The sequence below is a fragment of the Leguminivora glycinivorella genome, chromosome 20 (genome assembly GCF_023078275.1).
Source record: "Leguminivora glycinivorella isolate SPB_JAAS2020 chromosome 20, LegGlyc_1.1, whole genome shotgun sequence".
NCBI lineage: Eukaryota > Metazoa > Arthropoda > Insecta > Lepidoptera > Tortricidae > Leguminivora > Leguminivora glycinivorella.
The window spans coordinates 6,953,347-7,025,435 of NC_062990.1; the positions used below are offsets into that span (position 1 = coordinate 6,953,347).

General features: G+C 36.8%; 1 protein-coding gene and 1 long non-coding RNA gene across 3 annotated transcripts; both read left to right on the top strand.

The window, feature by feature from the left end:
- The first annotated feature begins 35,540 nt into the window (after positions 1 to 35,540).
- Positions 35,541 to 38,734, top strand: LOC125237089. Its single transcript, XR_007178285.1, has 2 exons — positions 35,541 to 38,377; positions 38,657 to 38,734. It is a non-coding gene; the product is annotated as an uncharacterized LOC125237089 (long non-coding RNA).
- Positions 38,735 to 38,794: 60 nt separating this feature from the next.
- On the top strand, positions 38,795 to 44,526 carry LOC125237090. 2 transcript variants are annotated; one of them, XR_007178286.1, is made up of 2 exons: positions 38,795 to 39,046; positions 44,062 to 44,526. XR_007178286.1 is itself a non-coding variant. In XM_048144044.1 (2 exons), the coding sequence occupies exon 1, from the start codon at positions 41,547 to 41,549 to the stop codon at positions 43,341 to 43,343; it is 1,797 nt and encodes a 598-aa protein (XP_048000001.1). In that variant the 5' UTR covers positions 40,605 to 41,546; the 3' UTR covers positions 43,344 to 43,875; positions 44,062 to 44,526. The 2 variants fall into 2 exon arrangements, 1 of the variants encoding a protein (XP_048000001.1); XM_048144044.1 differs by lacking the exon at positions 38,795 to 39,046 and adding an exon at positions 40,605 to 43,875.
- The last annotated feature ends 27,563 nt before the right edge of the window (positions 44,527 to 72,089 follow it).

Here is a 72,089-nt window from a genome sequence, read left to right on the forward strand (position 1 = left end):
TTTAACCAACAGTCGACTTCTACGACACCCACGGGAAGAAAGGGGCATGTATCACAATTTGATATAACTTCATAATTGCTAAAAGTGACAATGGCGAGCACTTTGATGTGTGTGACGATGACTAACCCCTTTTGGAAATACATACGCGAGATTATCTGTCACCAGATTTTTCAACCAGAGCTTTGCGATGTTTAAAAAATATATAGGTCTCATGAAGTAGGTAGAACAATAAAAGAAACATCGTGTAGAAATGACTTCACATTCCAAATAACATTTAACGCTTCTTTCACTTCTAATTGTGCAGGGCGCGCATTCTGTACTATTTACACAAACGTACATTTAGTGCAGACGCGGAAATTTCATTATATTTCTCATTCCTGCAAAACAGCAGAAAAGTAAATTGTTATAACTTGACTTTTTGAAAACAAACTTGAAGTTAGACTTATACTGACCGGGATATAGACCGTGATTACCTTTTTGTTTTTGTTTCTTGTCGAGCTCCCGATATTTCGACGCAGTTGCGTTGCATGCATCATGATCACGGAAAATGGAGTCCTTAACGGAAACTAACTTTTAACATTTTTTAAACTACATAAAATAATTACGTTCTCGCGTAAAATTTATACGGAAAATGTTTTCGTATTTCAGTGGGTGAACTTAAAATGGAAATTAATAATTTCCAGAGCAAGTTCTTTGTGGTAATTTAGTGTACTGTACATAATACATATTAGACATGCCCTGAAAAGTAGTTTTGGCCGATAACCGAATTTTCGGCCTCCTCTCGCCGAATTTCGAATATTTGGCATGACCTTCACACACACAGTCACATTTATCGATTACCTGTTCTCCAAGAAATCACAACCAACGTATAAGAGTCAATTAATTAATTGTTCAGAATTAAGTGATTTTGTTAAAATCAACCAAATTCACGACGAAAATGGTCAAAAAGGGTCTTTGTATTTCACAACTTTTACTAAATACTGCAGGTTCCGTATTTTCAACCCCCGACGCATAATTTTTATTTTATTTATTTCAAAAACAGTATGCTGTATCACTATGACAGTATTGAATACTAAATCACCGTAAAACTAAAAACTGAAAACAAGTACAAAAAATTACAAAAATATTATACATGATACACTGTTGATAGACGTACATCCATCCTCTCGCAGAACCTCAATAATTCATCGCGCACAGCACTCCACCTGCCAGCAAATAACGCCGTGGCTTGCGTGGGCGACGGTCGCGCGATGGTCGCACGACGGCGATGCGACGCATACGAAATCAAACCTTATCGATATGGAAGTATGAGACGCGACGGCGATGGTCGCGCGACGGTCGTTAATTTTCTGGTTAGGTTAGGGTAGCTAGTCAGGTGTAACATGATTCAGTCACACCTCGGACACTGGCGATCAAATATATGAAAGAGGCGCGTTCCTAGCACACATTCTAAGGTCGTGTAGGTGAACGCATACCATGCTTGTATGAGTGAGATATGACAGGTCGACTGTTCGCGTTTTTGACAGGCGGTGTGAGGTAGCCGAGAGGTGGTGGCACGGCACGGCACTTTCATAGCGGGGAGCGGGAGTGGCTATACTGTACGATAGTACTCTTTATTATACTGTGATTCAGTGTTAATATGCTTTACTATTCGGCCGAAAACCGATATTCGGCGAAATAATGGACGAATATTCGTGGCATCACTAATACATATTGTGTTGTGTAGCGAATTTCTGTTTGAAAATTAAGCTTCCGGACCAGAAAGCGTTTTAGTTATAACTGTTATAAGCAATTGTGTTGAATTTTAGTTCAACATTTCAAAAGGTGGTGAAATGTTCAGTGTCTATTTAAACTGAATTTTAATGAGTACGTGTTCATATGAGTTTTAACCCCCGACGCAAAAACGACGGGGTGTTATAAGTTTGACGTGTCTATCTGTCTGTCTGTCTGTCTGTGTGTGTGTCTGTCTGTGGCATCGTAGCTCCCGAATGGATGAACCGATTCAGATTTAGTTTTTTTTTGTCTGAAAGCTAAGTTAGTCGGGAGTGTTCTTAGCTATGTCTCATGAAAATCGGTCCACTATGTCGCGGTCGGGGTTTTTTTCAAAATTTTAATTTTTAAGTAAACAGTAATAAGTAACGTAAACGGAAACTGATATTAATTGTATGAAAAAAGTGAATAAACTTGTGCCCCTAAGGGACTATCCACACACAGGCGACGCATGTCCTAAGACGCGGAACGGGCGCCAGCGCCGCGCCGCCCGAGTGTAATTTAAAAAACGTCTCCTCAGTACAGTCAAGTTCATAAATATGTATACATTTCTTGAAAAAATGTACACATATTTATGAAGACTGTGCATTTTGTACAGGAAGGACGCTCAAGGGACGCGGCCCGTGCCTCAAGCGACGCTTCTCGCTTGGGGCGCGTCGCCTGAGGCGCGTCTTACGTCCTTCCTATACAACATCTACTGAGGAGACGTTTTTCAAACTACACAGCGTCAGTTCCGCGTCTGAAGACGTGCGTCGCCTGAGTGTGGAATGCCGCTAAACTGTTACTAGAACCAAAACTAACAAACATCTCATTGACTTTTTCACTATTGAGTAAAACGTTAAGATTTCAAGGTTTTTTCAACGTGTGCAAAGGTGATGCACGTTTTTATAGAATTCATACAAAATCCAAAATATATAAAGTTTTTGAAATTTAAAACAGATATTTCTATCCTACGATCCCAATATAGTTACAGTACATTACGATACAAGTGCGGTAAGGGGGAAGTTCGAAAATAGTGGCGATAAATTAAAACACGACCGAAGGGAGTTACCAATTACAATTAGGGAGACACTAGTTACGAATTTCCTCGTTTTGTCTACTTGCTCGTGTACATTTCGGCAAAAAAAAAAATAGTACAGATGTTGTTTTTCGCCCGTGTGGTGACGGATTATGAATTTCACCACCCCCTTTCTTCCCGTCGGTGTCGTAGAAGGCGACTGTGGGATATGGGTTAAATTGTGGCGTAAGCGAGAGGCTGGCAACCTGTCACTGCAATGTCACAGTTTTGTTTTCTTTCAACCCCTTATTTGCCAAGAGTGGCACTGAAACCTGAGTAGTTTCATGTGCTCTGCCTACCCCTTCATGGGACACAGGCGTGATTGTATGTATGTATGTAGATGTTGTTTTTTTTACGCACTAGTGCGAGAAGTGGTTCATCATATGTCAGGTCGAAAATTCGGATAGCCATCTGTACTGAAAAACGTCGTACGATACACGTGCAAAAAGGAAATTCTTAACTCGTATCGATTTAAAACACTCCCTTCGGTCGTGTTTCAATATATCGCCACTCGTTTCGACCTTCCTTTTTTACGCACTTGTATCGTACGACGTTTTTCAGTACAGATGGCCCTCCAAAGTTTCGACCTGACAAGAAATTAATGAACCACTCCTCGCTCTAGTGCGTGAAAAAAACACCATCTGTTCTGGAAATTACGTTACTGCTTAAACTTTAGACTTATTAGAAACAAACTAACATAAAACTAAATGCCCGATAAAACCATTAAAAGGTTCTAACCTCCATTTCCTCACATTTCAAATTCTATTTAGAAACTGCCGCTTCCAGGCCTAGAGCTTTAAATAAAAAATATTTTCTTTTCGCAGGTAATGCCGAGGCGGCTTAATAAAGGCGTTTGAGTCGATTCCGACAAGCCGGTAAGCTCGGAGAATAAAAAAGCTCAATAAAGGTGGGGTGCTACTGAACGCTACTATCAAGAAAAGTTTCTCAAGACAGCAAAAAAGTGAAAAAAATTTCTGCTTCGGGTTGGGTTCAATTTATATTTATTCTACGCTTAGGCATCGGTAGTGGAACTTCCGGTGGCATGTGTTTTCTCTGCCAATGTGGCAAGCCGTGGCACGCTCGCGAATTTCTTTCCGGTCCCATAGATACCCCCTCCAACTGATTGGGGACTGAAATCTTCTCGAGGCTGAGGCGTAGGATTAGAGCCAGCGTAGCTTTATTTGACGTTCGTTAGCGCATTGTAATATGAAATGAAAAATAAATATTTTCTCCACAGTCATCAAACCCGTTGTCTAAACAAGCAATGTGTAAAGTAAATCGTCTGCAATAGACGCTTAGGCCTGTGATGAGTGGCATTGGTTGCAGACGTTTCAGCTGGTCAAAAAGTAAAACTCCTCAACACACTGTCCTTGCAACCTCCAAAGTAACTTTATTGCGAAGGCTAAAGGCCGAGCTCCGCGTAGTACCAAAGGCTCGAAGCGTTCCGACTCTAGCACGCGAGGCCCCTGATTGAGACTACCAAAGCCTCGAAGCGTTCCGACTCAAGCACGCGAGGCCCCTGATTGAGACTACCAAAGGCTCGAAGCGTTCCGACTCTAGCACGCGAGGCCCCTGATTGAGACTACCAAAGCCTCGAAGCGTTCCGACTCAAGCACGCGAGGCCCCTGATTGAGACTACCAAAGGCTCGAAGCGTTCCGACTCAAGCACGCGAGGCCCCTGATTGAGACACATAAAAAATAGTATAAATTTAAACTAGAAAACGAGTTCAAAACTCCACGAAGGCGGAAGGTTGAGCTCCGCGTAGGGCCGAAGGCCCGATCTCTGAGTGGCTCTCAAGCCTCAAGCAAAGTACTTAGTATAAAAGCCTAAAAAAGCGGATTCAAAACAGCGAAGTCCGAAGGCTGAGGTCCGTGTAGAACAGAAGGCTCGAAGCATCACAAGAGGCGCGTTGGCGGACGGGGAAATTGGAGCTTAAACACGACCTAATAGTAAAAGTGGTTTAGAGAAGCGACTTTAAGGGACTATCCACACACAGGCGACGCATGTCTTAAGACGCGGAACGGACGTCAGCGCCATGCCGCCCGAATTTAATTTCAAAATCGTCTCCTCAGTACATTTTGTATAGGAAGGACGCGCAAGGGAAGCGCAAGGGACGTCGCTTGACGCGCCTCAGGCGGCGCAGTGCGCGCCAAGCGACGCGTCGCCGGGGGCGCGTCTTACGTCCTTCCTATACAAAATGTACTGAGGAGACGTTTTTTAAATTACATTGTGGCGGCGTGGCGCTGACGTCCGTTCCGCGTCTCAAGACATGCGTCGCCTGAGTGGGGACGGTCCCTAACACATTACAAGCGATATTAAACTCGCTAACACTGGAGCCTTGCCCTACGACCCTTTTACACCGCAAGTAACTGAACACAGCCAATAGAGCGCATATATTACAACCGATAAACAAGCTTTAGCTTTATACACAGTAATGTCGGGAAATAGACGTTAAAGCACAGAATATATAAAAGTACAAACTAAGTACAGAAGGCTCACTGTCAACAACCTGTCAACGGGCTGTATACGACATTGAGTTCTATTGCGCAGCGATAAGGTCGTCAAATTTTATGGGCCGCGAACTCGCGGCCGCCGGAATGTATGAAATAAACGCGGAGTGAGCCGCCCCTGGTTAAAGGTAATATTTGTTGACTTATAGTTTACTAGCTTGTGCCCGCGGCTTCGCTGGCGTTTCTTTTTTTAATTATAGGCTAAGTTTTGGCCACAGACTAGACAAGGGCAAGACGTGGCCTACGATGAAGTATAAAGTTCGTTTGTCCCTTTCCGACGTATTGTTGTGATAGAAAGGGACAAACGAACTTTATCGGCTTGATAACTTTAGTGTACGCTTATGAATAAGGGGGTAAGTATGGATTTATGTATAAGCCGGTAAACTCATTTACAGATGTAAGTGCTAAATGTTTTTCCTTCGTGGCGTGTTACGCGATTTCAGTCTCTGTATAATAAGTACTGACGTCGACCAAACCCATTTATAATAATATTAAGTAGTAGTAGTAAACACTTTATTGTACAGAACAAATTACATGTACATATATATAATAATTATAATATAACGGTTATGTACAAAGGCGAGCTTATCCCTTTAAGGGATCTCTTCCAGCTAACCTTAGAATAACTGAGAGAGGAAAATAGACACAGCTAATTTAAAAGTGCATCGGTATATATACAAAGTACTATCAAAATATCTTTACACATAATATAAATAAATAAAATAAATAAATATTGGGGACACCTTACACAGATCAACTTAGCCTCAAACTATACTTCGTTTCTTTTAAGATTAGAATTATCTGTCAAACGGGTAAACAAAGAAGCAGTGGTCGTAGACCTTCCTTCTTCGATTTCGGCCGATACCACTGATTTCTTGGAACTTATGTACATAGTATTATAAGTTATAAGTTCCAAGAAATCAGTGGTATCGGCCGAAATCGAAGAAGGAAGGTCTACGACCACTGCTTCTTTGTTTACCCGTTTGACAGATAATTCTAATCTTAAAAGAAACGAAGTATAAGCAAAGCTTGTACTATGAGTGCTAAGCGCCGATATACGTACTTAAATAGATAAATACATACTTATATAGAGGTACACAGAAAACATCCATGACTCAGGTACAAATATCTGTGCTCATCACACAAATAAATGCCCTTACCGGGATTTGAACCCATCCCTACTCTAAAAATGAATGCAATACGTATACCTAAATACATAAATAATATATATTTATATATACAATAAACATATATCAAAATAATAATAACCGCACACGACCCAGTTTAATTGTTTCTTTTGAATTGGATTTCATGTGAAAGCCATAAGTATGAATTAGTTGTATCATTTGTATCCAAGGAACCTAGTAAATATTAATCAAACACAAAGTGTTGTCCTCCAAAGTTTTAGTAAGAAATAAATACTTGTACTAAATACTTTTTGTTATTTCTTGTTCAGTTGTTTTAGTAAAGTTGGTGGTCATGTGTTCACTTTCCGTAAAAAGAGTAGTTGAGTTATTTTTATATTATAGGTTTTTGGGATGTTAAAGAGCTGTTGTTAAATGAAAATTATAATAGAACATTTTGACTTGACTTGACCAAGAAGGTTTGTTACGGACCTTCGCCTCCGGATCCGTTAAGTCGGAACTTCCGTTTGCTGTTACTGCGATGGGGCGTGGGAACGCTTGATTCGTACCGTAAAGCGATCTCTTCGTGTCATTTTAAAAGAACGAGCGCCTCGAGACGAGACTCTTAGCACCCTGCTAGTGTAAGTGGAAGGTATAGTCAACGGTCGACCATTGACACACGTGTCGGTAGAACCGGGATCATCTGAATCGCTAACGCCCAACCATTTCCTTATTGGTCCTTCATCCAGATTGCCAGCTCATGGCGTATTTGACGATTCAGACTTAGCTTTAAGAAAGCAATGGCGAATAGCGCAGCGATTGGCCGACATGTACTGGAAACGCTGGATGAAGGAGTTCCTCCCACTTTTAATACCGAGAAAGAAGTGGCAACAGGAGCAGAAGTCACTGAGTGTCGGTGACCTTGTGCTCATCGTTGACCCTGATTCACCTCGAAACGTTTGGCCACGGGGCCTCATAAAGAATGTCCTGCCTGGAAAAGATTGTCGCATCAGAGTAGTCGATGTCAGCACCGCTACTGGTGTACTGCGCCGCTCGGTGGCGCGCGTGGCTCCTGTACCCTTAGTTGATTAGTGCTAGTCTGCGCACTAGGGTGGGGAGTGTTGATGACGGCCTCTTTATGTATAAGCGACGTCCCTTGCGCGTCCCTTGCGCGTCCGAGGAGACGTTTTTTAAATTACATTCTGGCGGCGTGGCGCTGACGTCCATTCAGCGCCGGCGGACATGCGTCTCTTGAGTGTGAACGGTCCCTAATGTAACCCCGGCTTAACACATCAATGAAGTGAAGGTTATGGGTCAAATTGTCAAAACTGAGGCTCAAATGTTTTGACCCTGTGTCGAGAGATGGCAGTATTTGCACTATGACTTCACATTGTACTTTGACAGTCATTCTCTACATACTCGATTCTCTTTGTTACTATTATTTGGACGGTGTTATGGAATAGCGAACTAAGCGCCAAAATCCGAAAAAAAAGTTATGAATGCAGTTCGGATATAAATGTGATAATCTATAGTATTGACTATTTCTTTGTTGAAAAATCATGCTTACAGCCTTATTTTAAGGGGTAGAATCAAGCGACACGTTAAAATTTGTATGGCCCTGTGTACTAAGTCGTTACGTAAAAACGAATTGAACGCCAAATTTACTTTTACAAATTATAATAAGCGTATATTCTAAATCGCAAAATCGAGTTAAACGCCATAAAAATGTTATTAATTCGTTTTGGTTTAAAGTTTTGATGATTTATAAACGCAATATCGATTTAATCGCCCTAATAGTGTCGTTTAATTCGTTGTTACATATTTGAAATTGCAGGATATTTCGCTTAATGAGAACTAAGTATCAAGAGGTTTTGTTATATCATAATATCTTATGTGTGTAATCCTGGCTAGTACTAATGAATTATTATTAGTTACAATGCCAATTTTGCCATATATGCTGATTTTTTTGACATTTATTAAAAAAAGTTGATTGGAGAACAAAACTAAATTGTTAGACGGATTAGTCCTAATCATTGTGGAGGAAAACATTGTTGTTGATTTATTTACAATGGCACTATTTACTCAAATATATGGAATTTTATTTTATTTTATTCCAGTATTCACTTTACCTCTAACAACTTGCATTAAAGAATCAAGCGACAAAATATGTCTCATAGTACGCTACGACGAAATAAATTAACCTCATTCCAGTATTAGTTCAATAAAGAATCAAGCGGAAAAACGTTAATAACTTCGAAACTTGAATAGGTATGGTGTTATTTTTTTTATCTATTTAAATTATGAACACTTTTATAGGTTCAATGTCAAAATTAACTTTTTTACTTTATAAATGAACTTACAACAACTGATTCAAATTTCAAATCTTTCTAGCTCATTTTCTCGATTTCAACTAACTGTCGCTTGATCGCTTATTCCATAACACTGTCCTGTGTGTGTGTCCTGTTAATAAATTTTATTCTTCACCAAAATCTGACTCTATTGAGTCCAAAAGTAGGTTACCCTTTAAACACACACCGTTTATAATAAAATGAATCCCATGATTGATGACTGCATTAAGCCCCATTTATTTCCGATCGTGTAGGTGATTTACATTGAAAAACCGTTTTGTACGAGGGTTGCAGACGTGAACGACCGTTTACATACGAGCCATACAAACATACCACTCCCAGAGAGGTTGACGATGACTGCTTCTTTGTTGAACAAACTAATATAATAACTAGTATAACTCTTTATACCTCGTTTTCGTAGAAATTTGGTCAACAAAGTAGCAGTCATCGTCAACTTATCTTCTTAGGACAAATATTAGTGACCGGCCACACCAGAGCGTCGCGTGTCTCGGGGCGCGCAACGGACGTCCGCGCCACGCCACCTGAGTGTAATTCAAAAAGCGTCTCCTCAGTACATTTTGTACTGAGGAGACGCTTTTTGAATTACACTCAGTCAGGTGGCGTTGTTTGACACGCGACGCTCTGATGTGGCCGGTACCTTAGATGTTAAAAACTTTGACCAGAACGAGAACATAATAGATCAATATTAGTTATTTTTAGATTTTTTTTTAATTGTAACCGCACCTATTGATTTCGCTAACTAAGCAAAATTGGAGTAATTATTTATTTATTTATATATTCGAGAAACTAACATTCAGAGGACTAAGTCATAAAGAGTACTATCGTACTGTATGGCCACTCCCGCTCCCCGCTGAAAGTGCTTTCGGTTACCTCATAGTTACCGCCTGTGTTTTATATTATAATACAATAATATATATGTACTTGATTCAAACGGTCCGGCCTAGTTGATGATGACCCTGCCTGCAAGGCTTGTAATGCCAATGGTCCTGAGTTCGAATCCCGGTAAGGTTATATTTATTTGAGTTATGAACATAATTCGTTTCCAACTGAATTTAAACAGAGACATACGGACAGAGCGGCACCATAGGGCAGCGTCCCCACTTAGGCGTCGCGTGTCTCGGGGGTGTGGCGCGCGCCACGCCGCCGCCACGCCGCCGCCACGCCGCCTGGGGCGCGTCTTACGTCCTTCGTATACAAAATGTATAGGCGGCGCGGCGCGTGCCAAAAGACGCGTCGCCTGGGGCGCGCCAAGCGACGTCCCTTGCGCGTCCCTTGCGCGTCCTTCCTATACAAAATGTACTGAGGAGACGTTTTTAAATTACATTCAGGCAGCATGGCGCTGACGTCCGTTCCGCGTCGGCGTGTCTTGAGTGTGGACGGTCCCTAAAAAAATGTCTTTATTGAAAAACATAGAAATAATTGTTCGGTAGAAAAATCCAATTGTATTGAGATGTTATTGAATTATTTGGCAAAAAGAAATCATGCTAAAATTGCTTACGAAATGACTTTTCGATATTATTAATGAACCGCAATTTCCTTATTTGCCGTACGTTTTCCTTCCATTACAAATAATCAGCCTTATTTGTTTACATTTTGATTATAATTTTTGTTGTGCAATGACTTATATATTATTTTACAAGGACGAAGCAAATCGGCTCTACAAATGGTGCCAACACAGTTTACGTAACCTACGAGAATATTCAGACGAAATTATAATTATGAACTGCCTAATTACTTTTTGCTAACTACCTCTAAAATGGTGGGCGGGACGTGTTACTACACTGAGAGAAATTTGCATTGTGAATTTAACAAGTTCGACTTGTTGCGGTTTATCCGTTTGAATCAGCCAAACGTATGTTTAAAACAACATGTGTTGTTTTTATAAAATCGACTTGTTGATTCAAATATATTGCCGATTCAAATAACAAGTAGCTTGTTTTTTGAACCAAAGAGCACGTAGGTGCTATTTTAACCAAAAAACTTGTTGAACGAACATGAAAACTGGTTGTATTTTCTCTCAGTGTAGGCAGAGTTTTTTTTTATACCACGTCGATGGCAAACAGGTATACGGCCCGCCTGATGGAAAGCGGTCACCGTACCTATGGACGCCTGCAACTCAAGGGGTGTCACGTGCGCGTTGCCGACCCATTAGAAACTTGTACACTCCTTTTTTGAAGAACCCCATACTGTAGTAGAGTGATGGGCAGGTGGACTAAAATGTAACATCTTACGCTGCCTGGCCTGGTTGACTTGTTGGATAGACGACATCCGGAAAATTGCGGGTCACAACTGGATGAGACTAGGCAGGGACAAGTGGCGTACTAGAAGGAGGCTTGGGCTCAGTGGGCGATAAAGGGCTGATGTGCTGATGATGATGATTACTTTTTCAGTATTTGCCGATATCGTAAGGCGAATTGATAATCCCCTTAAAAACAAATAAAAATAAAATGAAATGAAATTATTTATTGCCGGAAATACATTCCATAGATTAGTACTAATAATAAATTAAAATAAATAAAGTCTATAGGCAAATTCATAAACCTTTTCGAAAGCAACATGGCGTCTGTTCTGACTGTACTTATTTATTATGTACTCCTCCCGAATTTACAACAAAAGTGTTACGCCGTGGCTTGCGTGGGCGACGGTCGCGCGACGGCGATGCGACGCATACCAAATCAAACCTTATCGATATGGAAGTATGAGACGCGACGGTTACGGTCGCGCGACGGTCGCCCACGCCAGACACGGCGTTATAACACACGAGTTGGTTCTTTTCGGTTCCATTTAGAGAGATATTTAGAGCCCATTTAGACGGTACGAGAACTCGCATAAGGTACAGGGGGGCATTTCTCGACTGGGGGGCAATTGTAACTAATCTATTTTTTCCATTATTACACTATGATGTTGAGTTCTACATGTATCCACTGAACACGCCTACCATATATACCTAAATAGGTTTGTTGCTTTGACTGTACCCACGCGAATTTACAACAAAAGGGTATGTTTGTTTGTACTTGTTTGCGTATCTCGGGAACTGCGTAGTATGAACAGAAGAGTAGGTTACTGTGAATGAACAATCAGTATATACATATAAGGCCTGAGTGCACGCTCATATCGAGCGTGGAGCGGGGCGGGGAGTACGGCGTGCATATCAAACAATTGAAGCTCATACAAGTGTCCTGAGTCGACGCTGCATAGCGTGGACGCACGCTCGCCCGCTCCGCTGCACGCCCCGCCGAACGCTCCGCTCCGACCGACCACTAAGGCCTTACACTTTTTTTTTGACGGAGTGGGAATGCAGTTACGCACGATGTGTGGGACTCGCCGTTTCTTTCCCCTCCCCTAGCGAGAGGGGGGAAACTTAGCCCTACCCACTAAAACCACTCCGGCGTTTTATCCTCTGCCGTGAGAGCGCGCTGGGATCGATGTATGTCATTCACCACGGCGCTCTCCGGCACTCAGTCCTAAAGCTGAGTTTAGACGAGCAAGTTATTGCTGCAAGTTTTGAGACAGAAGTATATGCAAGAAAGAGATGCAGATACTTGCCACACTCTTACCTATAGTTGCATCTCAAAACTTGCAGCAATAACTTGCTGGTCTAAACTCAGCTTTACACTAAGATATACCATTCATATCCATAAACCTACTTCCCTGTTTTCACTACGACAAGGCTCGTGATACATTTTGCTAATTTTATGAAAACGTTACCCATAATAGGATTTGTTTGTTTGTCTCTTGACATTTTGACGGATATTGAAATTAATGACTTCTAAGGAATATGTGTACCAACACGGTTTTTAACCCCCAAAACGACGGGATGTTATACGTTTGTGTGTGTCTGTCTGTCTGTTTGTCTGTCTGTCTGTCTGTGTGTGTGTCTGTCCTATGAACCTATTTCGATTTAGTACTTCCTATATAAAATGTACTGAGGAGACGTTTTTTAGACGCGTGGCGCTGACGTCCGTCCCGCGTCGGCGGACATGCGTCTCTTGAGTGTGGATGGTCCCTTGGGTGACCAGCAGGACAGTCTTCCCAGGTAGGCTCTTTTGACTGCCCGATCTTCACTCATCCTTTCAAGGTGACCTAGCCAACGGAGACGTTGCGCATTGCGATATCTCGTCCACTGCTCTAACCAAATTTAGATACCTGTCAAACATCTATTTTTACCGTCCATTTTTTTTAAACAAAAAGTAGTATTCCTCTGAAACTTATCCTCATGTTTAACAAAATTAAAATTTTGAAAAAACCCCCGACCGCGACATAGTGGACCGATTTTCATACAACATGGCTAAGAACACTCCCGACTAACTCAGCTTTCAGACAAAAAAAAACTAAATCAAAATCGGTTCATCCGTTCGGGAGCTACGATGCCACAGACAGACACACACACAGACAGACAAACAGACAGACAGACAGACACGTCAAACTTATAACACCCCTTCGTTTTTGCGTCGGGGGTTAAAAAGTAATACATGACTAGAGAACAAATCAAATTATTTCATTGATTTTTTTTTGCAATTGCTTTTTTTCAAGTAATCACACTACTATATTTAATTATAAATTGAAATAGATTTCATACACGAAAGAAAAACAAGACCCACTGGCTGGCTGGAAGGACGTTAGCAGCGTAAGCTGAAGACCTGGGTTTGATTCCCGGCTCGGCCGCCAGTGGGTCTTGTCGTTTTTTCTGTATGATATCTATTTCAATTTATAATTTAAGTAATACATGCTTCGAATATGATTAATCGTATTAGATATTGGATGGAAGACGCTTATATCCATTTATGAATTTTCCCGTCCTGCACCAATTCGTAATATACGGAAAGTCCCAGAAACCATATGAGCCACAGCGTACAGGAATATTCAAAATGTCTTCTATTTTATTTTTGCATTGAAGCATTGAGCCACAGACTATCTTAAGACCACACATTCAAACATGATATTTCATCTTTATATATAACTAGCCTTTGCCCGCGGCTTCGCTCACGTTAGAAAGAGACAAAAAGTAGCCTATGTCACTTTCCATCCCTTCAACAATCTCTAATTAAAAAATCACGTCAATTCGTCGCTCCGTTTTGCCGTGAAAGACGGACAAACAAACAGACACGCACACTTCCCTATTTATAATATTAGTATGGATGTATTTTTTTTATAAACTGGCCGGTGATTGACCTTAGTCGCACCTGTTGGAAAGTAACGACAATGCCGAAGTTGTAGCTCACTGGTTCAGTAATACCCTACTCATTCTTGACTTGAATACACCCAGATTGTATGACGCAAAAAATCTAGCAGCTCTCTTGATGGTAGGCATCCCTTTGGGACATTGGACACCTGGGACGAAGGAAAGGCTTGTGAAGTACTATATTTTCTTGAAGATTTAAAGGTTGTGTCGGTTTTTTACCACCGCTAGCGACAGTGCATACCAGAGTGGAGCAGTGAAAAGCCGGATGTACCTGGATAAAGGCACTATTGGGGACTGCCACGGGACTGCCAATTAATTCTTAAGACCAGATTGTAATATGGCGAGTTAGCCAGTTAGCCACTTTCCTTGTTTAGCAGTAACACAATGGTTTACTGCGACATAACGCACATTGCTTGGTCAGCGACAACCCAAACAAGGCATACCTTTATACAATAAACGGATCATTACTTGTTTACGCTTTTACAGTTACTCGTGTCTATCATTTCACTATACTACCAGTTCCCGTGGCGTTGCCCATCCACATCCATAATAACATAACCTTGTTATTACAAGATCGCGATTGAAAATTTTGAGACCAATGCTGGGTTTACGAAAAAACGGCACACTTCATGATTATTACCTACATTATATATTTTTAACCGACTTCAAAAAAGGAGGAGGTTCTCAATTCGACTGAATGTTTTTTTTTATTTATTTTTTTATTTTTTTTTTGTATGTATGTTACTCGATATCTCCGAGAATCGTGGACCGATTTTCAAAATTTTTTTTTTGATCGAACCGGTATAACCCCGAGATGGTCCCATTGGCACCAAGTCAGGGTCTGATGATGGGATCCTGGAGAAATCGAGGGAACTCTTCAAATGTTATAGGCACATGTAATGTTTTTAGTCTATTTTTCAAAGGTACACCAGTATTTACGTCTGATGGTAATAATTTTATGTGGCTGAGCTGATGATGGAAGGTCAACTCCTCAATGGTTAGGAGTTAAAGGATAATTCTTTCACTACTGTACATGTATTCGGACTGATACATATAATATCACTAGGAACCACTAAAAATCAACTGAGCTGATGATGGAAGGTCAACTCCTCAATGGTTAGGAGTTAAAGGATAATTCTTTCACTACTGTACATGTATTCGGACTGATACATATAATATCACTAGGAACCACTAAAAATCAACAAATAAATAAACTTTTTAACAAAAAATAAAACCGCCTTCAAAAATAAGCGCGTTACAAAACACGGAGAAACTAAAAAGCCAAAAATAATAAACCTTTCAATTCAGATTTCTTATCGTATTGCAATAAGCTAAACATCCAAATTATAAACAAATCAATTATTTTTGGAGTCGGTACCAGCCTGTGTATGGTTGGGTGGGGCAAACAGGCAATAGCAAGGCGACGAACAGGTCTGGTACCGACTACAAAAATAATTGATTTGTTTATAATTTGGATGTTTAGCTTATTGCAATACGATAAGAAATCTGAATTGAAAGGTTTATTATTTTTGGCTTTTTAGTTTCTCCGTGTTTTGTAACGCGCTTATTTTTGAAGGCGGTTTTATTTTTTGTTATTAAATTAAAGGAAAAATGGAAAAATTCACACCTCTGGCAGGGCTCGAATCTGCGACCTTTGGCCTTGCCGGGGCCATAAGGCCAAAGGTCGCAGGTTCGAGTCCTGCCGGAGGTGTGAATTTTTCCATTTTTCCTTTAATTTAAAAATATGCAATATCGTTCGCAGACGTTTCTGCATGATAAAAAACAAATTTATTACCTACATAATTTATTACCTACATAATTTATACACATACAGACATTTGAAATCAAGTTCTGCAAGCAAGTGATCTATGATTGAAGCATACGCCAAAATATTTTCCAAGATATGAACCAGATATTTTCCGAGATGTGTACCAGAGCACTTATAAGTTTTCCGGATGCAGTTAGCGTCAGTAAGTGGAATAAAATACCTATAGATTCAGCCAATAATCTTTTTAAGTCAGAATATCTTATGGCAGTTATAGCCATTAAGAGCATTCATGATAGGTTGCACTTCGGGGAGTGTGCTCAAGAGCTACACAAGCTTATTCCACCGTCTCCATTCTACCATCGGATCGGACTCTAAGACGAACGGCCGGTCTCCATCCTTACTTGGTAGATATTCCGCGAATTCGCACGAAGCGCTTTGCTTCTTCTTTTCTTATGCGCACTGCCAAGGAGTGGAATTCCTTGCCGGCGGCTATATTTCCGAGCTCATATAACCCGGCAACCTTCAAATCAAGGGTGAACAGGCATCTTCTGGGCGAGCTCACTCCATCGTAGGCCATGTCTTTGCCTTTGGCTAGTCTGTGGCCAAGAGTAAACCCATTTATAATATTAAAAAATATATACAGGGTGGCCCATTCAAATCGGTCAGTATGGGAAAGTCTGAAACTGTAAGACATACGAAGATTTGTTCTTAGGAACCATGTCACCGATTTTGATAAAAAGAAAAACTGCATTCATACAATTAAAAAAAAAAGTGTACCCAGCTGGGGAATCGAACCCGGTTGTTTTGAAAAAATAAACACACTATTTCTATTCAGATATCGTTTGTGTAGGTCTTAAGCAGTAAATATCTCTAAGAAACATAATGTCTAAAATGAATAAAATGCATTTTTTTCACATACTTTAATTTATCATAGTAGGAGTTCAAAGTGACCACCGTTACAATATTCAGCAAGTTCACTTCATCTTTACAACAGTGTACAAAAATAGCTATAACACCGTTGAAGACCTAAAAGTAGCCATAGAGTCAACTTTAACGCAGATTCACCACATGAAGATACAAAATGCAATAGTAAGATCGTTACCTAGACGTGTTGAATATTGTATTGAAAAAGACGGTGGTCACTTTGAACACCTACTATGATAAATTAAAGTATGTGAAAAAAATGCATTTTATTCATTTTAGACATTATGTTTCTTAGAGATATTTACTGCTTAAGACCTACACAAACGATATCTGAATAGAAATAGTGTAAGTTTATTTTTTCAAAACAACCGGGTTCGATTCCCCAGCTGGGTACACTTTTTTTTTTAATTGTATGAATGCAGTTTTTCTTTTTATCAAAATCGGTGACATGGTTCCTAAGAACAAATCTTCGTATGTCTTATAGTTTCAGACTTTCCCATACTGACCGATTTGAATGGGCCACCCTGTATATACATGTATAGATTGTATATTACGATGTTGTTTTGTAAATAATGAGAAATGAGTACGCTAGATATCAAAATGAACAACTACGAAATATCACTAGTGTAAAGTTTATACTTTATACATATCGTCACTACTTTTAAAAAAATTCATATCTCACGCTGCTCCTCAAAGTTAAAACGCAGTAAGTCTATATGCATTTCATACATACTTACTACCATTTTCTTTTCATTGACAGACGAAGATACAAATTTTTAAAAAAGTAGTGACGATATGGCAATAACAACAAAATTAAATTAAAAAAAAAATCTCCGACATAGTGGACCGATTTTCATGGAACATGGCTAAGAACACTACCGACTATCGCAGAATTAAAAAAAAAAAACGAAATCGGTTCATCCGTTCAGGAGCTACGATGCCACAGACAGACACACACAAACAGCCAGGCAGACAGTGAGACAGACAGACAGACACGTCAAACTTACAACGCCCCGTCGTTTTTGCGTCGTTGGTTAAACATAGCAAATATCAGACCTTATCAAATTATTTATGAGATCCGACATCGCATATAGTAACGATATCCTGTATATTAAAAAAATCTTTGACAGTCCTACATCCGGTATCGGATCGGATAATGCGAAAGCGCTCTAACCCCAAGGAACAAAACAATACCAAGAATTCCAAACCTTCACAATTCTGCCGAACTTAAATATGCTAATTAATTAATTTTACAAATATCTGCCCAATTCTTAAACTGACGACAATTCTGAAGTATTCGGAATCCGCGCTGGGGCCTCATTTTCGCGATTTGCCCCAATTCGGGGCAATCCGGGGTACTCTGGGGTGATCCGACAGTGTTATGTGTGTGGCAAGTTAAAAGTTTCAGGCGATTTTATGACGTTTGAAAATATGTGACGTGAAATTGTCAGTTGTTGATAAGGTCGTTTTTAAGCGAAAGTTTAACCCCCTTATTCATAAACGTACACTAAAGTTACCAAGCCGATAAAGTTCGTTTGTCCCTTTCTATCACAACAATACGTCGGAAAGGGACAAACGAACTTTATCGGCATGATAACTTTAGTGAACGTATATGAATAGGGGGTAAGACTATAGCGACTTATTGATAATTTATAACTATTATTTTGGTTGAAAATGACAGATATTATTTTTCTACTCGTCGACTTTGAATCTATATTTAAAAATATATTTTAAGCGGGTTACTCACGTATTAAGTCGATATAGCGTTCGACATGTTTCAAGTCTCACGGGAGTTTTACAGTTAAGACTTTGAATCTGTCAATTAGGACACCACAGGATATAATTAAGCTTTACACTCTCGTACTGTACTATTAGGCCACTCAGCAATAAATTCACGCCTGTATCCCATAAAGGGGTAGGCAGAGCACATGAAACTACAAAAAATCTCAGTGCCATTCTTGGCAATTAAAGGGTTGAAAGGAAACGAAAATTGTGACATTGCAGTGACAGGTTGCCAGCCTCTCGCCTACGCCACTTTAACCCAAATCCCACAGTCGACTTCTACGACAGCCACGGGAATAAAGGGGGTGGTGAAATTCTTAACCCGTCACCACACGGGCAATATATATTATATCACGATAGTATAAAATACTATTTTAACATTTTAAAACTATCTTTAAGGTTTTGAATGCATACAATTGGAATCTCTTGTCCTGGAATTCTAGTTACAAATATGTAAAGCCTGACAAGATTTTATTTGACCCTGAAAGAGTGTCGCTATAAACCGCTTTCATATGGCAATAATGTGCGGACGTCATATATAATGGGGACAGCGTGTACTGGTTTCGCGTTAATATTGGTAGAAAAATAAAACATGGTTTTAGAGAATCAAAGTTTAATAAGCACGGTTTAAATACTCGCTACTAGTTTCCGCACAGCCTAAAATCCATAAATCTTGTGCTTTTATCGAAGTCGTCGATGTTTATTTTCTTTTTGCGTGGGACCTTGTTTTGTACTGGTGTCAATGATGTAACGGCCTCCTTATTTCTATAAATATTTTTCACGGCAGAGAGAAGACACCTTAAATAAGAACAAAAAATATATTAAGCTAAATCGAAACCAAATAATCAGTACTGGAGAACCGCACTATAAACTGTCAGTACCGGACATGTCATCAACCGATTTCGGAACATTGTTATCGAAATACAGTGAAATTCTTCATCCTTTTTTATTGTAAGTAATTTATCACGTTAAGTATAACTATTTTCACTTTTCAATATATTATTTTAGGCATATTTGCGATGAAACCGTTAAAAAATTTAAAATATTCACTTCTCGTTTACATCACTGACATACGATGACTTTCGACGACGGGTGTCAAATGGTGATTCTTGCCAGTAAAAGAAATTAGTTCAGCTGGAAATCCGCAACGTGGCGAGGGTCAAATAAAAACTTGTCAGGCTATATGTTGTAGATTGTGTAGATCAGTGGTGGTCAAACTTTTTCCATTGCGGGCCAAATATTGGAACGAAATTTATAAGCGGGCCAGATTTACACCAAAAATGCATTTTTTTTACTGCAGGCTCATGGGCGCCTGGGGTCCGCTTTGACAACTAATCCCAAGATTTGGCGTAGACACTAGTTTTACGAAAGCGACTGTCATCTGACCTTCCAACCCGAAGGGTAACTAACCCTTATTGGGATTAGTCCGGTTTTCTCAAGATGTTTTCCTTTACTGAATAGCGACTGGCAAATATCAAATGACATTTCGCACATAAGTTCCGAAAAAGTCCTACGTATGAGCCGGTGTTCGAAAGTATAATAAATAGTACTGTCGTACACTATGGCCACTCCATTCGATATCTGCCAGTCGCTTTTCGGTGAAGGAAAACATCGTGAGGAAACCGGACTAATTCCAATAAGGTCTAGTTTACCCTTCGGGTTGGAAGGTCAGATGGCAGTCGCTTTCGTAAAAACTAGTGCCTACGCCAAATCTTGGGATTAGTTGTCAAAGCGGACCCCAGGCTCCCATGCTGGGATAACGCAAGGAGGATGATGACAGTATGGCCACTCCCACTCCCCGCTGAAAGTGCCGCCCAGGCGCCCACTCCCTCTCGGTTACCTCACACCGCCTGTCAGTAACGCGAACAGTCGACCTGTCATATCTCACTCATACAAGCATAGTACGCGTTCACCTACACGGGCTTAGAATGTGTGCTAGAAGCGCGCCTCTTTCATATATTTGATCGCCAGTGTCCGAGGTGTGCTCTTACGCCGTGTCTTGCGTGATCGACGGTCGCGCGATCGTCGCGCGACCGTCGCCGTCGCGTCTCATACTTCCATATCGATAAGGTTTGATTTCGTATGCGTCGCATCGCCGTCGCGCGACCATCGCGCGACCGTCGCCCACGCAAACCACGGCGTTACCGCTAGGCCACCAGCGCTTCTGAGCACTGCAGTGCCTTGTCTTGTCATATCACACACTATTTTGTAGGACAGGCAACGGGCCGGATAAAATCCTTTTGGGCCGTACTTTGCCCACTGGTGTAGATATTTGTCAAACTGCTCTAAAAGTCGAATCCATTATTAGCTTTTACCATCGCCACATTCATCATAATTGACGACCGGTCTGGCTCAGTCGGAAGTGACCCTGCCTGCTAAGCCCTGGTCCTGCTAAGTAGGTCCTGGGTTCGAATCCCGGTAACGCCGTGTCTTGCGTGGGCGCCGTCGCGTCTCATACTTCCATATCGATAAGGTTTGATTCCGTATGCGTCGCATCGCCGTCGCGCGAACATCGCGCGACCGTCGCCCACGCAAGCCACGGCGTGAGGGAATTTATTTGTGTGAAGGGCACAGATATTTGTTCTTGAGTCATGGATGTTTTTCTGTGTATGTATTTATCCATTAGAGTATGTGTATCGTCGCCTAGCACCCATAGTAAAGCTTTGCTTAGTTTGGGGCTAAGTTGATCTGTGTAAGGTGTCCCCAATATTTATTTATTTATTTATAATTATACCAAACAAAATACAACAGCCACCCACAATACAACCGCGACAATAAAAAGACGTCTAAAGACGTCTAGTGTCGACGAACGTGTTAAGTTTTACAAGGCTATAACTTAACCCTCCACTGCATTCGCTAAAGCTTGTCCTCTCCACCGAGAGTAAGCACGTACCTTCATAAATCCAAGAATTCTGCGCGAACGCGATCCGAATAATTTAAATTAAAGAGTTATACCGCTATCACACTGTACCTTTAACACTTTCGAAACCGGGCTCTACGCGGCGCTACGACATTTTCGCTACATACGGGGAAACCCATGTAATCGGCTACGCTTCTACGAGCGGTGTACCCGACAGTCGGGTTCTTGGTAGCGAAAGTGTTAAAGGTGTTTGCTCAACGCCTTCATTTTTTAGGTGAACGTCTAGTCTAGTGCATAACCACAAAATTAAAATTTTGAAAACACCCTCGACTGCGACATAGTGGACCGATTTTCATGAAACATGGCTGAGAACACTCCCGACTAACTCAGCTTTCAGACAAAAAAAATTAAATCCAAATCAGTTCCACCGTTCGGGAGCTACGATGCCACAGACAGACACACACACAGATAGACAAACAAGCAGACAGACAGACAGACAGACAGACATACAGACAAACAGACAGACAGACAAACAGACAGACACGTCAAACTTATAACACCCCTTCGTTTTAGCGGTTATAAGTTTGACGTGTCTGTCTGTCTGTTTGTCTGTCTGTCTGTCTGTGTGTGTGTCTGCCTGTGGCATCATAGCTCCCGAACGGATGAACCGATTTAGATTTAGTTTCTTTTGTTTGAAAGCTGAGTTAGTCGGTAGTGTTCTTAGCATGTTTCATAAAAATCGGTCCACTAAGTCAGGGATTTTTTCAAAAAAATTTAATCTTGACGACCGGGTTGGCCTAGTGGATAATGATCCTGCCTGTTATGCCAACGGTCCTGGAATCGAATCCTGGTGGACATTTGTGTAACTGTTCTTGAGTCATGAATGTTTTCTATTATGTATTTAATCTTTTGTTTAATTATAATATAATTTATTAGGTTCCCCTTGTTTTGGCATAATTTTATAATCAAGAATTCTTTTTGGCATAATCTATATTGGCATAATTCACCTTTCGCATAATTTGTTACGGCATAGTATAGTTACGCATAATTTGTCTAGGCAAATTTTTGTGTGTCCGAATATATTTCGTGCATAAAGGTTATTCGCCGAAAGGTTTTTATGCATAAATTATTTGTGCATAACATTGTTTACTCGAAATTTACCACGCAGAATGATTATCATAGGTAATTTACTATATTATTGTTGCAGTTCTAACCTAACTCAACCGACATTCTTGATAAAATTTTGTAAATATTGAGGTCGCAGTTCTAACCTAACCTAACCGACTCTTCCGACAGCATTAAAAATGGGTGGTTTATTTTGATTTTAGGAATATGCCCAATACAATTATGCGAATCAATTTTATTCATAAACACAATCGGCGTAAACAGTATTATGCGAACTTATTTTCGGACAAAGTAATATTCGTATTAGTTTACATTATGACAAAAAAGTTTTCTACCAAATTAACATTCGTCGAAAACCGATTATGCGAAGCCTGTTATGCGAAAATCGTTTCGGACAATTAAAGGTATGCCAAATAGAGGGAACCCAATTTATAAACGTATGTATCGTTGTTTGAGTACCCACAATACAAGATAATATTTTACGATATCTTACGATAATAAATGTCCACGTTTATAAAGGTAGGTACACATTTTTATTGTTTTAGGTGCAATATTATCACTTTGGATATTGCCGATTATAAAAATTACATCCTGTATAGATGTCATTTAGATATCAGTTCACGTCCGAATTATCCTCTCAGCCAAATTCCAGTGTCACGTACAAAATCTGATAACCTACTTCCACAGATGACACGAATAGATGCCGCATATCGCAATTTGGGAACTTCGATCACATTAGCGAAGCTGAAATCGCTTGGATTGAATTTAACGACTTTGGGCCCTGAAACTAGTTCAATCGAGATTGATGTTAAATGTGGTTAGCAAAGACATATATAACTCCGTATAGACAGATAAATTCTAAGAAAAAAAAACGTACCTCAGTACCATACCGAAAAAGGTGCGGTGACCTAGATGGCATTACACCTTTGGGGTACGCTCAGCTAGATGGCGCTATTATTAATATTTGACATTTTAAAACATATCAAGCTAAGAATATGGGCCAAATTGTCAAAACTGAGGTTCAAAAGTTTCAAGCCTGTGTCAAGAGATGGCAGTCTATGCACTGTGATTACACATTTTACTTCGACAGTAACTCTCTATAAAACTCGATCCTCTTTGGTAGTGATTACTTAATTTCTGTATATTTGCAGGTTTTCTACTAACATTTATAGGCCTAAGTTTCTGTGTCATGTTTGGGCAATTTCGCGAGGACAATCACCAAAAATACTTTTTCTACTCCCGTTGTGTTATTCGTCATTTACAGTGTCGTGCATAGATCTTTAAAACCCTACATAAAAGATGCCAGCCGGGGCCCGGCGCCCCGCGCACCCACGCATACGATATAGCTCTTAAAGCATTGTTAGGAAGCCTTTAAGGTATATAGCGGGGGCGCGGGGCGCCGGTCGGGAGCGGGCGGCGGCGGCGCGGGGGAGTGCGAGCGACAGGGTGAGGCAGGAACAGAGGGGAGGCCGACAAGTCAAAATACAGGAAACAGTGCGAATTTCACGAAAGTTATTCTAGAAAACTATAAAAAAGTAAGTGCATGGTCGTAGAAAAAGTATTGTATGCAACGGTGTTTAACTGAGTCAAAAAATACTTTTTCTCAAACGTGCAATGAAATATTGTCTTTACGTTCCTTAAAATGGGCTGGGAAGTATCGCTTTTTGGGCGCAACAACTCGAGAGGACTGTAAAGGGATTTCATATTATTTTTTAGGCCTAGGCCTGCAAAGTAACTTTTTTTATAAAATATTGTCCTTTAGAGCATTTTTTTTTATTTCATTGTATGTTTGAGAAAAGCACTATACATGCCTCGGCGTGAAAACGGATTCCCGGCCTCGTATCCCTATCCGGCCTCGCTCGCACGCTCGCTCGGCCGTATATACCCACTTGGCCGGAAATCCTCATTTTCCCGGCCTCTGATGTAATGTACTATTACTTTGTAACCGCTGTCCAAAGTATTTGAAAAATGGTAACGATGTGGAAAAATTAAATTTAGGACGCTTTTTTTACCTAGTAGATTCGAAAGGGCTCGTGATTCTGAGAAGGAAAAACATTAAATTTACCTATTTTGGAAAAAAAATGTCTTGAATTTTTTTCGCGAAATTGCCCGTTTTTAACCCCCGACGCAAAAACGGTTATGGAGTGTTATAACTTTCACGTGTCTGTGTATGTCTGTATGTGGCATCGTACGTAGGTCCCGAACGGATGTTATTTGAAAGCTGTATTAGTCGGGAGTGTTTTTATTCTTAGCCATGTTCGATGGAAATCGGTCCACTATGTCGGATGTATTTTCAAAATTAAAATTTTGTGGTTAGGTTATTTCGTTTAGGTACTCGCTATAAACTTGTTGTACCTACAGAGGGAGTATCATACGTTTTTCAGTAGATATGGCCCTTTGAAGTTTCGACCTGACAAAAAATGTACTACCTAGCGAACTAGCGCAGGAAAAACCACCATATTTACACTGAGAGAAATTTGCATTGTGAATTTAACAAGTTCGACTTGTTGCGGTTTATCCGTTTGAATCAGCCAAACGTATGTTTAAAACAATATGTGTCAGGTTGTTTTTATAAAATCGACTTGTTGATTCAAATATATTGCCGATTCAAATGACAAGTAGCTTGTTGTTTGAACCAAAGAGCACGTAGGCGCTATTTTAACCAAAAAACTTGTTGAACGAACATGAAAACTGGTTGTATTTTCTCTCAGTGTACATTTCACTGAAAATTGAATTGTATGGAGAAGGTGAACAGCGCCCCCAAAAGATAAAAAAATACGTACATTTCCCTTTACGTTTACGTCGAGTAACGTAGGTATTCTATAACGCCATTGATTTTCGAATGAAACCAGAATCTCTATAATTCCAATTAACGTTTTAACTGATGAAAATCAAGTGTAAGCAAAATCAGGAAATCTGCTATCGGAGTGCAGTCAATTTAAATTCAAATGGACTATAATTTACTCTACATTCGAGCAAATATTGTCAGTCAATTCATTAAATTCCCAATCATAAATCTTTGAGTTAATATAGTACACTGAGAGAAAAATCAAACAGTTTTCATGTTCGTTCAACAAGTTTTTTGGTTAAAATAGCGCCTACGTGCTCTTTGGTTCAAACAACAAGCTACTTGTCATTTGAATCGGCAATATATTTGAATCAACAAGTCGATTTTATAAAAACAACCTGACACATATTGTTTTAAACATACGTTTGGCTGATTCAAACGGATAAACCGCAACAAGTCGAACTTGTTAAATTCACAATGCAAATTTCTCTCAGTGTACGCAAATTGTAGCAAAGGTATTAAAACATCTTTAAGAAATGCTGAACTATGAATAGTGCTCTTGAGCGAAACTTGTTATCATTTATGTTCGATAGAGCAGAAATAGATTAGCCATAGTAGCTCTTTGTCACACTTTCTTATCTAAATATATAAAAGAAGAAGCTGACTGACTGACTGACTGACTGACTGACTGACTGACTGACTGACTGACTGACTGACATATCAACGCACAGCCGAAACCGCTGGTCCTAGAGATTTCAAATTTGGCACGTAGGTTCCTTATGTAGTGTAGAGGAGCACTAAGAAAGGATTTTCCAAAATTCACATCCTAAGGGGGTCAAATGGGGGTTCAAAGTTTGTATGGGGAAACAAGATTAGTTTGACTATTTTATTCGAAACTTCACAGGAAGATTCCTTAAGACATATGACTGAATACGTGTTTCAGGTTTTTTGAAAATTTAACCCCTAAAAGGGTGAAAAGGGGATGATAAAGTAAAAAAATCAATATGGGTATCGTTTTTATGGTTTATCGGGTCGCTGATCACGATAAATACAACGTTTTTAAAATCTAACGAGGCGGAAGTGAAATACCTTCTCCCCTGTTGTGGTGCAATGGGGTTTAAATATCAAAAATATATATAAAAGAAGATATTGACTGACTGACTGACATATCAATGCACAGCCATAATAATAAAATGACGTGACTGTGACGCGGCAGCGATATGGCTACATAATTACATAACATATACATAGCATACATCTAAATATATAAAAGAAGAAGCTGACTGACTGACTGACTGACTGACTGACTGACTGACTGACATATCAACGCATAGCCGAAACCGCTGGTCCTAGAGATGTCAAATTTGGCACGTAGGTTCCTTATATAGTGTAGAGGAGCACTATGAAAGGATTTTTTAAAATTCGCCTCCTAAGGGGCTCAAATGGGGGTTCAAAGTTTGTATGGGGAAACAAGATTAGTTTGACTATTTTATACTAAACTTCACAGGAGGATTCCTAAAGACATATGACTAAATACATGTTTCAGGTTTTTTGAAAATTTGACCCCTAAAGGGGTGCAAAGGGGTAAAGCCAAAAACACAATATGGGTATCGTTTTTATGGTTTATCGGGTCGCTGAGCACGATAAATACAACGATTTTAAAATCTAATGAGGTGGAAAAGAAATTTTACCCCCTGTTGTAGTGCAATAGGGTTAAAATATCCAACATAGCCATAAGAGGAGCACTAAGAAAGGATTTTTCAAAGTTCACCTCCTAGCATGATAATTTGACAGGGACAGGGACAGGGACAGGGACAGGGACAGGGACAGGGACAGGGACAGGGACAGGGACAGGGACAACTTCACAGGAGGATTCCTAAAGACATATGACTAAATACATGTTTCAGGTTTTTTGAAAATTTGACCCCTAAAGGAGGTAAAGTCAAAAACACAATATGGGTATCGTTTTCATGGTTTATCGGGTCGCTGATCACGATAAATACAACGATTTTAAAATCTAATGAGGTGGAAAAGATATTTTCTCCCCTGTTGTTGTGCAATGGGGTTAAAATATCCAAAATAGCCATAAGTGTAGGTTTAGTTTTTATCTATACTTCTGGTTCAAGATTTCAAATTAACACGGAAGTTCCTTATAGGAAGGATTTTTCAAAGTTCACCTCCTAGCATGATAATTTGACAGAGGCAAGGACAGGGACAGGGACAGGGACAGGGACAGGGACGGGGACGGGGACGGGAACGGGAACGGGATAGGGTTAGGGATAGGTATAGGGATAGGGTTAGGGATAGGGATAGGGATAGGGATAGGGATAGGGATAGGGATTCGCTATCTAGGCAGTGTAAAATGCAGGTGGCTCAGCGGGAAGGGATTAGTAAGTAGGCATTGGCGAGTATCCTGCATCCGTGATAACTATTATATTCAATGTGCTGTAAGAAGATCGTTGTTTGCTTGCCTTTTATATGTTTACATTTGCAATAAGTATAAGCAAAATGGAAAAAATTGTAAGCGATAATGCAAGGAAGTACTTTTTACCCTACCGACCATAGCGTCGAGATACTGGCTATGTGGTGAGTTGTATGAAGTTTCCCCAGTATAAATATTTATATAGGTAAAATACATATTCGTACCTACTACCTACGCTGTGGTCGCTGTGTAACAATTCTACAATCATTGCAAGAATTTCTTTTAAAACAATAGTAATATGTGTAAGGTACAGTCAGCCAAAAAGCAGTGTAAGGTTCTTGGCTGACCGTACAGCAAATAGATCAGTTACAATGGCCCCCCAGTCGAGAATTGCCCCGCTTTACCTTAATCGAAATAATCGCGGACAGATGTACCTACAAAGAAACCTACGGATCCAAATGAAAATCTAATTTTTTTGTAAACGTTTCAATAAGAATACTTTTATTACGCGGGCGAAGCCGCGGGTAAAAGCTAGTTTCCTTATAAATGTATGTAGAGATTGTAAAGTATCGTGACGTGTAAGAGCCCTTGTGTGTTACTTGGTAGATAAATGGTAGTTTTATCTATAACTAAAGTTGTTAATGTTATTATTCGTCAGCATTCTACGCAGACATACCCCCTTATTCCTTATTTGACGACCGGTCTAGCTCAGTCGGTAGTGATCCTGCCTGCTAAGCCGCGGTCCTGGGTTCGAATCCCGGTAAGGGCATTTATTTGTGTGATGAACATGACCACACCGTGAAACTAATGTTTGTTCCTGAGTCGTGGATGTTTTCTATGTATATAAGTATGTATTTATCTATTTAAGTATGTATATTGTCGCTTAGCACCCATAGTACAAGCTTTACTTAGTTTGGGGCTAAGTTGATCTGAGTAAGGTGTCCCCAATATTTATTTACTTATTTATCATTTATTATTCATTTAAAATTTAGAAACAAGTACAAATGGTAGGCTTAATGCCTCAAGGCATTCTCTACCAGTCAACCACTTGGTCAAAAAGAAACATTTGAGACGTGCAGGCATCATTCATGACAGAAAACAATCACCAGATATACATAAACACAATAAACATAAACGTTCTATAAAGTTAATACCAAGCCGATAAAGTTAATTTGTCCTTTTCTATCACACCAATACGTCGGAAAGGGACAAACGAACTTTATCGGCTTGATAACTATTGAAAACGTTTATAAATAAGGGGGTTAGACTCCAACCGGTCTGGCCTAGTGGATTAGTGACTCTGCCTGTTAAGTCGTGTTCCTGGGTTCGAATCCCGGTAGTGCCATTTATATACACGTTTTATAAAATATTTCTACTTAATAAAGACGCAAACGAATACGGACTAATCCACTAGGTATATGAAATCAATCTGCCATAAAATGTTAAGCTATGAAACAAAATATTAATAAAAAGATCCCAAAAACGAAGTAATTTTACAATTTCTCACTAAAATAACACTTTTACGTAAATTGTGTCTTAATAAAGTAGCAATTACCATATTCATGTATTATGTAAATCAGCCCTCCGTTGACTGTAAATAGAATGTAGATGTAGATCATTTGCAAGTGCACTGACATAATTCAAAATGTCCATATAAATTAGTAAATATTTATTGTAATTTGTAAATTAATTTTTCAACACACCAACTAATAAAGGTTTACTTTGCTATTCGAAAACAGATAGCAAAATTGCATTTTATCCACAAGAGTGCAAAGTAATTTCATACAAATTTTAACGTGATATCTTAAGCTGGCTGGTAAAAATTACCTGTACATGATGTTTTTGAAGCATAAATATTGAATAAATCGATTGATTTGTTTTAGTTTGATGTTTCATAGTCTATATTTTTCCTGAAAAATTTTGTGTTTCACTCGGCGGCAAAGTTTGTTTAACCTTCGTGCCTTGAAACCCTCGCAACGCTCAAGAGTCCACTTTTAGAACCACTCGCTACGCTCAATATTGGAATCTTTCGCTGGCTTGGGTTTCAATTTTGGCACGTGCGGTTAAACAACAACTTTGCCCCCTTGTAAAACAATATAATACGCTTATGCGTCTTTGCACTGAGAGAAATTTGCATTGTGAATTTAAGAGCGTTATAACACCCACCCACGTGTAATAGGCCCGACTTTCTACGAGCACCTACCAACTGAAATAAAAAACGAGATGTGCGATGTGACATTCAGACGCAAACTAAGAACCTTTTTAGTAAATAAATCTCTTTACTCAGTACAGGAATATCTCTCAATGTGAACTGAGGATGACCAAGATAATACATTGTATTAGCATTTAATTTATTTTATTATGTAGTAACTAATTCATTTGACATATTTTTATTAGACACTTTCTGTCTTTATTTATTTAATTTGACATTATTTAATAGTACAATTATTTTTTATTCATTGTGAAACCATTTTATTTAAATAATTAATGATAAAACTGATTTATAACGTAACAAATGGTTCTTAAAATGTTTTATGAATTGAATTGTTTACATTATGTACATTACGACGATCGCTATACAATAAGTAATTGCTATTGTACTCTTTTACTTTAAATATGAAAATTGTATTGAGAGATCAATAAACTAAACTAAACTAAACTAACATTTCGGCGTCGGGCGAAATTAGGTATTTTACCCGCCGCGCGAGCCCAATATGCCGACCCTTTCTAGCACGTCTTATCACTCGCTCGCACTACAATAATGGACAAAACAATCTTGATCCTTTCTATGGAATTTTGATAACAACCACAATCTACTATCTCGATATAAACTTTTGGTTTCTAATAAACATTATTTTGTACGAAAATACGAGAATATAGCGCGAAATAATATCAATTATGTTAAAATTTATTTAAAAAATTAAAGTAATAATTATAAAAGTAGATCCCATCCCAAATATTTGCTTTTGTTATATGATAAGTATTAGAGTAAAGTATAATTATATTAATATGATGATAAAATAAGACAAATACAATTCTAATTACTTCAAGGTGGTGCTCAGGGTCTGATGATGGAGCCAGATGGTGGTCACCAATACCAATGAACAATATGACTATACAACTTCGTGGTTTACATGTCATTCTAGCATTTTCACTTTCACATTTCAAGTGCATATACCACGAGTATAGGTTTTCGGGTGTGCTGATTTAAAAATTAATGACCGATTTGGAATCTGACATTGCTGACTGTCACTTTGACACAAAAGTCGTCATGGGTGTCGTAAAATAGGTTCTAGGGGGTGCTGATTCCAAAATTAATGGCCAATGTGGAATCTGACATTGCTGACTGTCACTTTGACACAAAAGTCGTCATGGGTGTCGTCAAATAGGTTTGCGGGGGTGCTGATTCCAAAATTAATGAACAATGAGGAATCTGACATTGCTGACTGTCACTTTGACACAAAAGTCGTCATGGGTGTCGTAAAATAGGTTTTAGGGGGTGCTGATTCCAAAATTAATGACCAATGTGGAATCTGACATTGCTGACTGTCACTTTGACACAAAAGTCGTCATGGGTGTCGTCAAATAGGTTTGCGGGGGTGCTGATTCCAAAATTAATGAACAATGTGGAATCTGACATTGCTGACTGTCACTTTGACACAAAAGTCGTCATGGGTGTCGTAAAATTGGTTTTAGGGGGTGCTGATTCCAAAATTAATGACCAATGTGGAATCTAACATTGCTGACTGCCACTTTGACACAAAAGTCATCATGGGTGTCGTAAAATAGGTTTTAGGGGTGCTGATTCCAAAAATAATGACTAATGTGGAATCTAACATTGCTGACTGTCACTTTGACACAAAAGTCGTCATGGGTGTCGTCAAATAGGTTTCCGGAGGTGCTGATTTGAAAATTAATGACCGATTTGGAATCTTGACATTGCTGACTGTCACTTTGACACAAAAGTCGTCATGGGTGTCTTCAAAAAGGTTTCCGGGGGTGCTGATTCCAAAATTAACGACTATTTTGGAATCTCACAGTGCTAATTGTAATTTTGACACAAAAGGAATCATGGGTGTAGTCAAATAGTTTTTAGGGGGCACTGATTCCAAAATTAATGAAATGATTTAAAAAGTAATGACCGATTTGGAACCTGACATTGCACAGTACCCCTGGAAAGGAAACCTATTTGACGACACCCATAACGACTTTTATGTCAAAGTGACAGTCAGCAATGTCAGATTCCAAATTGATCATTAATATTGAGATCAGTACCCATGAAAACCTATTTGAAGACACCCATGATCACTTTTGTGTCAAAGTGACAGTCAACAGTGTCAGATTCCAAATTGGTCATTAGTTTTCAAACACCTCCGGATACCTATTTGACGACACCCATGACGACTTTTGTGTCAAAGTGACAGTCAGCAATGTCAGATTCCAAATTGGTCACTAATTTTGGAATCAGCACCCCCTAAAACCTATTTTACGACACCCATGACGACTTTTGTGTCAAAGTGACAGTCAGCAATGTCAGATTGAACATTGGTCATTAATTTTGGAATCAGCACCCCCTAAAACCTATTTTACGACACCCATGACGACTTTTGTGTCAGAGTGACAGTCAGCAATGTCAGATTGAACATTGGTCATTAATTTTGGAATCAGCACCCCCTAAAACCTATTTTACGACACCCATGACGACTTTTGTGTCAAAGTGACAGTCAGCAATGTCAGATTCCACATTGGTCATTAATTTTGGAATCAGCACCCCCTAAAACCTATTTTACGACACCCATGACGACTTTTGTGTCAAAGTGACAGTCAGCAATGTCAGATTCCAAATTGGTCATTAATTTTGGAATCAGCACCCCCTAAAACCTATTTTACGACACCCATGACGACTTTTGTGTCAGAGTGACAGTCAGCAATGTCAGATTGAACATTAGTCATTAATTTTGGAATCAGCACCCCCGCAAACCTATTTGACGACACCCATGACGAATTTTGTGTCAAAGTGACAGTCAGCAATGTCAGATTCCACATTGGTCATTAATTTTGGAATCAGCACCCCCTAAAACCTATTTTACGACACCCATGACGACTTTTGTGTCAAAGTGACAGTCAGCAATGTCAGATTCCAAATTGGTCATTCATTTTGGAATCAGCACCCCTAAAACCTATTTTACGACACCCATGACGACTTTTGTGTCAGAGTGACAGTCAGCAATGTCAGATTGAACATTAGTCATTAATTTTGGAATCAGCACCTCCTAAAACCAATTTTACGACACCCATGACGACTTTTGTGTCAAAGTGACAGTCAGCAATCTGAGGTACTACATATTCGTAATCTGAAAGTAATCAAGTCAATAATTTCAGTTATTTTGAATAGACTATGATTCCGAATTATTGGTAATAGTAATGATTGTATAGATGATTAGTGATTCCTTTACATGTAATGGTAATTTACCGTTTCACTTGATTACATTACAAGTAATCTGACACCCAGTAGTGTCAGATTACAAAGTAAAATCAAGTAATCGTGTAATCCGGAATCGATTACGATTTCCCCATCTCTGGGTTTAGTTATATGGTTCATTGGTACTAGTGACCACCATCTGGCTCCATCATCAGACCCTGAGTACCACCTCTTGTCAAAGGTCTTGTTGAGACGAACCCAACGAGCCTAAACACGAAGTCGTTTACTTACATGGTTCACTGGTACTGGTGACCACCTTCTGGCTCCATCATCAGATCCCGAGTACCATCTTGATGTATCTTATCATCTTGACCGTATTGTAATTTTCACATTTTTATCATCACAACGTTGTAATACTTTAACATTTAAACATAACAAAGTATTACAAAAGCAAATATTTACGGATCTAGGATCAAATTCGTTGGTCGCTGTTTACACACACACAATGCGAGGATAGCCCGTGTAGAAACAAGGCGTCCGACCCACACAACAATAAATATTCTCGACGTTTGCGATGAAAACTCGGAGACCAAAGCGACATACGTCTTACCTCCTCGAGCTCCGGCGCGGCACTGAAATCGCAGGCGTCCGTCGCCGGTAAAATAGCGACAGGAAGGCTAGTTTTCAAAAAATTGGCAAAAAATCATGATAAAATATTATAACGACAAATGGATAACAGCAGTTTAAGCACATTGTGCAGATTATTTATATACTAAAATAACTTCGATAACATGTAGATTTTCGGAGAAATGATCACTTGTTTCGATGTATTTTCAAGACAAAATTGAGTTCGTTTTACTTTCAATTTCTCAATTTCAAAGGATTAAATGATAAATATTGTTTAATGGGCCTTAAGTACAAGATATTTGGAACTTAAATTTACCTCATTTATGAGAGTGATCTTATCAAATTGTACATAATAAGAGCTCCGAATTCTGTGCTTCACGCGGTTTTTCCTAAACGAGCATCAGAAAAACAATCATTACTAATTGAAAAAAGCTTTTTTTTTCATATGTTTTTTATTTAACCGACAGTTAATAAGATGTTCTAACTGAAACAAGTACTTTCACTGTCTTTTAGTATGAGTAAAGTGTACAATTTTGTCGATAAATATTGTGCATTTTACAATATATCGCCTTTTTTGTCATAGCGCTCTTAACAAGTTCGACTTGTTGCGGTTCAGTTTGGAGTCAAGGTCTGGACTAGGGTTGCAAAAAAAACGGTTTTTTTCTGGCTTGAAAAAAAAAACATGAAAAAAAACCGTGAATAAAAAGTTTTTTTTCTGGAGTATGTTTTTTTCTAAAGGACGAACTCTCAAAATTTGCAAAACAGTTAATACTTTTATACGGTTTTTTAGACTTTATGTTAACTATTAAATGAATTTACATTTAATAAATTTAATTTCTGGTTTTATAAAACTAAAACATTTACGCAATCTGTAGTTAGCAGTTGTCGCTATTTACTGTTGGCAACACCACCGCCTCTCCTCGCGCCGCGCCGCGTCGGGGATGCCCCAATAAACGCTTGCATACTGAATGTTTATCGAATTAAAATGTACGTTATTGTTATTGAAACGTTACAAATCACGAAAAACCGTTATAGTCGTATTATTTGTTCATCTGAAAAAAAAAACATATATAGAGAAAAAAACATGGTGCTTATTTTTTTTTCATGTTTTTGTCATAGCTTTGGGAAAAAAATGTTTTTTTTTTTCTATTTGCAACCCTAGTTTCTACCTCAGAACATATAACACCAAAGAGCGGACACGGCAGTTACAGCTATTCTAGCGGATGGTCAAAAAGAATTTGATGCAAAAATAATTACTGAAAAATTTAACGATTTTTTTGTAAATCAAGTTAAAGATAACCCTAATATATCCGCAAAAACAACTTTATCGCGAGCATATAGCAAACACAATTCCATGTTCATGCAACCAACGGATGCAAATGAAATTTTTAAAACAATTATTAGTCTTAAAAATACACCTAGTACAGGCTATGATGATATCACAACCAGCATAGTAAAGTTAACAGCTCAAATTATTTCGCCATTATTAAGTTCTATTTTTAATAAATGTATAGAAGAAGGATCTTTTCCAGACAAGTTAAAAGTAAGTATCATTAAACCACTCTTCAAAAAAGGTGACCAATTAGACATGAATTCCTATAGACCAATAGCTTTGTTAACAATATTCTCAAAAATTTTCGAAAAGGTAATCCATGACCGACTATACAAATACTTTGAAGTCAATTCTATCTTATGTGATGAACAGAAAGGCTTTAGAAAAAAATTATCAATAAACATGGCTATATATGACTTTCTACAAAAAATATACACTAGAATGGATGATAGTGTCAGTAGCTATATATTGGGAGTTCTGCCCCACTCCTAATGCTCCAGCTTCGCTTCGCTCGCTGTCGCAGTCGTGGTCCAGAAACCCCCAATATATAGCTCGTATCAGTGGGGTAGAACCCGTTTCCCTATACGTAGTCGTATCATTGGGGTAGAACACCGAGATGCATTTGGATTTTCTCGATACGTAGCCGTTAACGTTGTATTCAGCTAAATCCAAAATATTATGTTAAGTGAGGGTTGATTTTATGTTACGATAAAAAAATGCAAAAGGCTTAACACAACGGGTACTGCTAGCATTGCACCCACCAGATCTTGTTCTATTTGAGAACCAGATCTCGTAACGCACCATCATAGCCCAGATTTGCATCGGGTAGAGGTTTGCCGGGCTAGGTTTATTACGGTGTTTTTCACACTCTCACAACACAGACTTGGCCAGAGACTGTAATGTTAGAGTATGGATGGGATCTCCAACGTTACTACGACCGTCTAGCAACATGGATCACCCGTGTAATACAGCACCTACCATGAGACAGGAATTTATCGCTGTATACGTCATCACGTATGTGTTTAACCGTCATCACGTTGTAGTGTGTCATGCATACATACCCTGCCCAAGGTAGGGTTATTAGAACCAAGTATGTTGCACACGCCACCGCGTTACCAAGTCAATGTCACAAGGTTGGCCATGCCTCGCAACATCGAAGAGGTAAGAGTACCTGAGACTATCGGTCGGTATAGCCACAGTCACTCCGACATGCCTTTCATTGTAAATTGTATATATACAAACGAATACAAAAAACTTCAATAGCGCGATGTAGACCTGACAATGTGATTGGTTGTTAAATGTGACGTTGGTGTTACGAGATTTAACGTAATTTGCCTTTACTAGTACCGATTTCAACCATAGTCCGATCGTATTCAAGTTCAAAATACATTTATGTAATTTTATCTTCATGTAAACTTAGTTCATAATGTAAAACCAACAAAACTTAAAGTAAGGTTAAATCAAAAAACAATGTTATCCACTGAAAATAAAGCATAATTTTTATTTAAGTCTATAGTTACATACATACATATGATCGTAAGACTAACAAAGTACGTATGTATTAATACTCTAAATTGTTTATGAAACGTAAATAGTCGAACCTGCTATGCTTTGTCTTTGTCATACTTTGGATATAATATATAAATAAACAAGTGACGGAACATGCGATAACAGGTAGTCGAGTCCGATATGTTGATATGTAATAATCCGATTAAAGAATAAAATAAGAGATTGGTTACTGTTTCTACCTAAGTCATATACGCATCTAAGTTTATGAACATAATACTGATAAGCTTAATGAATGAAAAGTAATGGTAATACAGACTGATTAAATAAAAGATAGGATTTAAACCCTTATTTTTGAAATGATCTACAGGAAAGACGCGAACCTTTTTGCTTTTCACTATCGCAAATTCAAATTATTTTGACAAATAAGTCTATTGAAAAGAATAGTGTATTGAATTTAAGTTAATTACATTTATATATATATATAATAGTAATAATTTTTTTCTGCATATCAACAACTATTATTCGAAATGACGCTTCTGTTGTGTTAATCACAATGTGTCGAGGTATTTTATTTCAATCAACAATGTCGCTGATATGAGAATTGCATGTTACTTACTGAAAATGATGACGCTGTGTTTATTGTCCTATACCATGATATTATTTAACCAACATTCTATAAAGGTGAGTTGTGTTTTATTGTATGAAACATTGTTGTTCTTTAATGATTTTATAATAATTTAGTGTAAATAATTAATGCATATAATATGTTAATACATATTATATGCATTGAAGAAGGTTTGTTTTTAAGTTGTTTTCCATAAATGTTCAAAAATATTATAAGTAGTCTTGTCCTTGTATAGTGTGTCACTGACTTTCTTAATTACTCTGTGCCTTTAATTGTATAATAATTATTGTATTGCACTATCGCCCGACCCAAGGCTCCACGGAAGACCAGCGCTGTGCCACCATCAGTGTCAGAGCATATGTCGAGTGGTGTCCTTTTGCAACCACAAACCAAACCCAATGTAACTGATTTTGTACTGTTTAGTATGTAAGCCTCATATTGTATATTTTATTTGGCTGCAATTAATGTCTTTATTTTCTTACTTTCTTTCTTCTTTCAAAAATGTTTAATACTTACGTAGGTAGCACCCGAACTAACGAAAAACGATAGTGTTGATGGTATTTGTCATATATATATATATATACTGAAATAAAAAATAAAAAACATTTTGAACTTAATCGGTAAGTACTCGTGGTAGCGGTCATATTTACACGTGTTGCAAGACTTGCGGTATTATTTGTTAATTCGATACTTTGTCGGCGCTTTGTGAAATACAAGTGGTAATATACTTTGAATATAAATTATGTGCTTCAATTTATAAAAACGATAATATTTATTTAAATTTATAATATTTAGATCTAAAGTTGAATGTCAGAACTTGGTTCTTTAGTCATATATTTATGTTTCGATTTAATATCAACTCATCAAATATTTCACTATAAAATAATGCGTTTTTATGCAACAATTTCTTTACTATTCTGTATTGCGACGTGAAGCTGCTCGTTATTTTTGTTAAGTGAGGAATCTGCAACTTTCAACTTCATTTAAAATGTTAGTAAGTATTTATAACCCTATATATCGAATCTCTTTAAAACTTTGATTTAAGTATTGTTGGTATATTTTTATTCTTTTTTGAAGGTCTGACTCCGAATGTTCAGTATACACGCGCACGCCCTCACCTGAACCGAAGAAGATTGCTACAAAGAATATCAAGAAAAGGAAATCATCCTCAGCCGCAAGGTAATTCATTTATTTTATATTAATTAAAATAATCCTTAGAGTTATATTTAACAGTTCCTGCTAGTCTAGTCGTTAGTGACTCTGTTTTCTAAGCTTGAGGTTACAGGATTTAATCCTGGTAAGGCATATCTGTGTGTTTATCACGTTAATTTATTTCTCAGTTATCTTATTCTCATCTATTTATAACGTTGTCAGTCATAACTATGAACTTGGTTTAGTTTTGTGTCAACATAATTATTATTAATTGACATATATTTAATATTGTTTTTCTTATTTAAGGTCCGAAGTTGAAACAGAAAATCGACGGGTACTACATTCATCCTCACCAACACCTTGCGCGCAAAAGAAAAAAACAACCAAAAAAGCACGAACGTCAACCAGTGAAAATAAGAATGTTAGCTCTAGGTACTACTTATTTTTAGTTGTTTTTAAAATTAAATTACTTTATTGTGATTGTGCAACTATAACATAATGTATTTGCTTGAAATATTGTAATTCTGTTTTATTTTTTCAGTTCTTCCAAAAAATCGCCTGAAACCGATATCTTCAAAATCATAAGAGAAGAAGAGAAGATCACCAGCGAGGGCAGTTCGAAAACCGTCAAGACAACATCATCGTTTACCAGCCGCGTATCGACAGGTTCTAGTCGACGCACTACGATAACAGACGGTAATTTTTTCATTGATTTAAAAGTGTATAACATTAATGATTACCAAAAATCTGAGCCTGAAGAACGTTATAAAAAAGCATTAGCGTCGGTTAAATTGCAATGTCAAGAGAATTCCTCCGAGTGGAATCAAATACAAACGTTCTTAGGTCAAGCCTTTAATATTTTTGGAGAATGTGAACCTGTTTATTATAATAATTATAAAAAAAATTAGTTGAATATTTTCAAATCTCCCACAGTAAGAGAATTCTATTTAAACAAAATTTTGTTATTTTTTATTCAAAGTTGTTGACAAAATCAAGTTATAGTTAACAGCAAAGGTAGATACCTACGTCTATAACTAAATCTCGAATATGGTTTTTGCATTAAGAATATATCGTACGCTTATATAAATAGTTTGTGTACAAAAATAGATACTTTCAATATTTTATGTGCGAAAAAGTTTTAATGAATAAATACAGAAATTAATTTTTGTAAGATAAAAGGTTACTTTCTGTTAAATTTAAAGAATATTTTCGAATGCGATAATTTAATACTGCGACTTTATTTGATTTATATTTATAGACTTATACTACCATACTTTGCATAGTGTTAACAATTCATTGCATTCTTAATGAGAAGTCAGTCGAGTCAACTGTTTTGATTAATACAACGTATGCTAATAGTAAATAGATGTATTAAATTAGTGTTTGACAAATTACGGTTTCAAAATAGCCTAGTGAGTTTAGCTACATCTTTTGCATTAACATAATTCATTATGCCTTTCTGTGTACCGTGTAGTTCATCTGTAGACAAAAATAAATGGACAGGTCATCTTCGAAGCACTGCACATAAAACAACTGTATGTTCTAACAAATTACTTAATGATGGTGTTGAAGTAGTAGAGTCTGCATTTCGGATGCGCATTGCCACTTATCGTATATCAGCAACCAACGACCAAAGTCTGGCGTCTGTCGATGCGTTTATGAACTCTATTCGAAACAAAATAAAACGGCTTTTAGATAATTCACTTACGAAACATACGTGCGTAAAAGTAAATTTCGAGCTCTTTGGATTGTTTTTAATGTTCAAAGATAATAGTCAATCAATAAAATCATTTGGAACTAAAAATAAAATTTTATACTTAAGTTATGATTTTGAGTCACTGTTTTGCGAAGTTGTTAACTGTCTAAAGAAAAAATTTGAGGAATTTCAAGACCGTGATAGTGGATGGGCTTTTGTTAGTAACTCTCATTTAGAGATCAACATTAACAAGTATCAACCATTACGAGGTTCAAGCTATGTTGACCTGCCAAAGTTCATAAAAAACAAAAAAGCATGTATAAATATACAAAACAACGATCAATGCTGTTTTTTATGGTGTGTAACAGCGGCTTTGCATCCTTCTACAAAACACCCTGAAAGAGTATCATCTTATCCTAATTTTCGAGACGTTTTGAATATTTCTCAAATTTCTTTTCCAGTCACATTTGATGACATAAGAATATTCGAAAAAAATAACCCTATGATTTCATTGACGATTTTTGGTTTGAAAAATAATAAAATTGTTGTGGGCCCCTTTACAAGTCTAAAGTATCTAGTAATCAGAAATGTAGAAAAAATATAAACCTACTTTTAATAGACGATGGTAGTCACCCACCACATTATGTTCTAATTAAAGACTTGAGTCGTCTTGTGCGCAGACAAGTAACAAAGCATAATAGTAAGATATACTTTTGCGAAACCTGTCTGTTATTTTTTCTCACGCAGGAAGAACTCGCAAATCACTTGTGTACTGGAATAGTTACCGTTTTACCAGAAAAGGGGACAGTAATTAAATTTAAACATTTCGATCGTAAACAGAATGTTCCATTCGTTATATATGCAGATTTTGAATCGTTACTACAACCAACTGAAACTAGTGACTCTGATACTGATACTAGTGATAGTCTTACCCCTAACACTACAACTTTGCATCATCATATACCAGCTGCCTTTGGGTATCATATTGTTTGTAACGCAGATCCGAGTCATAATCGTTATTTCTCTTATCGCGGTACTGATTGCGTCGATAAATTTATTGAGGCAATCTACAAAGATGTTGCTAAAATTTATAAAATTGTGAACAAAAATACCCCAATAATATGTAATGAGAATGACGACCAAAACTTTTTGAACGCTAAACGTTGTCATATTTGTAACCATTTTCTATTTTCTGATCGGGTTCGAGATCACTGTCACATTACAGGAAGATATCGGGGAGCGGCACATAATATATGTAACTTACAATATAAACGTCCTTGTTTCGTACCTATTTTTTTTCACAATCTGTCTGGTTATGATTGCCATCTATTTATCAAAAAATTGGGGGAGGCACCTGGAAACGTCAAAGTTATACCTAAAACCAAAGAAAACTATATTTCTTTTACTAAATTTATCCCTATCGAGAATGAGTATTTTCAGCTTCGTTTTGTAGATTCTTTCAAATTTTTAGATACAAGTTTAGAAAAACTAACTACAACTATGCAGAAATCTGACTTTGTTCATTTACATAAATATTTTTGTAATGATGAGGAGTTTGAATTACTTACACGAAAAGGTGTGTTTCCCTATGAGTATATGAATAAATGGCAATGTTTTGAAGAAAAATACCTGCCAAGTATTGACTGTTTTCATAATTCGCTCACTGATGAGAACATTTCTGTAAAAGATTATAATCATGCGCAAAAAGTATGGCAACAGTTTAAAATTCAAAATTTAGGTGAATATACAGACCTATATTTGCAAACGGATGTTCTTCTGCTAACCGATATTTTTGAAAAGTTTCGCGCTACTTGCAAACAACACTATGACTTGGATCCTGCTTTTTATTTAACTACACCTAGCTTATCATTTGATGCCATGCTTCTGAAAACTGGTATTGAATTAGAGCTTATAGATGACTTTAACATGCTTAAGATGATCCAATCTGGAATAAGAGGGGGAGTCTGTATGACCTCTCTACGATATGCAAAGGCTAATAACATATACTTACCTCACTATGACTCATCCCAGATAGACTCATACCTAATTTATATCGACTGTAATAATTTATATGGTTACAGCATGTGTCAGTATATGCCCCTATCAGACTTTAGGTTTCTAGAAACCAATGAAATAAGTGCTTTAAATATCACTCAAATCCCTGATGACTCGGATTATGGTTTCATTCTAGAAGTTGATATTATTTACCCCAATGATTTACATGATAAACATAATGATTTACCATTTTGTCCCGAAAAATGTGTTCCACCAGGTGGGACGCATTATAAACTGGTACCTAATCTATATGACAAATATTTGTATGTGATTCATTATGTACATTTGAAAACGTGTCTTAAACATGGTTTAAAATTAAAAAAAGTACATAGAGTAATTACGTTCAAACAGTCCCCTTACTTAAAACAATATATTGATATGAATACAAGGCTACGTCAAGAGGCAACGTCTGTCTTTGAACAAGATTTTTGTAAATTGATGAATAACAGTATATTTGGTAAAACTTTAGAAAATACTGAGAAAAGGGTTGATGTGCGCTTAGTTAATCAGTGGACAGACAATGATAACACAACAAAAAAGAAAATCACCGCTGACAGATTAATTGCAAGGCCAAATTTTCACAGTGTATCAGTTTTTACTGAAAATTTGGTGGCAGTTCAATTGAAACCAGATCTAATAATTTTAGATAAACCGATCTACATTGGTTTCGCTGTACTAGAGTTATCTAAAAGTCATATGTATGATTTTCATTATTCAGTATTTAAACGTTTTTATGATACTCGTCTACAAATGTGTTACACGGATACAGATAGTTTTGTTTATTATATACAAACAAAAGACTTTTTTAAAGATTTAAGAATGCATTTTTTAACATATTTCGATACTAGTTGTTACGATATTGATAATAAATTTTTATTACCTGTTCAAAATAAAAAAGTGCCAGGACTTTTTAAGGATGAAATGAAAGGAAAAATGATTAAAGAGTATGTTGGACTTCGTTCTAAAGTGTATTCTATCAAAACAGTTGATAAAATTATTAAAAAAGCTAAGGGTGTGAGAGAACCTGTAGTATGCAAATTTGAGTTTTCTCATTACGTGAAATCATTATTTCAAGGAGATGAAATAAAAAGAAGAAACATATTATTTAAGTCGATTAAGCACAATATATTTACCCAAAGTGTAAATAAAGTCGCCCTTTCAGCTAATGATGATAAGCGTATGATATCTGACAACCAAATAGTGACGAAAGCTTGGGGGCATACCTCAATACTTAATGTTTAATTTGTAATCAATTGTCATGTTTTGTATAAAATAAATTGTACTATATGCAGTCAGAGGTCATTAGTAAATTGAATAGCACATATAATTGAAACAACATTTTGATATTAATTTTATAAATCTATTAAAAACTATAAATATAAGTTGAAGATAATAACTAATTCAATTATATGTCCTAAAAATAAATCTTTCTTCTACTTATTATACTTATTGTGTTTTTATTTTAACAATATTATTCAGTGATGTCTTATGATAAATAAATATATTATCTTATTATTTTCTTGTTTTCATTTTAATTTACCTTAAACATTTCTATAGATAGTTTATTCATAAACGTGTTCATAAAACAAGTTGTGACTTGTTTAGGTAAAGACATACACACGTGTAAAGTTAAAGCTATCATATAACAGGATTGCGCATTTATATTTTGCTGAACAAACAATAGCTAACCTTTATAAGCGCAAAGTAATTTTTAATTGGTTACATTCGAATAGCATCAACGCGTCTTTATTATCCACTCGCAGACATAGACCTGGTAAGTTGTTTTTTAACTAACTACTTATTAAAATTATATATATATATATTATATATATATTAAAATTATATATTATATTTTACAAATCAAATAAACATTAAAATTAATTTATTTGTGGTTATATACATTTTTGTTCGTTGTGTAATCTGATTTATCAATATTATATAATTTTTCGTTTTGTCTTAGGTTTTCAAAAAATGGCAGACAGCGAAGACATCCCAATTCCATTTTCGCAATATGCACAAGAGTTTGAGCTACCACAAGAATTTGACGATAGCGACTTATATAAAAAAATTAAAAAGAACATCGAAAACCCTAAAGCCAAGAAACGTAATAAAGTTAACATTCATAATAAAGTAGTGAAAAGGACTCAAGGACACCCACCATCTTTTGTGATAAATAATCATGAGATCAAAGGCAATAAACTGATCAAAATTCAAATAATCAACATAACAGAGGATGTAAGGGATCAAAACGATGAACAGAACGAAAATGTATTACTGAGCGCGCAGTATGTTGCAGGCGATAATTTTGATGAAATTATTGACAGCACAGAGGCTTTAATAAATAAAATTTCAAAAAAAATTTGTGGATACAGTACTAGTTATTAAAGTTGTATTTTAAATATTATATAAGTAATAAATATTATATGAGTAAGTTGTCGTTTTATTTATATCCATACTAACTAATAAGTTTTTCTTATGCAAATTATGTAAAATCTAAGCTAAAAATTAAAAATATAACATTTACTATAAAAAACTTATTAGGTAGTTATCAGTAGTTATATAGAATGGTATAAAAAACTAATATAATTAATAACAAACATTTATTTTAAGAAACACATTTTGAATACAAATTAAAATTAGATTTGTCGATTGTCTAAATACCATTTTTTTATACATAAAACATTTTTTAATGCACAAGATTTTTTATGATACACACAGTTAAAAATACATTCATTAGTACAATATTTTTTATACAGTTCTTTTAAATTAGGCACATCTTTTTCACCCAAATCTAAAATAGTGCATTTTGGATATAAATCTTTAATCCATTGAACTTTTTCCAAACCTTTAACGTAGATTGTCTTATCTTTTATATGGTTATCAATAAGTCTTCTAAATTCTCTATAATCAACATAACCTTCGTGCCATAAAATACCTAAATGTTTTTCAATCCATCTTGTCTGCCTCTTTTCACTTTCCGCCAATTTAGAAAAACGAAAAGGGGGTTTTATTAAGAAAACTTGAGTGTATTCTAGCGTGCTGTATGCAAATTCTTTGACAATAAATTCATTTTCTTTTGTTTTAAATCCTTGAAGGTCTACAAATATATGCTGCATTACGATACTTTTTTCGTAATATTACTTAAGGGCTTATATTCAAATATACTATCATTTAAAATCAGACAGTAAGCTGCAGTGTTCTTTGGTATATCAGATTCACAATCCAATTCAACTCTCACATCTACCGATCCGGTTTTTAAGGTTTCGTTTTGACGAGAACAGTTGATAACAAATAAAGGAGCTATATCTTTAAAGTCTTGAGGACTTAACAACGGCGCTTGTAGACGGTTATAATAAGACTGCTGAAATTTCGCATACTGCTCGTATAATATAGCAAACTTTCCACCCGAAAAACTAACATCAAAACTTTCGTACGGAAAGTAGACTGAATTCAAAAAACTTTAACATCTCTCAAATTACAGTGATCAAAATGTGTTATGTCTTTATTAGCGTCATTTTTTCGTCCCGTTTTCAAACCAATTATAATATAACGCGGCTTTTCAATTTGAGATGAAGTTTTGATAGACCAAGAATGTTTTGACGTCTCAGGCAAGAGCGGATATTCATATAAATCCCAAGTCCTAAATGCTATCTGAATGGCACGATCACTTTCCAAACATTTGAGTAAGTTTAATCTTTCTCGATCAGACACTTTAACATGAGGCATGCGCCATACTATTTTAGATATAGTAATATTGTCTATATATTCATTCGCATTTAGTTTAACGCTATTCAAATTAGTATTGGATCTTAAAATAATGAGTTCATGCTTGCAATTAATTATGATTTTGTTGTAATCCTCAGCAAACCCGAGAATCTTGTTTAAGGGTACAGACACGGAAAATGAACCTTGCGTGTTTTTTATGCCTTTGACATCAAATCCCCATAACTTAGACATAGATGCTTCCAGTTCATTCATAGATACAAGAGATTTCATAGTTGTTGTAACTCCTGCGTTTTTAATTTTGTCAATTTCGATTCCATTTAATTCATATCGAATATCTTGAAATAGATGAAGTATGGGGTTGTTTGTAAAAAGAACACTTTTTACCTCGGCTTTTGTTTCTCTATTGAATGCGGTTATAGTACCTTCTATGTATAAAGAACTTGCTGATGGTAGTACATAAAGATCTTGTTGGTTTATAGGTATACGTATTTCATCGTTGAAATTAAAACTTGTTACGTACGGCTTATATGAATGATATTCAAAGCTCTCGATAGAATTATCAAAGACAAAAGGTTCTGTTAAGTTTAATATACTCATTTTAATAGCCGTAAGCTTTGGAGGAATTGCTTATTTTGTTTCGTAAGTTTCACTTTAGGTCTTCTTTTTTATGATTGCAGGATGAGTACTGATAGTTTTTTTAAGAGAGATTGAAGTTTTATTGAAGTCTATCATTTTTTCCTTAGATGTAAGTATATCTGAATTTCTTCACCTCGTAAATTAACTAGATTATTTTTAACGTCTAAAATTCTTATCGTAATTGTATTTAAGCTGTTTTGGGTTACAGGGAAATAAATAACGTTTTTTGGTGTTTCTATAATCCGATAACCAGGTGCCACATTTGGTACAAACTCGTGAATTATATGACTAGGTTTTCCGTTAACAAATGAACCGCTCACTATGTCACATTCAATGCGTACTATAGTTGTCGACAGAATGGAAACAGGATAAGGGGATTCGGTTAATATATTAGCTTGAATGGATTCTGAACCGAAGCCAAGTAAATTACCGATAGAGCCTTCTTTGTTGAAATGAATATTTTCAGAGCATAAAATAGATGTTTTTAAGGTATTATTATTGCATGTTAATGCAAAAGAGCATCCTTCAATATGTTCTTTAAGGTAATCGTCAATATCTTGAAGTTCATATGATCCTTCAGAATTTTAATTACTTTGTTTTTACCATAATATAACTTATTATTTCTGTTGTCTATGTTGGGTATAGAATTAAAAGTTGACATATACAATAGCCCACACTCATATTCACCATCCAGTTGAAGAGCTGGTGAATAGTTTGTTAACAGAGTGGAAGATGTTCCAGTTATAGACAAAGTGAAAGACATTGTGAGAATGATAAACTGTTTATTGTGCGATGATATTTAAACGGTTATACCAATATTGTTTTAAGTATTTTAGACATAAATGACCACAATTGACAGTGTTAAACTTTTGGTACGTGTCATAATTATAGTAAATATCATATTTTTTTAAATACCTCTTTAATTCTAGCGGAGGTGGAAGGTCTCCATAACTATTAAAATATTCACAATAATTATTATCTTTTACATAGGCTACCCAGTGTGTACCATTGTTTTTAGAACTGTCCAAATTAACAATTCCACATTCTACTTTTTTAGGACTCTTTGGTAAACTGTCTCTCATATAAACTCCTCGAAAATATGGAATATCAGATGAGTGTTTTAAAATATCAATATTTGAAAGAGCGCGCCTGGGTAACCTCTCATTTAGTTTTTTGAAATTTTCAAACATAATCCTTTGCCATTTTTATATGGTTTAATGTGTAAGCCTTTTCCTAATGCAATAGATTCCATCATCTTGTTATGTCGCTCTGATTCCGCTAAATTTTTTCTGGCGGCTTTGTAATCACCTACAGCTTTAGCAATTCCGGCAGCTCCTCCTGCTAATGATCCCAGCGCAGACAGACCGGCAAAAATAGGTATCAGCGGTAAGAAGCCTCCAGTTTTTGGAATTGGTATAATACGAGGTACCCGTACCTTGGAATTGGTATTGAAAATTTTTGTCGCAGCAATAAGAGCTCGATCAATTATATTACGTTTTGTTTTTGGTTTCTTTTTTAATTCAGTGCGTATCTTGGACACAAAACGTTTAAAAGGTTTTATACCCGCACCGGCCTTTATTTTCGATTTCATCACTTTGCTAACTAACCATGAAGCAATTTTTTCTCCTCTCCCTGCATCTTTCGACTTTCTTCTTTGTTTCGCCATTTCGTATAGTTCTAAATCAGCACGATGTCTACCAGCTAAATCAGAATAATTATCATATGCTATGTCGTGTTTCATACACGCATTATCTAGCGCATTAATTCCTTTATCACCTCTTTGTAACCTTTTGCGCAATTTCGTTCCCGGACCACAATAGTTATAACCAGGTAAGTGTAATTCGAAGGGCAAATTATTAATAGCGCTGTTTAAGAGTCCTCTCCCTTTCATATCCCGTAAGATAATAACACTATCATTAAAAGGATATTATATAAATAACATTAAACAATGGCACTTTTATCAATCCAACTGTTTTCGCTATCATCAAGGCCTAACCATTTAACATACAACTTTCTACCCTTTTTTTAATAACCTTTTCTACAAGGTAAACGTTTGGATGGTTGGTTTTCAGAAGTTCTTCTTCGTAAAATGTACCGAGTATAGTGTTTTTATGCTGGTCTTGAACGTGATACGTAACAGGTTGAGTGCGATTCACATGAGTAATAGTGAAAAGTTCTGTTGACCAATTAGGTGTGTAACCTTTGTGAAAGGCATTTTTATACTTACTAATGCGTACACAATCTCCTTTATTAAATTTGTTCAATTTATAAGACAAAGTGGCTTGTGATCTTTTAATATTTTTTAATACTTGCATTTCATTATCAACATTTACATCAATAGGTTTCATTTTTGTTGTGCGATGTACGGTCTGATTATACGATTTTACTACATCGTCTAATGGCTTACCAACCCATTTATAGTTACCAACTAAACTGAAATGTTTGTAGAGTTTAAACTTAATGGTCTTTATCAGCCTTTCAACGATAGATGCCTTTTTAATTGAATAAGTTGAGTAATGATTTACGTTTAATGATTTTAAATAGAAATCAAATTCATGATTGTAGAATTCTTTTCCTAGATCAGTTTGTAAGTTATTAGGTCTCCGTTTAGATGTTTTGATTATTAGTTCGAATGCATCTTTGACTTCTGTTTTAGTTTTAGACTTAATAGGTGTACACCATGCATACTTTGAAAATGTGTCAATAACGACTAAAATATATTTATATCCTCTGTTAACAGTATGAAGCTTTTGTAAATCTATCAAATCAGCTTGCCATAAATCATCAATTTCTTTTAGTACAACCGATCGTCGCTTAAAATTTCTTCGCGCTGACCGGTGGATCTCGTTCACTATTTGTTGTTTTGCCATTATTTATTTTTTTTAAAATATCATCTACCTCCTTCTTCGTGTAAAAGTTCAGTTTTAACTGAGTTACGAGTTGGTGAATTTGATTATTTATTGTGTTAAACAAAGAGTCTATATACTTCTTTTCGTACATGTTTTGAATGTATTCATCAACGTACTGTTTGTTAACTGCATCATCGGAAGATAATGGTTTAACAACTCCTTTTAATCTAACAGTTTTTAGATCAAAATTTCCTGCTTCTGTTCGAAGCAAAGCTTTGTACTTGAGCTCAGAGATTTCATCAGTACGCAAACGTTTATGAACATGGTGTCCGAATTTGTCTATATTCATTTTTTACTTGAAAGTCAAACTTCGACTGATTAGAAAGGTAAGAGTATTCACTTATATATTATTTATCAAGCCTGCTTCACGTAATTCTTCAATTATGGATATGATTTCGTTATCTAACCCAGTATTACCAGCGTCTCGCGATGCCATAAGCAGTTTTAATCTGTCTACTAATTCGTTTGGATCATCCCAATATACATATGAAATATCTCTTTTTACTTTTTTCATTGATGGTAAACCTTCACCGGATACACATAATTCTTCACTTACTGTGCGTTGTTTGGATAATTTGAAAAGGGGTTTTATAACGTTTAAATATTTCATACCCTTGTTGCTTTTTATGGGTTTATTTGGATCAAAGTCACGTCTATGTGCATTCGTTTTCAATAACAATGTTTTATACAATCGTTTATCATCTTCAGTTACTAGTTTTAAGTCAGGTACTTTCTTAAACAACAAATCATTTAAGCCTCGTGTTAAAAAATAGCTTTCTCCACCTATTACGAGTTTGTCATCATTAACAGAAATTGGGTAAGATCCAAGCATTAGCTTTCCGCGCTCATTTCGTACACCGAATGGAATATTCATGATAAAATATTGTTTTTGCCAAGCAGGATCATCGCGAGGAGAATAAAACGAGTCTGACGTTCTAAATGATACATTATTTGTTGTATCAGAATCACTTTGGTTCCCACTTCTTTGAGATGAAGAATCACTATATTCACTATCATTTAATTCATTTTCACTATAATTTGGTTCAGATTCAAATGACTTTCTCAGCATTGTTTTATTATCCAAACTTTCTTTCATCCCATCTTCTGAAGGACTATATTTCAAAGTTTTTACCGACTTATTCCATTTAAACCTATCGTTATCGAAATCTGAGGCACTAATATTAAGATTGTTATCATTACTACTATGTTTTTTTACCATTTCACCAAGTGGGTCTGTGATTGGTTTTAACATTGCTTCCAACATCATATTATCGTTTGTTTTAACATCACGAATGCGTTTAACTTTTTTTCTTACTGCTTCAGCAGATTTGAGTACTTTATGTTTAAATATTTTTTCTTCGTTAATTTTATGTTCCATGTCTGAACTGGATGGTTTCATTTTCAACAATAAGTTTTTAATGTAATACTATCCTTTATATATCAAGTTAATCTAGAATTATAAATGTATCAAATCCTTTTCTATAACATCCTGAATTTCTATTACAATCTTTATTTATGACTAAGTAATCAAACGGTATCTTCCATACTTGTGCACACATTTCACGAAATTGAGACCATGACATATCACTTCCTACATGTTCATCATAAACATGCTTTAAATTAATATCATCCTGTTTAAAAAGAATGATTAAGTTAGCATTATCTCTTATTAATTGTTTAGGTATTTTACTATACGTTTGATTCAGATAAAAGCTATCTATATTTTTATGTCTTCCCATTGCGAAGTAATCTCGTATATTATTTTGATTTTCACACGCAACATCATCAAATATTATAATGGAATTCATGTTTGCTATATGAGGACTTAAGATTTCATCATTTACACTATATTTTTTAAATGAAACTGATGGAACTAGTTTTAAAACTTGCTCAAGAAATTGGTACATTGGTTGAAATAAGGTTTTAGAGTATACATAAACATTTTCAAAGCGTAGACCTTGTTCATGTAGCAGCAAACCAACAATTAAATTTGTTTTTCCACAGTTGGATGGGCCGCATATTATACAGCGTATGGTGTCAGGTAAAAGTGAGCCATGTCGAAAATAGCGTTTCTTGGACAAAGAACAAACAGCATCCAACTGCAATTTCTGAGACTGTTTTACAAACTTCATATTATCAATAGACACGTGCAACTAACTTGAAAGACAATATGCCAGTAGTATATTTTAATAAGCTTTAGAGTATATATTTTATCCCAACGTTGCAAATGATGGTTATATACTGAGAGTTTCTGAACCACGCACGTAGCTATATATTGGGAGTGTCTGGACCACGACTGCGACAGCGAGCGAAGCGAAGCTGGAGCATTAGGAGTGGGCCAGAACTCCCAATATATAGCTACTAGTGTCCCAGTTTTTGCTATCTTCATAGATATGACCAAAGCATTTGACTACGTTGACCACAAAATACTACTGGACAAATTGTATTTATACGGTGTTAGAGGCAATGTGTACAATCTGATTAAATCATACCTTACAGGTCGAACACAGCGCACTAATATAACAAGAATATCTACTCACACTAAAACCGAATTAGACTTTCTCTCTGATGAAAAAACAGTTGCGCACGGAGTGCCACAAGGTAGTATTTTGGGCCCCTTACTTTTTCTAGTATACATAAATGACCTTCCAGGAGCTATCATACATCCGACAGTCCTGTATGCGGATGATTTCACGGTAGTGCTTACACAAAAAAATCAAATAATTAGCTGCCTTGAATCAATAGTACATTGGCTAGAGAAAAATAACTTGAAAATTAATTTGCAAAAAACCACAATAATGAGTTTTAGCCAAAGAAAAACGGAGGATAGCGCTACTGTAGTATTTAAAGATACAAACATCTCAATCACACATAGTACTAAGTTCTTAGGACTACTCATAGACGATAAAATGAATTGGGCGACTCATACTGATAGTCTCTGTAACAAACTAATGAAATATTCGTATACCCTATATATGCTTAGTAAAACTGTAAATCGCGATGCTGTTATGTCTGCCTATCACGGCTATGTATCTTCTGCACTACGATACGGTATCATTTTCTGGGGGAACTCTAGCCAAGCCGACGATGTTCTCAAAGCACAAAAACGATGCGTAAGATCGATCTGTAAGTTGAGATATAATGCCAGCTGCCGACCACACTTTAAGCAACTACACCTACTAACTGTGCCTGCTTTATACATTTTAGAGACAGTATTGTTTGTACGAAAAAATTTACACCTTTACACACGTGTTGCAAGCGTAAGACATTGTGATAAACTTTACCCTGTTCCTGGCAAATCAGCTCTTTTCCAGAAGAGCATTTTCTCAATGGCGCCGAAAATCTATAACGGTTTGCCTAAATCATTAAGGTTGGTAAATGATGAAGTCGTTTTTAAGAAATTGTTAATTAAGTTTTTGCATGAGCACTGTTTTTATTCAATGAAGGAATTTTTTAATATTAAGGAATGACTTTTATGACAACGATTATTCAAATTAATTACTTGATATAATATTACCTAATTTAATTATTTATTTTGACCTCAGATAATTTTATAACTTTAATTTTGTATTGTAAATATGATGTAAATAGTTTTGTAAATATTAATGTTTTAATTTAGGTAGGTATTTTTATAATTTGCATGCCATATGGGTCAATGCACTGATACCATGTATATATTTCCACCATTATACTATGATGTACGTGCTAAAATGCAAATAAAAGTTTTGAAGTTTGAAGTTTGAAGACGTCGGTAGGTAGAGGTGTCACAGGCGTCACAGCTCATTGAGCAATACATATTGTCGTTGTGTGCGTGCGTGACGTGACTCGCTCGTCGTTCGCGTGCACACAGACATGGAAATGATGCGCGTTTACTGCGCCTAAGGCCCCATTTAGACGGAAGATTAAGAGAACTCGCATAAGAGTGTAATTACATTTAATAGAATAGAATATACTTTATTTAGAGGTAACATCAAATTGGACAAGCGGTATTTGATGGCTGTGCAAAATTAATCTAACCTCAACAGCCCGCAATGTAACTAAAATCGCATGCGACTTCGCACGCTATCTAAATCAGGCCTAATAGGAGCGTCCATCGACAAGTGTGCGTATGCGTAGGTTCAAGAGCTTGCGACAGGCGTATTCAATACAAATCGCCCGGCACGTCCGATCTCCTTCCTTTGTATATCTGTACTGTACACAGTTGTAATAGAAACCAAAGACAATATGTAACTCCGTATAGACAGATACTGTCTAAGAAAAAAAAGTACCTCAGAAACTTAACGAAAAAGGTACGGTGGCCTAGATGGCGTTACACCTTTGGGGGATGCTCGGCTAGATGGCGCTAATATTAATATTTGGCATTTTAACTCATATCAAGCTAAGAATATGTGCCAAATTGTAAAAACTGAGGTTTAAAAGTTTTAAGCTTGTGCTGAGAGATGTCAGCCTATGCACTGTGAATACATATTTCACTTTGACAGTAACTCTCTATAATACTTGATCCTCTGTGTAGAAACTCAAATCGCTTTTTAGTCCCGAACGGAACCGCCCAAAGTGCCTTCTCATTTATTATTTAAACCCCACTTGCCTGTTCATACGGTTCCGTGATTGGGTCTGAAAAGAAAACAGGTATTATTGAAGATTTTTAAGTGTATGGGGAAGTATCTTTTGAAGAATTGGGTCAAAAGCAATCATAGGCCGCACGGAACTCCTATATTATTTATGAGAAGTTGTAGTAAACGAATTAAAACTTTTTCCTGCTATATTATATGTACTTATGTATGTCTATTTGAATGAGTGTTTTGTGTTGTTTGGTTGTATTTAAATTCTACTTCTCATATTTCTTAGAGCCACCTACCATATATCTTATACTTTTAAACGAGCAATTCTTGTATATTTATTTATTTATTTATTTATTTATTTATTTATTTATTTATTTATTTATATATACCGACGATCTCAGAAACCGCTCTAACGATTTCGCTGAAATTTGTTATGTGGGGGTTTTCGGGGGTGAAAAATCGATCTAGCGTAGCCTTAGACCCCGGAAAACGCGAATTTTCGAGTTTTCATGAGTTTTTCTTTCGCGTTAGTAAACGTAAAATATGGTCGTTAATTTCGCCGCGCGCGCATCGATTCCGCTTAGCTTAGTCGTACGAGGTCGGTCTAATGTACTCAGATAGATCGTAGGTGTCAGGGTTTCGAATCCCGGCCAGAAATTAAGTTTTTTTTTGTCTTTTTTTTTGTTTTTGTATTTATAAGAGTTTTTTTTTTATCTAAAGACGTGATATATTAAAATAGAACCGAGCGAAGCTCGGTCGCCCAGATATTTTTTATTATATTAACTCCAGTACCCAAAGCTTGTCTGGAAGAGATCGCTCTTAAGCGATAAGACCGCCTGTTGTTACCCCTGTTTAATTTGTTTTGTTTCTTGTGTATTACTTGTAAATTGTAAACTATGTGAGGTGTGCAATAAAGAGTATTGTATTGTATTGTACTTATGTTGACCGGAACATACTTGGACCGTAATTTTTGACTGTTGTCAAAGTCCCGATATTTAATTACTCGTATCTTAGACACAAAGATTGAAAAAGATGGATTTGTTTGCCAGCTACTTATTACAAAAAACCGGCCAAGAGCGTGTCGGGCCACGCTCCGTGTAGGGTTCCGTAGTTTTTCGTATTTTTTTTCAAAAACTGTTCAATCTATCAAGTTCAAAATAATTTTCCTAGAAAGTCTTTATAAAGTTCTACTTTTTTAATTTTTTTTTCATATTTTTCAAAGTTATGGTTCAAAAGTTAGAGGGGGGGGGACACATTATTTTTTACTTTTGGAGAGATTATTGCCGGAAATATTAACAATATCAAAAAAAAAACCGGTCAAGTGCGAGTCGGACTCGCCCACCGAGGGTTCCGTACGAACTTTCAAACTCCCCAGTTAAAATAATCTCATGTTTTCACATAACTCCGACGACTTGACTAGAAGACAAAAGTATAGGTACTAATGAGCATTACTGTGTATAGCGCCATCTCTCGGTGAATTCGCTAACTAATTTGCGCGACCATAGTATGTTGGTTTTTCAGGGATTATTCTTTATAATGTTAACCGATTTAAACAATTTTTACTTTATTGGAAAGAAGATGATTTACGTAACATCTCGTATTAATTTGAAGTACTATATACATCCGCAAAGGTGGCTAAATTAAAAGTAAAAAATCTGAAAAGTTTTTTGTGAATTAAAAAAGTTTTCAAGATACAAACAAGATTTCTGTAATATTTCGCATAAAACCAATGTTTCCTAAAATTGTCATAATTTTTCGTTTGTAAACTTCGAAGATAAGGGGGGGGGGGACGGTTTTTTTTTCTACATTTTCCTTCAAAAATTTTTTTTTCCACAACAAAAAAATTATAAAAAATAGTTTATTTACGTTCAATTTGAGCTCTTTCTAACGATACCCCACTTGACCTAGTAACTTGAAATTTACAGTTTTCCCCCCTTTCATTTTGGCCATTTTCTACAATTAAATTAATAAATTTAAAAAAAATTATACCTTCTATTTGTAGAGGTCCACAATGTTCACAACTATTCCAAATTTCAAGTTGATAGCATTAGTAGTTCTCGAGATATTTAGGAATGTGACAGACGGACAGACAGACGGACAGAGTCGCACCATAAGGGTTCCTGTTGTACCGTTTAGGTACGGAACCCTAAAAACGACTTTAGTAAACCCCTATTCATTTTTAAATACCTATCCAGCAATATATCACACGTTAGGGTTAAAATGAAAAAAAAAACACTTCCCACTGTACGTGTAGGGGGGTACCCTAATAAAACATTTTTTCCCACTTTTTATTTAACCACTTTGTCGGCGTGATTGATATACATATTGGTACCAAATTTCAGCTTTCTAGCGCTAACGTCACTGAGATTATCCGCGGACGTACGGACGAGACGTGGCGAAACTATAAGGGTTCTTAAATTACTGCGGAACCCTAAAAAGAAGTATTTTCGACTGCAAAATCCCGAGAAACTTTCTCTTATGTGTCTTCCTCTTACAATGACATAATTATAAAAAGATTTCCGCCCTCCCCGTGTGAAATAGGTCAATTTATACCTCTCTTCGAAACATGCCATAAATGCATATTTTGTAACAGTTGCATTAAAGCGTTCCGAAAATACGCAGAAGGGTTATGAATTCTTTATGTAAATACTATCGGGTGTCAAAGCGGACATATTTAAAATGAAATATATGCTTTATAACGGGGAACTTTAAAATTCAAAATGCAGCAACGACAGTGCAGTGGCACTTAAAATTTATCATAATAAGGCCGATCCTGATGAAATAATATGATAGGTTTTCGTTTTGTTTTGATATGATTTTGAATCTTTTCATTAATTCAATAGGTGCTGTATTTCACGCACACGTTACATCATCTTATTTGAAATTTCCCATTAGACAATGTACAATTTTTTTGTAACCGACCGATTAAGTATCAGAATTAAGAGTTAGTAATAAATTTAATAATGTAGGGTTTTAATTTTTAACTCCTGACTCCTGACGCTAAAACGACGAAGTTATATAAGTTTGACGTATCTATCTGTTATTTTAAATTAAATATGTTAAGTGTCTGATATTTTTAAATTAAAGGAAAAATTCCTACCTCCGGCAGGACTCGAACCTGCAGGCCTAGCACATGATGGCCGCGGGAGTATGTCGCCGCGAGATAGACTACCTGTCCTTATGTCATTAATACAATTAGACAAAGACGTGTCATCTATCTCGCGGCGACATACTCCCGCGGCCATCATGTGCTAGGCCTACTGCTTTCCTTTAATTTAAAAATATGTAATATCGCTCGCACTGTTTCTGCATGATAAAAAACAAATAAATAAATTGTCTGATGTCTGTCTGTGACATAGTAGCTTTCGAACGGATGAACCGATTTAGATTTCGTATTTTTTTTGTTTGAAAGCTGAATTAGTCAGGAGTATTTTTAGCCATGTTTGTTGAAAATCGGTCCACTATGTCGGAGGTTTTTTTTTAATTTAAATTTTGTGTCGTGGTTATTTGTGTATTTGTCAGCAGCGCAAATTGTCGCTAACCGATGACGCCAGCAGTAGGGAAAGGCCAATCTCATATCAAATTAAGATGTTAATTATATCAATTAGTTTTGCAGAATAGGCCTCATCGTATATTCATGCTATGAAGTGACATGTATATTCTTGGTATGTTAGCGTGAACGTAGAATGGAGATATAAATGTATTTGTATATGGCAACATAGTCTTAATGAGGTTAAAGTTGTTATGGAAGATGTCTGTATTAAGCCGCGCGTTTACATGTATGCGGTTGAATATTTGTATATCATAACCACAGATGTCATATATACCATAGATCAAGCAAACGTATCTACTTAGCGTGTCAAATGAACTCAGTGAAATCCACTGAGTTGTCCGTCTTTACTCGCAGCTTGCAGCTTTCGGGCGTCAATTTTTGTAAGTTGAAGTCAATCAAAACATAAAAAATGCCTCGTTACGTGATATTCAATTGCAACAACACAAAAATTATGAATAATCAAGAGCCTGAGACATATTTAAAATTACAGGCAAGAATCAACTTCAGTACAAAATTAGACACGCTCGGCCTCTATACAAATATATGAATTTGTTTCTTCTATCTAAATTAAGTTCTGTGATCATAACCATCTAAACCGATTTTTATACTCATATATTGCCTGCGCCTGCTGCCTGTGTGGTGACGGGTTAAGAATTTCACCACCCCCTTTCTTCCGGTGTCGTAGAAGGCGACTATGGGATATGGGTTAAATTGTGGCGTAGGCGAGAGGCTGGCAACCTGTCACTGCAATGTCACAGTTTCGTTTTCTTTCAACCCCTTATTTGCCAAGAGTGGCACTGAAGCTTTAGTAGTTTCATGTGTTCTGCCTACCCCTTTATGGGATACAGGCGTGATTGTATGCATGTATATATGTATGTATGTATATTTATAATATTGTTACATATTACACGTCACAGTTACATGATTATTAAATGGTATATTAAAATTAAAATTACGAATTACTAGCTTTTGCCCGTGGCTTCGCTCGCTTTAGAAAGAAACAAAAAATAGCCTACGTCACTCTCCATCCCTTCAACTATCTCCACTTAAAAAACCACGTCATTTCGTCGCTCCGTTTTGTCGTGAAATACGGACAAACAAACAGACACACACACTTTCCCATTCATTATTGTAATATGATTAGTAATTAGTATTAGTATGGATCATGTATTTGTTCTATATTTGGATCGCATTGACACCGGTCAAAAATTTTATTGCATGTAGGCACTTGTATTTTATATGAGTATTGCTATTAAAAGCGACCTCAAAGACATTCAATAAAGCTACGAAAACAACTAAAATACACCATAAATTAAATATAACAAGTTCATACCATCCCATACATTAAAATGCGACCGCCTACGAACGCGATTACACTCCACCACACATAGATGGCGCCACAAAAAAATGCCTTGTTGCCACCGATTATTTGTAGATTGGCATTAAGTGTCAATTCCGAGCCGTAAATCTATGTCAAAAGTGACACATAACGCCATCTACAAGTATAATCGAAAGCTACAAGATATTTTTTTTGTGGCGCCATCTATGTGTGGTGGAGTGTAAGCGCGCGTCTTAGGCGGTCGCATTATAATGTATGGGATGGTATGATCTTGTTATATTTAATTTATGGTTACACTCAATTTACCTTATTAAGTGCCGGTTGCATCAAACTCACTGGAATTCCAATCACATGGACCAGAACAAAAAATGACACAGCATTGATCTAGTGCTATATTATTATTAATTTTAATTTTTAAATGAGCACCCCTATAAAGTGTCAAGACACTTAATTTGATTTTTATTATATTTATGGTTTAATTATGCCTGAAATAAAAGTTTTTTATTTATTTATTTAAACCATCTGTCACCGTTAAAGCGTTCGTTAAAAAAATTGTATGGGAAATTCCATAGACGTCTGCTGCCTGACGATGATGTGTGTGTAAATTTGGTTGATGCTACCGGCCCTAATACTGCATCGTCATAAAACTCTCAATTTTAAGAGAACTTTGTTGAAATTAAATCAATATTGCCGCATTTGACAGAAATTGACAAATATAACCTTTAATATAATAACAATACGAACCAAGGTAGGAATCTTTGTCAATGACACAAAATAGGCTATATATAAAACACTTGATAACTTATGAAATAAAACTATGGAAACGGATTAAATCGCGTATAATGAATTTAAAATACATCCCGACGTTTCGAACTCTTTACAGCGTTCCACCATACAACACAAATGCCTCACAGCCTTCGTCGTGCTTGTTCCATTTGCAGTTTGTTCTTTGTCAATTTTGTGTAGACTGATTGGTTAATTATTTTTTAACATAGTAATGGTAAATTTTTTGAATATTGTATAACTAGCTTTATTAATAGTGTGTGAACCTGCCTTAGAAATCTATATTATTTGTGGTCATGGTTCGTTAATATTTCTTGTATGTGGGTAGCTTTTGCACATTTTAATTTTTCCTCAGTCACCCGTTGACCACGAACGCTGTAAAGAGTTCGAAACGTCGGGATGTATTTTAAATTCATTATACGCGATTTAATCCGTTTCCATAGTTTTATTTCATGAGTAACTATCGCGGTAACCGAAGACAATACTTGATAACTTGTTGAAAACAGTAAGTAGTTAGTAGTAGATTGTAATCATATCCGCAAATAACCTTTAGTTTTTATGCGGTAACATGAGTAAGCTTTATATTTTATTAAACACGTGTGACCTTTGGTACATTCGAGCTCACAAATCCATATCCACCTTGAAGGGATGGAGAGTTACATAGGCTATTTATTACTTTTTGTCTCTTTCTAACCCCTTCCATAAAAGGGGGGTTGAAAGTTTTGTATGGAGCATTCCAGAATTTTCGAATTTAACGCGAGCGAAGCCGCAGGCAAAAGTGAGTACCTTAATAAGCCAGCGCTCGAGATATATATTTCAGTATAGATGGTGTTTTCTTACGCACTAGTGCGAGAAGTGGTTCATTATATACATACATACACATACATACGATCACGCCTGTATCCCATAAAGGGGTAGGCAGAGCACATGAAACTACCAAAGCTTCAGTGCCATTCTTGGCAAATAAAGGGGTCGAAAGGAAACATATATGTCATTATATGTCTGGTCAAAACTTCGGATGGCCATCTGTACTGAAAAACGTCGTACGATACCCGTGCGAAAAGGAAATCCCAAACTCGTGTCTATTTAAAACACTCCCTTCGGTCGTGTTTTAATTGATCGCCACTCGTTTCGAACTTCCTTTTTTACGCACTTGTATCGTAATGCACTATTTTATCATCATTTATTTGAAAAGAATTTCGTCGATCCCCGCATCAAGGGATCAAGGTAAGACATTTTTTTCTGCTGCGAGGAATAAGTCACATTTTTTTATGTAAATAATATGTTAAAACTATTGGGTTGGTAAGAAAGTAATGAGCGAATCATAACCAATATTGTAATTTTTATTTAATTTATTATTTTAATCATTTATCAAAAATATAACGGCCTTCGTTATCTACTACTTGTCTCCATCGTTCTGGTAAAGAATGAATAGCATCGGCGAAGAAGTTCTTAGGTTTAGATTAAAAAACTCAGCTATGTACTGTCGTAGATGGGCTTGATCATCGAACTTTTTTTCATTCAAGGCATTGCTTAGCGATCTGAACAATGCGTAATCCGTAGGTGCCAAGTCTGGAGAGTACGGTGGATGAGGTATCACTTTCCAACCTAGCTCCAATAGCTTTAGCCGAGTCACTTTTGCAATGTGTGGGCGAGCATTGTCGTGTAAGAAAAAAACTTTAGCATGCTGTGGACGATTCTGACAGATTTTTTGGTTTAAATTTTCAAGCTGATTACAGTATACTGATGCGGTAACAGTCATTCCACTTGGTAGGAGTTCCCAGTGAATAATACCATGAATATCCCACCAAACGGACAGCATAACTTTTTTCGGGTGAGGCTCTGTTTTTGGTGCCTCTATTCCTTTTTCGTTTGGAGCTAGCCACTGACGTTTGCGTGTGTGATTTATATATAAGACCCATTTTTCATCTCCAGTGATAAGATGGTCCAACCAGTTGAATGTGCGGCGAAAAGACAGAAGTTGTATGCAGATATCGGCACGGCGGTTTAGTTGATCTCTATCAAGTTCGTGCGGTATCCAAACACTGTATTTGTAGTTTTTTCCCAACTCGTGTAAATGTGTTTCTATGGTGACATGAGAGCAGCCTAACTCGGTCTGATAATGAAAAGTCGCCACTACGAAACCGCTGGAACCATCGTTTCGCCGTGGCCTCAGACACAACTTCAGGAGCAACACGCTGACATATATTACGCACTGCTTCGGCGGCTGAATGGCCAGACTGAAATTCATATAGTAAACAATGCCTTACATGCACTTTTAATTCGTCCATTTTCTTCCTTATATTAGCTCGGCGACAGCTAGTGAATGACTGACGAGAAACTGTGCGACTCGCCCTTTATATACTTTCGACCATAGAAGATTCTAGAACTCTCTCAAAAATTTTATGTGGAATTCAATCGATCGCTCATTACTTTCTTACCAACCCAATATATTCCCCTCATAGATGTTGTAGCTATGTGTCACATGGTAGCAAAATTATTTCCACTTTCAGCGTCAACCCTCATTACGCTCAGTATTCCATATTAATAATTAATATCCCCCGCTATGCTAGGAATTCAATTATATACATACTTCTTCACTTCGATCAGGATCTAAAAACCGCCCTTGCAAATATATGTAATTTTGCTCCCTTATGTCACATAGATAGATAGATAGATAGATAATCGTTTATTCATCACACAAGGTAATAGGTACATTTAAAATATACATTCTGTACAAAATATCTATACTACTAACAATGTTGACTACTTACTTGAAATGACAATGTTATTATAAAAATTAAATTCCATTCACAAAAACTCAGTTAAAAGATTGCGAAAAAATTTTGTTTTTTATTTTGAATACCAGACCTTTTTTGCGCCATAATCATTTGCGCTTAATCATAATAGTAAAATGTAATCACTAGATTCTAATGTGAAGTATTACATGGAACTGTTTTTATTTTTACAATTGGTGAATCTTTGGTTTTATGGAAGAGAGTTGAAGTCGCATATCAGTCAACTAGAATTCACACGACGGAGCCCCCAGAGAGGTTTTGCGGAGCCCTAGGGCTCCGCGGAGCACACTTTGAGTATGGCTGATGTCACAGATGTTATATATACCATAGATCAAGCAAACGTATCTACTTAGCGTGTCAAGTGAACTCAGTGAAATCCACTGAGTTGTCCGTCTTTAATCGCAGCTTGCAGCTTTCGGGCGTCAATTTTTGTAAGTTAAAGTCAATCAAAACATAAAAAATGCCTCGTTACGTGATATTCAATTGCAACAACACAAAAATTATGAACAATCAAGAGCCTGAGACATATTTAAAATTACAGGCAAGAAACAACTTCAGTACAAAATTTGACACGCTCGGCCCCTATACAAATAGATGAACTTGTTTCTTCTATCTAAATTTAGTTCTGTGGCTGATGTGGATAAACAAATGTAGGACTGTAGCTTACGTTATTGAGCAATAGGCTACTAGACTCGTATCGAATTTACCACATCAAGTTATTGTTTTCTGTAGTATTTGACTTAAGAAATCAATATTTATAGATTGCTGGCATTAAAAGTGCGTGATGACTGCGTATTTTTAATTAAATATGTGTGTTGTAAGGCGGGATGGCATTTGGCGAAGAGAAGAGAAAGCCGAGTGTACGAATCTAGACTTTATTGACAAGGTTACAAGTTAGTGATACCTCACTGAACCTGCATGACCCAGCAAAGGTGGATGCAAGCATGGCTAGGTAGGTTTACTTAGCTAGAAGACACTCGTATGCTTAAGCAAAGGTTAAGGCATAGAGCGTGCAGTAAGCTAGTTCCTACTGTGAGAGTACAACGATACTCGGTCGACGCCGGGGGGTCATGTTTCTACGTCGACCAAACGTTCGCGTGTTCTATCTTTTGGTTGCGCTGTGTGTGGGCGACATCTATTGGTGCACGTGGGAACTAAACGGCTGATCGATGCGCTCGATGCGGTTGTGCGGGGTGCGCGCTGTGCGTGAGCGTGTGGCCTGAGTAAAGCACCGCAGTTACAACAGATGGCGCACCCGTAGTCGTTTGGTGTAGTTCTCGTTACAACTCTCCCCCTATGTCCACGCAGGCGTCCCGACAAGTAGGACATAAATCAGTAGAGTCAGTGTGTTGTCTGGAACATGATCTGCCACACAGTCTGGTTACTGCAGGCGTAGCTTTCTTGGGAAGCGTTGTTCTACAACATCTAATATACTTAACTAATCAGTCTTCATTGAAGATAGGCGGTAAGATGGCACAAAAGTAGGTTTGTGCTTACATATCCCGATCACATGTTCGAAGCTTTTACCAGTTTTCCGGTGGGCATGAAGTCGTCCTAGCTTCCTACTCAACAGCCGTCCTATGCTGTGACGTCAAGCGATGAGAATGTAGTCGATGGGAAGAGTGTATCATCGAGACCCTCTAAATCACATTCTGCATCGTAATCCTCTAGGGTGATTCTTGCGTCTTCATAAAGAATTTCCAGGGTGGGAGAATAATTCGCCGCCGTTCCTTAGAAAGAGTGTCGAACTTGTAACGCGTCCAGATCGCGTAGTAACAAAAGTCGGCCTCTTTAACTTCGCAGGTTCGCCTTTTCCGCTCATTTAAGTAGGTTGTCTTGCATAGCGTAGCTTCTAACACGAAGGTCGTAGCACGCCGATGACGTCACGGGCTCCGTAGCTCGATGATGACGTCACGCAGACTAGCCCCACGTTGGGCGCCAATGTAAGGCGGGATGGCATTTGGCGAAGAGAAGAGAAAGCCGAGTGTACGAATCTAGACTTTATTGACAAGGTTACAAGTTAGTGATACCTCACTGAACCTGCATGACCCAGCAAAGGTGGATGCAAGCATGGCTAGGTAGGTTTACTTAGCTAGAAGACACTCGTATGCTTAAGCAAAGGTTAAGGCATAGAGCGTGCAGTAAGCTAGTTCCTACTGTGAGAGTACAACGATACTCGGTCGACGCCGGGGGGTCATGTTTCTACGTCGACCAAACGTTCGCGTGTTCTATCTTTTGGTTGCGCTGTGTGTGGGCGACATCTATTGGTGCACGTGGGAACTAAACGGCTGATCGATGCGCTCGATGCGGTTGTGCGGGGTGCGCGCTGTGCGTGAGCGTGTGGCCTGAGTAAAGCACCGCAGTTACAACAGATGGCGCACCCGTAGTCGTTTGGTGTAGTTCTCGTTACAGTGTATGTTTTTTTTAAATTATGGACTCCGAAAACGGTGTTGGCCAATGGAGTGACGTCACGTAATTCAGATCAACTATGGAAATTAGAGGTAGTAATCTGATCTCCATAGAAGCAACCTCTATTGTATTAAAATTCATAGTGGTTGACGGGTGTGACAATGTGAAATATTTTTTTCTAAATATACTGACGTCATGTCATAGATATTCTATAGATTAATATGGCTGATGTTGTTTTTGCCTGATCACGTAAAAGTAAACTTTAAATAATTTTTTTGCGGGTTTTTAAGTCGTAATAAAATATGGTACTATTTTTTTTTGGTTTAATTAGACAGTAATTAATAATATAAGACATACTTTGAAAAAGGGTCAAGTAGCCTATTCCCGTTAAGTTTGTACATTTGGATCACGTCTCCGATTTGGATAAAAATTGGTAGGCTGATAGAGTCCATGATGCTGAGCAAGATCCACTAGGTTTCCCAAAATGTCCTATGTAGTTTGTATGAAACCTTCCTTTTTTGTTACCAGATTTCTATACATTTTCGGTAACAAAAAAGGAAAGTTTCATACAATCAACCTAGGACATTTTGGGAAACCTATTGGATCTTGCTCAGCATCATGGATCAGCCTACCAATTTTTAACAAAATCGGAGACGTGATCCAAATGTACAAACTAAACGGAAATTGCTGTATTATGGATCTGGCAAGATACAGAAAAATATGGTATTGATATATTTACCTTCATTCTGTAGACGTTTCATATTTGACGCTTTTATAATAATACACACACAGACACTCAATTACTCATAATGATAGGAATAAATAACACATAATTACAAAAACTGTTCCGCAATTTAGAAGCTAATAGCACATTTTTTATAATATTTTATAAAATAAAACTATGGAAGCGGATTAAATCGCGTATAATGAAATTACAATTCATCCCGACGTTTCGAACACACACTTATAAATAAATATGAATATCACTTTACAGCATTCGTGGTCAACGGGACGCGATTTAATCCGTTTCCATAGTTTTATTTCATGACTAACTATCGCGATAACCGAAAGCAATATTAATATTTTATAAAATAAGCAAACACAACCACTGTCACATAATATCTATCAATATGGCAGGCCATTATTTACCATTTATATATTCATAGACACAGATTGATTATTTCTATTTTGTCTATGAATTAGTGTTAAGGAAGCTTTAAGTCACCTATTTTTAGTTTAGTTTGTTTTTCTTTTTCACTAGTTGTTTATATTTTTATTAGAATTCGAGAAAAAAATACAAATTTATAATAGCTGTAGCTTTATTATTCTTTAAGATTTAGTAATTTTACATGTTTGTTAATTTATGCACTTGTTAAATAAACTTATTTTATAGTAATTTATGATATAATTAAAAGATGTAAACATAATGTATGCTTTTATTTTCGTTGTATTTAGAAATGATTCTTAAATATAGAAACCACAACCTCTCTGTAACGCAACTTCTGTTTAAAATTAAATTCCTCTATGGTTTTGACAGCTTTCAATAGTATAAAAATATTCTTTGGTAATATTCTTGTTTACACTCTGAATGCAAATAAAATTGTAAATATGCTTCTTGTGTATATTGTTCATTCTATTACGTTTAGATAATTTTATTTTCTTCAAAGGCGCGGATCGTTTATAGTGATTTCGGACAAAATACTTGTGATAGTTGTGATATTGTGAAACTAGTAAAAAGTGATACTGTTGTTTTTCATCTTTAACTGGGTGAGAAAATACAAGTTTAATCATACTCACGCTTGTTTCTCAGAGAGGTAGGCAGAGATCACGGATTTCCATTTATACGATCCTGACAATCTTTAGCTTCACTCAGTGTACGGTGTCCCCGTAGCCGAATGGCATTTTTCCGACGCGAAACTAAAACACGCCGCGAAAGGTAGTCTGGCTCTGTCACGCCAATACACAAGAGCAATACAGATCGAATGCTGCATGTTAATTGACGATAAACAGATAGACATCCCCTTATACGACAGTGTAGGTTAAACCGATGTGGGTTTACTGGGTAGGACGATTCCCCCCTTTCTCAGAAAGAGAAGGGTATGGGAGATGGGAGTCCCACATAACCCCCGAATTTGTGTCCCTTTTTCTACGTCCAGCCTTAATTCTTACGAGAATGAGGTCACGAATAATAAGGAATTAAATTAAACCCCAAAATCATTCAAGTACAATAATCCTTGAAAGCAGCCACCAATGTGTATATTTGTTTGCTCTTGACCATTTGTAGAAATAGACCCATTACCGAGTTATCGGGTTTCATTAATAGTATAAAGTACGAGCGTTTCGTTTCGTAAGCGTGTCGTAAGCGTTTGTGCATTCGGCTACGCACGGTGAGTAGAAGCTCGGAGCGGAGCGTTCGGCGGGGCGTGGAGCGGGGCGGGCGATCGTGCGTCCACACTGTGCAGCGTCGACTCAGGACACTTGTACAAGCTTCAATTGTTTGACATGCACCCCTCACGCCCCGCCACGCTTCATATCGTTCCTCATTTATACAGGTGTATTTTGATAGCGGGTCAGTAAGGGCAGCTATACGAATTGTATCGGAAAAGTTTTTCGCAATTTGTGACTTTTCTAGCCGAAACTTTTTTTTGGTCCCATACAAGCTTTTGACTCTGGATAGGAATGGAATCGATTGGCGTCAAAAAAAATTTTTGTCAAAAATGCCCTTTTTCTCGCACCCTGTATGTTTTTTTCCAAAATCTGTAAGTAAATGCCATTTTTCATCAATTTGAAATCGATGGTCCCCTTAGACCATTTTCACGTAGGACTACGGCATCTCATAGCTGCCCTTACTGACCCGCTATCAAAATACACCCTGTATGCTCGTTCGTTTCGGGTACTTCTGTTTGTTCTGTTTGTTTGCAGTATTTCTCCTATTTGTTCGACAAAATTCAAAAGTTTAACCGTACTGCTTAAATCGCACATTTTGACAAACAGAATACTGCCACATTTATTTATTTTACAATCATTTTAACATTTATGTATTAAAACTATATTGAACCTACAGTTTCCTTTAATTTAACGTTCCGGACTACGTGCTTGTTTTTGTAGTTGTCAATATTTTATATTTCATTTTATTATGTAACCAGGATCTCTTTAGCATAATAATTGTAGTTATTTAAGAATTTTATCAACTGTCTAAATAAAATGAATATCTATACAAGTAAAAAAAACAGTTTCCTTTATTAGTTTAAGATACGATACGATAGCTTTTTTTATATAAGAGGTACATACAATTAATCAGTAAATATCTAAGTTGCAGTGCAACTAAGTATGATGGTACAGTTGAGGTTACAAAACTACCTATTAGTACTTTGATTATTATTTTTCGAACTAATTTAACTAATATTGTTAATTTTAACTAATAATTACTCCAGATGTAATGTGCTTAATTTGAGAAGTAAATCCTGATAGAACGACAGCCTGGCACCTATTCTCCGCATAAGATTTTATTTATATAATTTCGTTACACGACATTTATTGCGCACTATTTTGTTCACATTCAGAATTTAAGCGATGCATATTGCTGCAACAATGCGATTTCGAAGTCTGACATTACGCAATTATGAATATAATAAAATTAATAAAGTGAACGAGAGAAAAAAATGGACCAATTTACGTCATGTAAGTTTCACCTGTTGCTATTAATTTGAGTAATGCTACCGTGATATTTTAATAAACTTTTCGATTGGGTAAAAGTTTACGGATAATGTAATATGTAATTTTTGGTTTTTAACCCCCGACGCAAAAACGACGGGGTGTTATAAGTTTGACGTGTCTTGTCTGTGTGAACGGATGAACCGATTTAGATTTAGTTTTTTTTTTGTCTGAAAGCTGAGTTAGTCGGGAGTGTTCTTAGCCATGTTTCATGAAAATCGGTCTACTATATCGCGGTCGGGGGTTTTTTCAAAATTTTAATCCTCATCCTCATTCATCAATCATTGTTGTTTTAATGAGTTAAATTGTGGTGTAGGCGAGAGGCTGGCAACCTGTCACTGCAATGTCACAGTTTCGTTTTCTTTCAACCCCTTATTTGCCAGGAGTGGCACTGAAACTTTAGCAGTTTCATGTGGTCTGTTTACCTCTTTATGGAATTCAGGCGTGATTGTATGTATGTATGTAATATGTTTAATCCCACCCCGTCGTTTTTGCGTCGGGGGTTAAAGGAAAAAAATATCCAAATAACTTTTTCAACGCACAAAGAAAAATGCCACTGTTCCGTCATATTTACGACCCCATTTCACTACGAACCTGACTGAAATATCTCTGAACGTGTCTACATATTGAAATTTTCTTTCACATTTTTTTTACTAAAATTTTAGGAAGTTTCTTACAAACGGTTCACCCTCCGATATCCGTACAAATATTGGTTTAGGTTAAATATTAGTCTTGTTTGATAGATAAACTGGGTCTATTCCTCTATGGTTGGGTGTACCCAACCATAGAGGAATTAGTTAGGAAAGAATTGTAACTCGATACATCAGTAAATTCGAGTTATTTGTAGTGAAATCTAGCGTCAAACACGCGTCAAATGTGTGTCAAATAGCGTGAATTATCAGTACCACAACTCGACACTAGGTGCCAACAGTGTCGCCAAAAAGTTAATATTAAAACAGTTTACAACTTATATTACAAGCAGAAGGAATTGAAAACAGAATACTGATTACTACTATTGTAATATTAGCTAAAAATTGTTGAGCATTAGACTTTTCGTTCGTCGAGACATGTATTGACAAGTAGCAGTACTGATAATTTATTTGACGCGTGACTGACGCGTGATTGTCGGTAGATGTCACTATAACTATGCCTATACAAATAACTCGCATTTACTGGATGTTATGGACTTATTCCTGTATGTCACGTATCGTCAAAGATTGTCACTTCGGCATAGCTGGGCATTAACTCGTTAATCCGTTAATCGTTAATTAACGAAGTTAACATTTCGATTAACGGATTAACTTTTAAGTTAACTTTAAAAAATGTTAACGGATTCGTTAACTTCCGTTAAATTTCATAGAGTCCGTTAATCGTTAATCCAGCACCCCAAGCGGCTCGCTGAGCCGCGAAAACCACGTTCTTACTGCTACTGTAAAAGCCCGTAGTACGGCAAAACCTAGGTTTTATCGGTAAAAGCAGATCCGTCGGTTATAAACAGTCTAAAGACCAATTGGCGACTTTAGATCACTTATTCGAGACCTTCTAAATCTTATTAGGCGTTCTAGATCGATCACTAACCTGGGAATAGAGTGCAATCATCAGGCATGACAGAAAAATCGCGCAACCGACGCATCGAGTTAGAGTCCGGCGCGGGCCTTAGATTACTCTACCAAGCTATCGTGGCCCACAGCATCGAGTTGTCATCTCAAATCTCAATCTGAAGAACCGACGCACCACGATCGCGACCGCATGAATGACCCAATAATTACCAATCCGAAGTAAAACCTAGGATTTAGCCAACCAACGGTGGTAAAAGCCCGAAGAGACCGTAATTATTACATTTTGATTTTTTACCGATTGGCGTCACAGGTTTTAATGGTTTTTGGTGGATAGTTAGTAAAAAGAAATACATAAAACCTACAGTGGAGTCCTATTTTTATGACGTGTTAACGGATTATCGATTAACTTTAACTTCCGTTAAATCTACCGAAATGTATCGCTTTAACGATTAACGAAGTTAACTTTTTAAGTAACGGATTAACGATTATCGAAGTTAACTATTTGATTAACGGTGCCCAGCTATGCACTTCGGCTAGGCTGATAGATAAACTGTTCTATGAGTAGTCAAGTCGATATCTTATCTCTTGAAATGAGAAACGTCTTTAATACATATAGCGGTTTATTGAAAAAGTGACTTGATGCAGATGGTTTAAAGGACAATTTGGTGACATTTGATAAAACTGCATGTCGTTGCAAGTAAACGGAAAGGTGATATAGATATGGAGGTTTAGGGAACGTACCCAAACTACGTGACACGTTTAGGGGGGTTTTCGTCAAAATACTACGCTTGGTGGTTTTAATTTATTGTCACGTAACCTGTGGAATATTGGTCCAGCCGTGGCCAGCAGGGACGTATATATAGGCTGGTGATGATGATGAAGGTTATGGGATGACAATCATTGTTTAAAGGCCGGAATAAAAGATGACCAACACGCGTCTGTAAAATCAAATATTAAATTTGATATAGATACAAGAATATTTATTAACAACTTTCTGAAAAAAAAAAAATTTAAAACTTCATTTATAAATACTACGGGAAAACTACAGAATCTTGGCATATACTTACTACGCTTGGTCTCCCAGGGGGGTCACAAAAACGGCACAAACTTTATAGAGGTAATATAATTATGGTCACGTACTTTAGGTATGTTCCCTTACGTCGTTAAGGTAGATACATACTATCATACATCTTTGCGGTAAGTCGAAAAACGGATCTGATCACTTCGATTTAAAGTCCCCTTTTGTATGTAATTCAACTTTATAAATATTTAAAGAAGAATTTGGGCGCCAGTTGACAGGATACTATGGGGTTGTGGTTAATCAAAAACTTATGTCAGCCACTTCGCTAGAATTTCGAGTGTTAAAAGGGTTACCATTTAAAGTTGACTTTAATAAGGTGCATTAGGGTAATTCCGAATGACACACATGCTCTGGTATAAATTCCGAAAGGGGAATCTTGATATGATGAAAATAAAGGTGATTTTTATGCGACTTTCGTAATTAGACGACTTTCTTGATTACCCTAATGCACCATATCATTTTACTCAACGAACTCATATAAGCAATCGCTGCATTAACTGTTTAAATACGTTCCATGAAATCAAGATATTCGCGTAATAACTCAATTTTATTTGGAAAATGACAGTTTCCACGAAATTTGAATTTTAAATGTATGTAAATTAACGATTTTCGGTGAATTTAATATTTTAGTGAGAGTAAATAAATTATAGAGTTAACTAAAAGTCAATTGTGGTTTGGGGTGACTTTGGCATTGAATTCATCAATTAGGCACCGAAAATGTAATGCTAAAGACAGGTAAAATAAAACTAGGTATGGCCTGTACTACTACCTAACTATGGCCTGTACAGTCGTACAGGCCATTTTCATGCACAGTATGGGGTTCTTCAAAAAAGGAGTGTACAAGTTTCTAATAGGTCGGCAACGCGCATGTGACACCCCTTGAGTTGCAGGCGTCCATAGGTTACAATTTTTCATGGAA

Excerpts from the sequence above, each read along its gene's own strand:
- LOC125237090 (XM_048144044.1), top strand. The coding sequence starts at position 41,547 with ATGCAGAAATCTGACTTTGTTCATTTACATAAATATTTTTGTAATGAT.